The sequence below is a fragment of the Lucilia sericata genome, unplaced genomic scaffold, assembly GCF_015586225.1.
Source record: "Lucilia sericata isolate MDLA Ls3-8-SP2 unplaced genomic scaffold, ASM1558622v1 Contig001622F_arrow, whole genome shotgun sequence".
NCBI classification, from domain to species: domain Eukaryota; kingdom Metazoa; phylum Arthropoda; class Insecta; order Diptera; family Calliphoridae; genus Lucilia; species Lucilia sericata.
In genome coordinates, this window is record NW_023995537.1 from 1 (window position 1) to 50,768 (window position 50,768).

Below are 50,768 nucleotides of genomic sequence, written 5' to 3' on the forward strand. Positions count from 1 at the left end.
TACAAATACTATTATTTTATATAGAATCAGTCGAATTCCAGAAAAGAAAACAAGTATTAAGAGATTAATATTGATATTCGTTAATGACAAGTTGAACCACATTTTTACTTATCTGACCATCAACGACAATAATGCAGGTAATGTCACTCACATTGTCGGACACGATAAAAGTGTCCTTTGTTCGAAAAACACGTCAGTTTATGATTTAACATTGTCCTGTACGCATCATCGATGATGTCTTGAAGACTTGGCCAACAGGGTGGTAATGACAATAACAACATTGTTTATAGTTTAGATTAAGAATTTAATACTTATTGTTATTTTCTTTATATTAAGAAAGATTCTATTAAAATAATAAATATAAAAATATCAAAGTTTTCAAATGTCCTGATATCAAAATCTTACCCGAAACATATAATATTTTACGAAATTTGTTGAATCTTGTTAGATTTTATTCAGATTAAAACGATAGTTATTCTATTCATTAACTAAAAAATAACATATTTTTAAACTTAAAAGCCCAATACCTAACACGTGTATGATTTAAATTTAATATTTGTCTTGAAGACTTGGCCAACAGGGTGGTAATGACAATAACAATATTGTTTATAGTTTAGGTTAAGAATTTAATACTTATTGTTATTTTCTTTATATTAAGAAAGATTCTATTAAAATAATAAATATAAAAATATCAAAGTTTTCAAATGTCCTGATTAGGCATGCCAAACGGGAATTCCCGAAAATCCCGGGATTTTCGGGATTTGAAAGTACCGAAAACCGGGATTTTAAAAACTGAAATACCGGGAAATTTGGGGATTTGAAAATCCCGAATTTTTAAGTGTTTTTTCCGCTATTTTATACATTATAAACTATTAAATAAGAGAATTTTAAAAGTTTTTGGACTTAAGATGACTATACTAACTTTCAAGCTGAAATATCAAAAATAAAAAGGGCAACAAATAGGCATAGATACTATCGGATATATAAAAATAACAAGTAAGAAATTATTGGCGGGCGAGGACGACCATATAACCCCCTGCACCAGTTATGAGAGTAAAATGTGATTTAGTTTTCATAATAAATCATTTAAGTTGATTTATACCTCGCCTCCGATATATTTAGCAATTTATTGTTAAAAAACTATTTTCTGAAATATGCTTGGGGGAAGCCTTCACATGAGTCGATCCTCATAAAATTTGGAGGAAGAATTTACGGTTACATAAAATTTATTTATGCTGAATTTCATTACGGCACTTCTCTTTTTAAGCGAAATGAGAAGAAGCCCGATAACTTCAAAATTCATCAGGGTATTTAAGGACAGTATAAAACAAAAGCAATACTCCGAAGATACCCAATATACCTTCCCCACTAAGGTGGTATAGGGTATAAAAAGGGCAATAATCGGATATCTAATGGGTGTATTAGAATCTATAATGGAAGTCAACCTGTCAATAAGATGGCGAGATGATAATTCCCTTATTTGGGTTAGAGAACACGGCAAAAGCTGGAATTACTATGGAATTACTATTTCTCTACTGACCATTAAAAACCATATATCCGATATTCATCTCAAGACGAATGGTCTCATGAGTACATAGGTGCAGTACAGGAGCTCTATGTAGCCTCGTATGGATCCTCATTACGCATACTATCTAAATATTAGGTTTCATCAAATTGTAAATTATTTTATATTTATAAGATATAAGAAGCTTTTGCTCAAAAGTAGGTTTTTATTCTACTATTCAGTACCTGGGATGGAAAGATTTTTATTATAAGTACTTTGAATTAATTTGTTTTTCTTTTCACAAAATGCTTATTGGAAAGTAAACACCTTCTAAGTGTATTCATATTGCAATATGAAATAGAAAATGTTATTTTTGTCGGTGAATTATTAAGATTTTTTTGAATTTTTTTATATTTTTCGGGATTTTGAAATCCCGAAAATCCCGGGATCCCGATATCGGGATTCCGGGATTTATTTAAAAATCCCGAATCCCGGGATTTCTAAATATCAGTCCCGATTGGCATCCCTAGTCCTGATATCAAAATCTTACCCAAAACATATAATATTTTACGAAATTTGTTGAATCTTGTTAGATTTTATTCAGATTAAAACGATAGTTATTTTATTCATTAACTAAAAAATAACATTCCCTCTATTTTTAAACTTAAAACCAATGTTGCCCAATACCTAACACGTGTATGATTTAAATTTAATATTTGACCTTGAATAAATACAAACTTTATTCAAAAATCTACAAGGATAAAAGTTCAAAAATTCTAAAAATATTTGAGAGAAATAGTTTTTATTCGGCTAATTTTTAAACTGCTAAAAATATTAACAATTTAGCTAAGAAAAAATCAAAAAACGTGCTTGTGTTTTAAGACAGAATTTGAATATTGTCTACAAAACCAACTAAACAAGCAGTCCTACCATATTTGGCTGACACTGTCTTTGCTAGCATTGCTAAATATGTAGTCCAGTCCATGTTGCGTATACTTGATACCAAAATAATGTTTAATAATTACTACACATACGTCGTGTTGTTGTTATTATTATTATTATTGCAAAACTATTTATAATTTATTTAAATCGAATTTAATGGCTATATATTATTAATAAGCAATAATTATAAAATTGTTTACCTTTTTCGTTAGGATTTGTGATGTTTGCCTTCTTGCGATTCTTCCGCTTTAAAATTTAAATAAGAATATTTGAATATTTTGTTTTTCTTTTGTCGTTTTAGCTCTCGTTGTCGCTCTCTCCCTCTTTCTCGCACCTTGTTGGTTTTTGTGTTTTTGTTTTCTTTTTTTATATGTTTTCGTCGTAGTCGTTGTCAGGTTAGTTTATATGTAGATTATAGATTTGTGTTTGTGACTTTGTTTGTGTGTTTTATTTTGGTTTGATTCAACATAAAAGGGTTTTCTTTAGACAATTATAGAATATTAATTTAGTATTTTACTTTTGCAATTAATAATTGAATTTTTATTTAATTCGTTTTTAGTTGAAAATTTATTTTTTTATAAATTTTTTTCTTTTATTCTTAAATCGTTGATAATTATTCGTATTTATTTGAGTTATGTGTTTTTAAGAATTTCGTTTAAACAAAAATGTCCAACACCACGGGTTAAATAAACAATAACAAATGAATAAAAAAAATATTAAATAATAATTATATATGAACGTGCCGGCACCTGTCTAGGCGATCAATCTTTTTATTTTCGTATTATTTCTCTCTTTTATTTTTAATGTTGGTTTTTTTATTTACTCACTTGTTGTTGCTGGTTTTAAGATATACGACAACAAATTAAGTGATGCAATTTTTTATTTATTATTGTTGATTGGCGGCTGCTGTTGTTGTTGTTGCAATTCTGTTATTGTGAAGTGAGTGTAGCGGTTTTATTTTCTTTAATATTTATAAATATTAATGGTTTTTCTCACCATAAAACCTCAAAATAATTAAAAAATAGCTTTTTATTGTTGCTACTTTTTTCTATAGGTAGTATGACGTTGCTGTCGTTGTTGTTGTTTTATTTTCTTGTGGTGCAAATCGCAGACAATTCTTCACGTTTTATTTTGTGCTTGTTGTTGTTGCTGTTGTTAATTTTTGTTTTTTTTCTATTGATTTTCTTTTTGGGGTTCTTTTTTGTTTTTGTTTCTTAAGGCTTTAATTTGTGTTTTCGTTCGTATGATCGCTCTGCAAATTGTTAAATAAAATTTTGTGTTATTTTATTTTCGTTCGATAAAAAAAAGTTTTTTATTTAAAATTTCTTTGAATTCTCTTTCAAGTGCGCTCGCTCTTTTTTAAAACAGTTCAATTGTTTTAAGAGTAACAACTACTACGCCTCTATTATTTAGTTTTTGTTTTTGAATAAAACGTGTGTTGATCGTTCTCTAGTTCTGATGTGTATGTAGGCGGTATTTTTTATCGTTTAGTTTATTGTCTATTGTATCTCCACTGTTTCTGTTCTTTTGCAAACAATTTTTATTTTATAATTTTTTTTGTATCTACTTATAACTTTTCTCGATATGTATGAATTATTGTATGTGAACACAAAAGTGTGTATATGTTGTTGTTGTAGTTGAAAATATATCTGCAAAATACAATTACGAAAATAGATACAGTGAACCAAAAAAATATAAGAAATATAAAATAATGGCAAAATTAAACATAGTACATATACATTAATAGATACTATCTAAAGTCTTAAAAAATTAAAAAGGTTTCAGTCATTGGGCGTTTAATTCTATAAACTAGACAATGTCTAATCTATTGTCTATTATATCGACTAGTCTATTCTACAGAATCTAGTTTATCGACTACTCTTTTTTCTAGTTTATAGAGAGGTATTAGACTGTCTAGTCTATGGAACAATCTATTGACTAAATGGTCTTGTTTATTGCCTAGTATATTAATCTATGGGCTAATACAAGGTTAGGTTAGCATTAGGTTGATAGGATGATGTATAGTACATAAAATCGGCCACTATCTGGCCTGTTGAGCACTCGTTTTAATGGAAAACGTTTGTTTCGTAAAAACAAAAATCTAATATAGTGATAAATGAAGAACGTATTATTGTCCAATCACTCCAAAGATATTTGAAACTGACAATGGCAAAGAAAAGTGTTCCAGAGTTTCACTGTTCCACATGCCTGAATCCGCACGTTAAATTTTGCATAGTTTAGCACGTAATACTGTGTACTCAGATTCGCTCATTTTGAAGAGGCTTCTCGTCCTTCTCTTATCAGTGTCAGTCCATAATATCTTTGTGGTTCTTCGCACCGTTACATTATTCCAAGAAGCCGCTTGTAGCGTCCAATTGTTTTGCGTTGATTAGGTTAAATACCTCCAGCTCCCGTTCCTTTAAAACAAGTAAAGCTATAGCCCTAATTGCCTACTGGCTAATTGCCTACTGGCTGTCGGTTAGCGACGTATTTATTATTTTCCCATTTACGGATTCTGTTGAGGGCTAATAGAAATGAAACGTTAATTTTGAAAGTGATGAATATATTTGACCTCTAATATTTCATATAAAGCTCACGATATTTGTAGCGACTTTTAGCGGGTTTGAAACCCAACCAAACTAAACAATTTATAGTTTGTGATGACTTTGTTTCTATTTCTTAATCATAGTCTTATCAGTAGAATTATTCGCAATATTTCCAAAATAAAATTTAAGACTTTCATTGGAATATTTCTTTTTGATTTTAATAGAACTGATAATTAAAAATAAATGCATTGCAAACATTTGTATACAAAACTTTAATATTTTTTATAATTTTTCAAAAACCAGTTAATTATACATATATATATACACTGCATTGATGTCATTAATGAGTCAAATTCCCAAAAAAAATTTATATGTACAATACATATTGATAATAATAATTTCTGATTAGTTTTGCAAAAAATTTTTAGAAAAAATATATTATTTTAAAACTTAGTAATTGCTTTCTGATATGGAGTATTCCAAAAAATATGCAATTTCTCTTCGATTACTTTCAAAACAAAAATGTTAAGTAAAAATTAATAATAAATTCTACGATTGATCAAATACTAAACATTTGGGAAATTTTCCAATGGTGGGAATCTTCATATTATAATTTTTATGACGGAACTTTAAACCAAGATGACATTTAAAATTCATAAGAAATTTAATACACTTTAAGCCGAAATATTGGCCCTAAGAAGAGCACTGAATTAGCTATTGTCAGAATATCGAATGGAGATACAATATACATATACGAATATTTATCGACAGACTAATGGCATATCTTCTGAAATTAACTGGTTCTCAATTAAGCAACATGGCTAGTTTTACTATAGAATACTTCAAATTTGGTTTCCATGCTAGAAGACTTAGATTACACTAAAGTGACTTATGTCGAAGTTGTCAAGACGAGGAAGAATTATCAATCGACCACATTCGTTTTAAATTTGTTTTGCAACTTCTCGTTTTCTGTTCACGGATCATTTATAAATATACTATCAAACTCCTCATATTCAAGGAAGTTAGGAGAAGAGAATTTTACAATAACCCCCCAAATTTTCCAATTATTTTTTATTATTGTCATCAAATGTTTTGCAATTTTAAATATTATTTTTCTTTATAATATTTTTGTATTTAAGTTTATGAAATAAATGATAAATGGTTTGTAATTAATATTCCTTAAAGAATAATATACAGTGGGACACAATAAAAGATTAATATTTGAAATTGTCTATTTATACAGTTTGGTATTGAAAATGGTCCATGTTTCAGGTTCAAAATGGGAGTAAACATATTTATTTATTTATCTATCTATCTATCTATCTATCTATCTATCTATCTATCTATCTATCTATCTATCTATCTATCTATCTATCTATCTATCTATCTATCTATCTATCTATCTATCTATCTATCTATCTATCTATCTATCTATCTATCTATCTATCTATCTATCTATCTATCTATCTATCTATCTATCTATCTATCTATCTATCTATCTATCTATCTATCTATCTATCTATCTATCTATCTATCTATCTATCTATCTATCTATCTATCTATCTATCTATCTATCTATCTATCTATCTATCTATCTATCTATCTATCTATCTATCTATCTATCTATCTATCTATCTATCTATCTATCTATCTATCTATCTATCTATCTATCTATCTATCTATCTATCTATCTATCTATCTATCTATCTATCTATCTATCTATCTATCTATCTATCTATCTATCTATCTATCTATCTATCTATCTATCTATCTATCTATCTATATATCTATATATCTATCTATCTATCTATCTATCTATCTATCTATCTATCTATCTATCTATCTATCTATCTATCTATCTATCTATCTATCTATCTATCTATCTATCTATCTATCTATCTATCTATCTATCTATCTATCTATCTATCTATCTATCTATCTATCTATCTATCTATCTATCTATCTATCTATCTATCTATCTATCTATCTATCTATCTATCTATCTATCTATCTATCTATCTATCTATCTATCTATCTATCTATCTATCTATCTATCTATCTATCTATCTATCTATCTATCTATCTATCTATCTATCTATCTATCTATCTATCTATCTATCTATCTATCTATCTATCTATCTATCTATCTATCTATCTATCTATCTATCCGTCTATCTATCTATCTATCTATCTATCTATCTATCTATCTATCTATCTATCTATCTATCTATCTATCTATCTATCTATCTATCTATCTATCTATCTATCTATCTATCTATCTATCTATCTATCTATCTATCTATCTATCTATCTATCTATCTATCTATCCGTCTATCTATCTATCTATCTATCTATCTATCTATCTATCTATCTATCTATCTATCTATCTACCTATCTATTTGGGCTCTGTGTAAAACCTTACGTGGATAATCTAAAAGCAAATTTAGGGCTAGTAGCGCGGATCAGGCTCACTTAGTAAGAAATAATAATAAAGAAATAAGTAATAATAAGTTCAAAATCCTAATGCCTATGTTTAATTCGCTCTTCAGGCCCATTAATTAATTACAAAAAGAATATATATTTTTTTTTTGTTTCACTGTATTGCTATTGTAAAAGTCTCGTCATTTTCAGCTATTTTGGGTTGGTGATGATTAGTGGTGATCGCTTTAAATAAAAATAATGTTAAAATGAATTAAAACTATAGATAAATAATTCTTCCGCTTTGCCTTCCGTTAATTTACGATTCTGTTGATAGTTGTGGTTAATATTGTATTTGTAAGTATATGTATCTATGAGAGTACATCCATAAACAATTATGTTTATACACATGTATATTTGTAACTGTGTGAATGATGGTGACGTATCTAACAAATTATTTTCACACTATTATTTTTTTTTTTTTCTTGAAATTTTCAATATAACGTCGTCTGCGCCGCTGTCACTATTATTGTTGTTATTGTTGGTCATTATTTGGCTCATGCTATTCATTAATCTTTTTGCGATTTTCATATAAAATAATAAAAATTTGTTTTAATTTAAATTTCCGTTAATTACAAAATTTATGTACATAAGTATGTTTGTTTGGGGATTTTGTCACATTTGAAAATGTCTTTTAATTTAATATCAATATTTTAATTTTTTGTAAATTTAGTAGTTTATAATTTGAATTTTTTGCACATTGAATTCATACATATATTTTATACATATATATAGAACTGTAAGATATTTATATATGTATGCCCAATGTAAGAATATCTTGATATTTATTTATAAACACATACAAAATTTAATTTTAAAAAATATATGTATCTAAAAAATACATTTGTATATATATCTGTTACACAAATTGTAAATTCTATACAAAATTTTTCTTTTATATTTTCACTTTTTTTCTTTTTAAATATTGAAGAAAATCTTTGTTAAATAACCGTTTTATTATTTAAAATTTTTTCAAATTTGCGTATCCGTTTTTTTTTTTTTTTCGTTTGATACCTTTTAAAATTGACGTAATTCGTTTCGTTGCTGGTTGCTATTTTAATTTTTCTTTAAAATTTTACTTATAGATTTTTGTGAAGAAAATTGCTTTCCTCGTTTTTCTTATTTTATTTTCCTTTTTTAGTGAAAAAATAAAATTCAATCAATTGAACGTTTTCAAATTTTGCTTGCTTTTTAGATAAAAAACTCTTCGTACTTAAAAATATTTAAATTTAATCATTGGGCGATCAGAGATAGACTGATTTAGAAAAAGCAAATTTATTTTGTCATTTCTTTCGCAATGGCTGAACGAAATACACAACACACAAAAATTGTCTTCTTTTCAGCGTTTAGAGTTTTGCTTTTGATTTCCCTTTTTTAACAGTTTGCGCTCGCTCATTTCTCAAAAGTAGTATAAATCATTTAATTATTATTATAAATATATACAACAATTTATGCTCATTTTACTCTTTGTGTTTGAATTATTTTTTAACGATCTGAAATAGAAGAGCATTGCACTGTTTGCCTACATGCCGCCTCTAAACTTCTATAATGTGTTGCCAGATATGATATTTTATGGCAAGTCCGTAATGTTTTACAATTTCTTGAATTTGCACGTCCAAATCTTTGTATAGTTGTGCCCGTAATACTGTGGGTCCACATAGAATATGTACCATCATACTTACATCGGACATGGTCATTTTGAGGATGTTTCTCATACTCTCGTTAGGGTAATATAGGATGGATCTTTTGTGGTTATATCCCAATAGGCTACATGGAATTCTATATTTTTAATTCAGTTGAACGATTTTGCATTCGTCAGATTAACTTGCTCGAGTTTCCTTTAATGGTCCGTTACCCAAACTTGATATGATTAGACCTCTTTGATTAGACCTTATCACTTGATATCACTATAATTGCCATCTTTTGAATCTTATAAAGATAAGGAAATATGTACATATGTATGTACTACAAAATAGGGTTTTGATTTAACAAAAATTTTATAAGTTATATATTATTAACTTTAGAAATTTTTAATATTATTATTCCCATTTGGGAAAAATGTATTTCTCTGGCTACTCTATCTGATTCCCATTCATACACATGTTCAATTAGAGTTTTCTTGTTTGTTGTTGGGTATAAAATTTATCGCTATAGTTAGAAAGGTATTATAAGTTAGAGCTGATGTTTGCAACATCTCAAAACTGGCCGATGTCAGTTCGACTGCTATTGCGGTTTAGAAATTGTTTTTGTGGAAATAAATTGGTATATCGTGAAAAATTCAAAATATCTTAAGAGTCGGATGTTTTGAAGATTAATGTTTTGGTTTTGTAGGTGGAATGGTAATGACCATTGGAAGGCTCTTTATGGAGGTTGGTTATAGTTGTAGTTCACTGCACGCGAACTTTCAAGTTGTCGTTGTTGTAACAACTTAAACTATATAATTTTAATTTGGGGGTTCTGTATTAAGGTCCAAGACAAGCAACTGAGCTACTTCTACTTGATAAGTCCATAAATCCATTTGGTTAGTGAAGTTGGGTGGGCTGAACAGTTGAATAAGTGGTGGGTATCATGAGGTCTCTGACCACATGCTGGGCATACTTGAAGACGACACGGTCTATACGGAACAAGTGTCAGAGCAACTCTTATTTTCATCTCTATTTGAGCTATAGGTGGTGTGTGATCTCTAAGAACGACACTCATGCGGTAATCTGAAACCGCGGTATTGATGGCCTCTCTATGAATGTAGTTCAAAGCTGATCATTACATGATTCGGGGAAGCATCCAAATGTGAGGTGTAAATCTTGGGATGACTTCTTCGGTGACACCTCAGGAGGAACTTTTTAGTCAGCATGATATTATGTTCCTTGACTGGGAGGAATTTCGTTTCCTTGTGTTGGTGGTGCTCCAAGGTTATTTGCATGCACCCCTTTAGAGTTTTCATGGCAGCATTTAGACAGTTTTAAATATTTCTCCCCTTGGTATCACTCAGCTAGGGAGACCGCATTGAAGCAGCATTCTTAACCACTAAATGGGCATTTGTTTTAGAGGTAACCAACAAGGTTTCTTTGTTCATTTCGCACGTGCTGCCGGCTAGCGCTTTGATCTCCTTAATCTACTTCGCAATCTGTTCATAATTGCCGAGACATGAGCTGAGGAAGTAAACAGGCTGTCAATGGTTACCCCTTTAGTCGCTGTAAGTATTTGGACTCCATCGACTACTATTCGCCTAAATTCATATTTTTCTCCTTCATCCAAGTGGTGAAGCGTATTGATGAATACTTCGCTGGTGATAATTTCAGGTTACGTCCAGTGACGAAAGTGTGTATTTCTCCGAAATAACCATTGAAGTTGTTGTAGTAACAGTTCGACTGTGGCCGATAGTTCTTTCCTGGGGAAAAAACTTTCGGTTGATACAGCTGTCCCTGGATTGACAATCTTTGGCCGAGTATGACTCGGGTCGTTCCGGAGTGAAGATGTTGGTTAAAACGGACCACTATATATATGATATAATCGCCAAAAAATCTCTTCCAAATATTGTCAAGCTCGTTTTATACAAAGTGTCTTTAAAATTTCGATAATTTAAATATACTTATAGCTTATATAGGGTTATCATAAGTCGGGCATATCCGATTAAACATTCATACTTGTTTTATTTTTATATTTAATAAAAATAAAAACTGAAATTCTTTAGACAGTTTTAATTTAATATTTCTGTATTTGCCATTATGTTACTCTTACTCAGCTGTTCTGTTGTTAATTGTTGTTTGGCCAGTTCGTTTATTTTGTTGTTTTTTTTATATTTTCTTTTAATTTGTTTTTATTTTTTATTTTTGTTGTTGTAGTTGTTTTGGCAGTAACATTCTAAATAATTGGCTGGTTGGTTTGACGATTCGTATGAATGAAGTAATCACTTTATGAGTCATGCGTTTATTACTCGTATTTTGGCCTTTTGTTGTTTTTGTTTTTATTATTTTTATTTTTTTTTCTCTGCTTAAACGATGATATTCTTAAGAATTAACAAGAAAACACTCATCATTTTATTGCATTTGTTGCTGTTGTTTTATTTCTCTTAACAGTTCTAGTTATTTTAGCATTTTGCTGAATTTCTCTTTTTTACTCGTATCTTTGAGATCGTTTGTGTTTTGTTAAATTTTAGTTTATATTTGTTTTGTTTGCAATTTCTCTCAATATCGTTTAATATTTAACTGGGTGTGTTAATATCCGATCGTTTTGATGCTTATATTTTGTCTCCATTGTTACTACTTGTATTGTAGTGTTAAGAAGAAGAATAATCTATACAAATTTATTGCAACTTCCTCAAGAGCTATAAATTTAAGTATTATGTATTTCATTTGTCAATTTTTTCGTATATACATATGTACATATTTATAATCAATAACAAGAATTCCAGCAGTTTAGGCTCAATGTCCAGAATAACACTATTTCCTATTGTATTCTAAAAATGTATATAATAACAATAAATTGGACTTTTTACCTGTAATATTTTAATGTTTTTGTAGATGGGGCCTTTTGTTTTTTGTTAATAAAATCGCCAATTTTGGTCGGGGGAGTCCAATTTTTTTGTGGACATTTGTTTTTATGTAATACATTAGAATTTTTAGGGATAGTTAGGGCCGTTTGCGTTGTAGGTGACGATATGTAGCTGATGTTTTAAAACACTAAAAACATTTTAGTGTATTTTAGGAAGGTACTCTTATCTAAATATTCACCTAGAATTCACGATCACATAGAAGTTGGAAGAGCCTTTTCCCAGTCTTTGCAAATGTGACAGTTTTCATTGTGTACCTAGCACCCAGTGTCCTGTTATTACTGTTATCAACCTCGATAGGCGGGAGCCTATTTCGGTTTATAAGGTGTCCTGTGCGTTTATCATAGACCATAGACTTGGCCCATATGCTTGCAGTCTACATATATCAGCCTTTTGAAGAATCTAAGGAAACAGCTCTTGATAAAACCTAACGGAGTTGCTGCAGAAACGGCGTTGGAGATATTAAGAGCAGATTCCATTCTGGCAAGGTCATCTGCCCGTTCATTATAATAGTCCCTATGCGCAGGAACCCAAACAAGGTTAATGTCAGACAGTCGACCCAGCCTTGGATCCTTCTTGCATTGTCTAACTAATAGTGACGACGTAGTATAAGATATTGAGGTCATGTAGGTCCCTACAGGCTGTTATTATCGCAAATATTTCAGGCTGAAAAACAGTACAGTTGTTGTGAAGACGGTACTTACCCCAGCCTGTTGATTTTAGAACCATATGTAAAGATTCTGGTGGTATATTCGCTCGGTAGGTTATCCCTACAAAGTCCATGTGTGGATACATTGCCGGGTGGTTGGTACAAGATTGGATGTAGTAGGCTTAAAATCTTAGCGTGTCCAGTTATTGAGTAGCATCAAAACATTAGGCATAATATCGCTAATCTCGTCTGGGAACATTCTTGATACCTGTATCGCAACATCGTCAGCTTAAGCAACGACTTTTATCCCTTTGTTGTCCAGTTTAATAAGAATTGAGTTAACAACGATGAGCCAAAGCAGTGGAGAGATTACGCCGCCTCGTGTATCTTACTTGGACTTAACGTTGTTACCAAGACTTGCAGTAACAAGTTACTAACCAGTTGCTGATATAGATTAGCAAAAGCTTGTTGAATTGCAGTATTTATGTACGTTATTGAAAGTACGTTCTATGTCTAAGAAGGCTCCCATATTATATTGTTTAAATCATAGCTGTAAAATGATGATTAATAATCGTAATCATTATTAATTAGATTATTTTTATTAAAAAAGTAAAATTAATGATTAATTAACGATTATTAAGGTAGGCATGTTGACTAGTTGAAAGCCGTCGTTGCCAATTATGACATCCATAAGAATATTTTTGGACAAAATGAAACTGATAGAGTCCTTAAATGTTGTAGGAACTACTATGGTATAAATATGATTATTTAAGGAAAAAGGGGGCGGACTAACAGTATGGGGCGTGGCAATTCCCATATGAATTAAATACACAAATTCACTTATCTGGGAAACTATTAGAGTTAGAATCTTTTTTGAAGAACTTTAACTTGAAGAACTTTGCGTGAAGAACTTTAACATCCATGTAAACATTTGGGAATAATAAAATGGCGGACTACCAATGGGGAGAGCAGAACCTCCCATATGAATTAAATACAAAACTTCGTTTATTCTGGGAAACTAATAGAACTAGATTCTTAAAATATTGCACGAAGAACTTAAATACTCATCAGAACATTTTAGGAAAATAGGCGGCCTTTCACTAGGGGGAGAAGGGTGTTTGGAACCCCCATATGAATAAGTTAATTTGAAAGGATTATGTATATACATCAAATCCGAAGAAATACACCTAGGCCTCTATCGGTCCTGTTGTGTTGTCCTTAAACAGCGTCTCAGGTGGGAATCGAACCCACCACCTCCGGTCTACCAGACTAGAACACTAACCTACCGGAGGCCACCCCATATGAATTAAATAGAAAAATTCGTATATTTGAGAATTATAGCTAGAATCTTCTTATTTTATATTTTGAATCTTCACATTTGTAAGTTTGTTTGTTTATAGACTGATAACGACTGGACCGATTTTCCTAAAATTATCACAGTGTCTTCCTGTATGGCGAGGTGCCACGCCCACATACAAAATATGTATTAAAAGTCGCATATCTCAGAAAGTACAACAGCTAGAGTCATATATATGGGGATAGTATGGGTGGGATAGATCTAATGGGCGTGGCACCTCCCAAATGAAGAAAATCTTATTTATTTATTTATTTATTTATTTATTTCGCCAATGAAATTACAATTTCTTACTGGCTAATTACAATTGATTTAAAACATTAAATAAGATAAAGCATAATAATACTAATAATAAAACTAAAATAATAATGTTACTTTAGTAGGGAGGATATTGATTTAAAAAGTTTAGGATGCTTGTTTTGATGACTTTTGGATCGGTTGAAAAGTCGATATGATTGTATAAGTTGTTGACTTGAGCACACATTCTACGCATCGGATCAAAGTTGGCGTAATTTGAACGGAAGTATTGTAGCTTAAGTGGAATATAATTTCTTGTTGGACGAATTGGGACTATTAACTCGATTTTACGTAGTAAGATCTCAGAGTCAATTACTCCATTCATTAGATTACTTATGAATGATATGTTCATACATATTCTCCTACTTTGTAGAGAGGGAAGTTTAATGAGAGCTAAACGGCTTTCATATGATGGAAGATTAATGTTAGGATTCCAAGGAAGTTTTCGAAGACAAAATAAAAGAAATTGCTTTTGTACGGATTCAATTTTCTTAATATGGATTTCATATTGAGGATCCCATACAACTGAAGCATATTCTAAAATAGGTCTTACAAGCGACGTGAATAATTGTTTTGTGACGTAAGGATCATCGAATTCTTTTCCCCAGCGTTTGATAAAACCTAATACACCTTTTGCTTTATTAACAGTTTGGGAAATGTGGGAATTGAAACACATTTTGTTATCGAGTAGAACGCCAAGATCAAGGAACACATCAACTTTATCTAGTTGATAGTTATTTATCGAGTAGCTACAGACTACTGGACTTCGTCTGAAGAATGTCATTTGCTTACATTTTTTCAAATTCAAATCCATTAAATTCTCATTACACCATTGGCTAAAATTGTTTAGATCTGCTTGGAGTAAGGAACATTGGTTGGAATGGTTCAAATTAAGGAAAAGTTTGACGTCATCGGCATACATTAATATATTGGAATTCGTGATGCAAGATGGTAAATCATTTATGAATATTAGAAATAATACTGGACCCAAATGACTACCTTGAGGGACCCCGGATATAACTGGGATGGTTTTCGATGTACATCCTCTAAACGATACACATTGATATCTGTTTTTAAGATATGAGGAAATCCAATTGAGGAATATAGGTGTAAGTCCAAGTTTGTCTAATTTGTAAAGCAATAGGTTATGATTCACCTTATCAAATGCTTTACTGAAATCCGTGTAGATAGTATCAGTTTGATAGCCGGCATAAAAAGATTTGATCACGGAAGTTGTAAATTCTAATAAATTAGTGGTGGCTGAACGTCCTTTTTTAAATCCATGCTGGAATGGTGACAGAAATGTTGAAACTTGGTGTGACAGTGTTTCTGTGACTATCTGCTCAAAAAGTTTTGGAATAACACTTAATTTGGCAATACCTCTATAATTGGAAATGTTGGATCTGTTTCCGGATTTGAACAAAGGAATAATATATGATTTTTTCCAGAAATCAGGAAAATAACCGTTGGAAAGTGATGCATTAAAAAGGTATGTTAAGGGTGAAATAAGAGGATATATACAGTTCAGTAGAACACAACTTGGTATACCGTCAGGACCATATTTATCGGAAAATTTTAATTTTCGTATAGCCAAGAGTACAGTGGATGTGTGTATTGTTGGACAGTGGATTGGAGTTGCCTCTAAGATTGAATATGGATAATTTGATAATATATTTAGTGACTTCTTTGAATAAGAAGAGGAAAAGAAATCAGCAAACATGTCGCAAATCTCCGAATCAATTGAAGATTCTGAATCTCCGGATTTCATCATGGAAGGATATCCAGATATCCGACGTTTCGAATTAACGAATTGATAAAAAGATTTCGGATTGTTTTTGAAATTTGTCTTTACTTTAAAAATATAATTATTGTAACACTGGATATTTGCCAAGTTGAAAGTTGATCTGGATATTGAGTATTTCGCGTAATCAGTAGATAGGCCGGATTTCTTGTATTTTTTATAGTATTTATTTTTTAAGTTTTTCAGTGTAGTGAGCTGCTTTGTATTCCATGGTGGGCCATTTGGAATTATTAGTTTTCTCATCGGAATAGATAATTTAAAACATTTAAATAGGACGTCGTAAAAGTTATTTAGAATTAGATCGATGTTATATGGACTTAAGTTTTTGTGAGAATCATAATCGAACCAATTCTCTGATGAGAGTAGGCGATTTAACTTGGAAAAATCAGCTTTCCTAAAGTCAAAGACTTTTTCTTCTTTCGGAACTAGTTTTGCCGTTATTTGCATATTAATATTTGAACTAATTTCAAGTGTAGGGTGATAAACATCTTCTGGAGTCGAAAGTGGATCTATGCGTTGTATTTTAAATTCATCTGGGCGATCAACAAATACTAAATCCAGTGTTTTACCATATAAATTTGGTATGCTATTTATTTGAAAAAGCGCCAATTCTGCAATGGAATCAATAAAGTCTAAACTTGATTCCGAGTTTATTGATGGACTTAAAAAACTTGAATCCGGAGTTTTAGACCATATTATGTTAGGAATATTAAAGTCTCCTAAGACAATAATTAAGTCATCGGGTTTGGATAAATTTACTACGAGCTTTATCGCTGTAGAGTGTCGTTCATATATTTGGATACTTGATGCAGGAGGAATGTATGAGCATGTAATAAAGATAGTCTTTAATTTAGTTTTAACACACGTTGCAATGAATTCGATATCATGGACTTCATTAAGGATTATTTCTTCGGAAGGAAAAAGAGTTGAAACTGCAATCAAAACTCCGCCACCTTCCTTTCCTACTCTATCACGTCTATAAATTTGGAATTTACTGCACATTATTTCGGAGTTGTGGATTTTTCTCTCAGGTTTGTCTCGGAGCCATGTTTCTGTAAGGACTATGATGTTTTGCTCAATGTCAAAGCTTTGTAGGAAAAAGGACTTCAATTTTGAATTCAAGCCACGAACATTCTGATAAGCGATTGCAACTAATGGAAAATCAGATTTATTCAGTTTTTTGGAGCATAGTCAGCAGCCTTAGGAAGGGTAACGTTATTATCTTCCCGATAAATAAATTGCCGAACTATTGTGTTTTTTGGCCAAAAATTTGGGTGTACCAATTGGTCAAAAATAGTCTCTGGCACAATAATTTTGAATGATGCTCTATTACGGGCATTAATCTTATAGATTTGAATATCATTATATAGCTCCAATCCGAGATTGTTTCTAATGTAGAAGTCAATATCATTAGCGGTTGTATCTAGCGCAAATCGGGTAGCAAATATAGTTTTCTTAGGAGGAATAGTTTTTAGAGGCTTGGGCGTAGCAACGGTGTCAAACGTATTTAATGATTGGTTGTTAACACTTGTACTTATTGCAACATTTGAGGAGTTGGGCGGTAAAGGGGTTTGTACCGGAAGATAATTATTGGATATTTGTTCGTTAGGATGAAGTGCATTCAATGATAAGCTTTGTGAGGGAAATACTAAAGGATTCGAACAAGAGGGAGCCGTATTTACGGTCTGATCAGAAACAACGTTCGCGTAAGTTGGGATATTCGAAGATGAAAATGCAGTAACGTTAAATGGATTTGGAGTTAGACCTAAATTAGTTTGTTTTTCATTCATTTGTTGGGTAACGGCAAACTGATTAGTAGGATTAGGATTTATGGGTTGAGTAACGGCAAACTGGTTAGGAGCTGCAACATTTGAATCTTTAGGAGATGTTGATGATGCCTTAGTAGTTCGTTTGCGTTTTGGTTTCGGAGAGACAGCGAAATTGTCTAAATTTGTGAATTTGGAAAATAGTTCACCATATTTAGACAATTTTCCTTGTAAAGTTGAAAAATCTTTCTTAATTTCATCAAATTCTGTTTTGTAACTTTTGAAAAATTTATAAAATTCAATACCAATTATTCTACAGTTTGGACAAGTCCATTGAATATTCTTGGTTTTATCGGATAGTGCATCTGCATCACGAGCTTTAAGTCCACTACATTTTAAATGGTAGTTTCCCAAGCACAGCCAACAGAACACCATACGTTCATCACCAGAAATATTACAGTTTCTACTTATACAGTCCATATCAGATATTATTCGATTGGCAATATTGCAGATAATTAGTACAGACACAAACCTAGGATTTGTTCTAAATAATGCAATTAGAACAGAGTGGCAATACCGTGAAGAAAACAAACAATAGTAGTTTGGTAACTTTATCAAATTGACAATTAAGGAAAAACGGAACAAAATATAAATGAAAATCCAAAAACAAATTGTATGGAAAAATAAGAACTTGAATATTTTTATAATGTTGTTGTTGTTGATCGAAGAAATAAAACAAATAAAATAAGGCTTTATTTAGAAATAATACAACACAACTTGATCATTCACTTGTATAGAATATTCAGAGGAATACTTAGCTTTTAGACAGGTTATCAGGAACTCAGTTTTATTAATGATTTCACCAATTAAAGTTTAACAAAATCGGAGCACAATTAAAATCACGACTGAACTAGACCAGGGTTACCATTTTATACCTGGTTAAATTATTATACCTGAGAAAAAAACAGTTATAGTTCTGAAATTTTGTCGGAATCACTTTAGTGTCAATATGAGTATAAAAAATGGGTAGACTAGTAATAGGGATCGTGGCACCTCCCGTATGAATTAAATACAAAAATTCGTTTATTTTGATAACTATTACAGCTAGAATCTTCAAATTTTGCGCGAATAAGTTTAACGTTCATGTGAATTGGGACGCAAAATGGGCGGACTTTAATTAGGGCGCTTGGAACAAAACTTTCAATTTAAATAGTTTTTTGCTTCTCTTATAAAATATAAAAAAATGTTATAGGGCCGTTTGTGTTTTAGGTGACGATATGTATATCGTTTTTAAGGTAGCAAAGCACACTGGGTATAGCTAGTCAAATATAAAAAAAGATTGTTTCTACAATTATAAATACTAATTAAATTTGTTTTTGAAAATTCATTACCATTTTTCATTAGAATTTCAAAATTCCCATCTATGGTTGTATGCTACTAACACCTTTTGCAGATTAGTCTAATCCAACAAAGTGCCCCTGTGCTAATCCTACCGACATTGTAAGCGAAGTTCAGACGGGAATAACAAATGAAAAAAGGAATAAAAAAACAAAATGTAATAAATGTGCATTTAATTTTACAATAGGATAGGAATAATAGTGATCTGAATCGGATGCTAGTTGTATGATCTTCATAAAATGTTCTAACTATTCGTTTTAATTATACCATTCGCATTAACAAAAATTAAAATTTATTCGTTTTAGAATTTGCATTCGCAACCATCCCCAATAAATAGAGTTATGAATTGCTTCATACAGAGGATATGAATTGTTTCATGAAAGCACTAAACAATTTAAGATTTTTTTTGGCATTTTAAAATCAATTTTTTCTATCATTATTTTGGATGAAATTTAGTATTCACATTATACCTAAAAGCATGGAATTAAACACGATATTTTGCATCTCTATCGGTCAAGAACTGACGGACTTAGAGAGGGTCAACGTTGGACATTTTGGTCATACAGGGTTTCATTTAAATGAGTGTAGCTTTTCAACTATTGGTCCTAGCAAATATTGTCCAAGGAGTTCAGATAGCTATTTCTTCATTGTTTACAAATTTTATTTTTTTAATTTTAAATTTTTTTTAATATATTTTTTTAATTGGCCCTTTTTTGCTTAAAAGAAAAATTATACAATTTCCTTTAAGGGCTTTATAGTCTCATAATGGGATATCTATCCACAAAATTATTTTTAAACTCAGGAATATTTTTTTTTTTTTCAATATTTGGCACTTAATTTGCCCCTAAAAGTGGACAAAAAAACGTCCATTTTGAAAAAATAGGAGAAAATAAGGTGCCAAATATTTGAAAAAATTTATTCTTGAGATAAAAAATATTTTTTTTATAGATATCCTAGGACCAATAGGTGAAATGTTACACTCATTTGAATAAAACCCTGTATGGCCAAAATGTCCAACTTTGACTCCGTCTGACTCCAGGAGTTCTTGACCGATAGAGCTGAAAATTTGTGTCTGGCCTACTATCCCATAGTACTAACCTTGGTGCAATCGGAAGACATCGATTTTAAAAGTTGGGTCACTTGACCCAAAAATGTTCATATTTTCATTATTATGGAAGTTGTTATGAAAATAAAAGTGGTCTTTAAATGTTCTTTGACGTCATTGATTCCAGTTAGGGTTTTGATCGCGCATTTTTTAATCGTCAAAATATTAAATCTCGAGTAATATAGTAGGTTAGGTTATTGAGGCAGCCGGCCATTTGATCGACTCACTTGGGTCCTAATGGTCCCGTTGTGATATCCTGTAACGGATTCTGCGAAAAACAAAAGCTATGGGACATTACATGTCCGTGATTGATGTGGTATTAAACCAGCCAGAGGCACGAATAAACGATTCTATCTTATAAATGTCTATATTAGATGGAGCTGCAAGTTCATGCAATGCTGGACTGCCTAGAAACGCAGTCCTGATATTTGCCAGGGCAGAACAGAAGCAAAGGAAGTGTTCTACGGTTTCCTCTTCATCCTCACTATGACAACTCCTGCAATAGTCATTGTATGGAATATTTAGTCTTCTTGCATGTGCACCTATAGTACAGTGCCCTGTTAGGATGGCTAACAGTATACGTAGTCTCATCCTGGAAAGCCCCATCAAACAGAAAGACCTTCGCTCATCGTACAGAGGCCAGGTCATTTGAGCAGTGGGTCAGTGATGACCATCTGGTCTGAGCAGACCCATAAAGTTCATGCTGAATAATGGCTTTACAGCATGAAAGCGGGACACCAACTAAAGTGTCAGTATCCCTTATGTGAAGGCGGGAACCAGTTTTTGCTAGTTCGTCCGCTTTTCTATTTCCGGGAATATTAGAGTGACCCGGTACCCAGAGTAGTTCCAGGCACGAATGGTTCGCCATCTCGCCAAGAGACACCCGACATTCCCGAAACAGTCTGGATGTCGTGTAGACACCAGATAATTATTTTATAGCAGGTTTACTGTCAGTACAAATTTGAATATTTCCATTGCATATTCTATAGTACCTCATCCAGTTAACCTCTCTTTTAATAGCAGAGATTTCAGCCTGTAAGACGCTACAGTAGTTGTCTAGCCTAAAACACACCGCCTTTTTAAAGCGGGGGATAAAGAAACCACCGCCCACACCTATTGAGGACTTCAGTTCAGATCATCAGTGTAGATGTCAAGTGTTGGATCCTCTGAGAAGGGTGGTTCGTCTTAACTATGAATCTTTTGTTCGGAAGGAGCGTGGGAGAGCGGTAATCAATATTCTCGGGGATGCAATTCGTTTTCCCCAGGATAGAAGCATGACCATTAGGGTGGGTCGAAAATAGGCTTTTCTCTCAGATCAACTTCTAATAGTGAAATATTGACGTCAAATGGAAGACTGTAAAACAATGTTGCCCAAAATTACGATTCCCTATCACGCGAGATAGGGCAAGAAATTTCTGCTGACGTTGCGTTGACTCACATACACTATAAGCTTACTTGTGTATTTTCTTATTTGAGCATGTGTAAGTTGATTATCTCTCAACTTGGAAAACAAAATCAACTCAGTTGCTGATCAGCATTTGTCGAAGTAAGATCTGTACGCAACTTTTTTAAAATCCACACAGAAATACAACAACAAAATTTTGAGAAAGCCGAATTTATGTAGATGAATGAGAGAGCACAGCTGATAGTTTTTTATATATGAACTTTAATGTACGCTGTTGTCAAAATCAATAATATCAATTTGACAGTTAGAATATACTTTTTAGTTTGCAGTCATTTTATTAGTACAGTTTTATTTTGGGTTAAACTTTGTTCTCTGCTGCTTTACCAATACAAATTAATGTGTAACAGTATGTGTATGGGCAGCACTGCTGTAAAATATTATTCAATTATTTTGAAGGTAAGAGCGGTATTTAGAGGGTTAATGATTTTTAATTTCGGAAATATGATCAGAATTAACTTTCCAGGGACTCGGAAATAATAATCGCAATTTACTTGATCAAAATTAAGCAACAATTGGTAATAATATAATTTTTACTTAATTATTGGCAAAAATTGCCTTTTTCCCGAAATCCTTCAAGTTCACATCGCAGGTACGGTAAAACTGTTTTAATTCTTATATATATCCTTTATAATATTCAGTATAGAAAATTTAAATTTATAAAAATCCATTTAACAAAAATTTTTAAAGTTTGAAAATGGAGTTTTGGAGATGCACAGACGAGTAAGCGTTATCGAATTTGAACAAAAATTCGTAAATTCACATTTATGAATCTTATAAAGATAAACATAATATTTTTCTGTAAAATTTTTTAAAACTAAAACAAATATTCTTATATTTACTTTTATGTGTCTTCAGAATCACAAAATTCTAATGAAAAATTTTAATAACTCAAAACTTTTTTAACCAATTTTGACCATGTCGGTTTGGCTTCCATATCCCTGCTGCATGAAGTCTAACTGCCGAGTAATATAGTAACTGAATACTGATTGAGTTCATAATTAAGCAGTTATTTATGATTTTCGATTTATTCTTTCTCGTAGATACATATGTATATTCCTGTATATTAAGTATAAAAAATCTTAGTTTCTGTATCTAGTTGTATATTCTTTATTTATAATAAATGTACTTTCTTAATTAATGTATCGGGAAATGTTTTTTGTTTTTTTTTAATAAATAATAAAATATTATATAAATGAAAATAAATTGTTCTTTTGTATTTTAAAAAAAGATTATATGAAAATATGTATTTATATTCCAATTTAAGCAAGTGTACAATTTCACTTTATTTTATTAACAACAGCAAAAATAATAGTAGTTTTATGTATTAGCAAAAGATCTAAGGTATTGTAAATAAATGTTAGTATGTATTACATATTTAAAAAATAATTCTTACGAGTTGAGTAAATTACAAGAATGTTTAGACGTAGTGCAAGTACAGCCAAATGAATTTCAATAACAATAATTTTATATTAAAAAAATAATCGGAATAAAACAAAAACTAAATACATTCTCTTGCTTTACATATTTTGGGTGAAGAGTTGTTTGGGTAGTGATACAAAATGTCTACTTCTACTAGAAATTTAAGATATTTTGAATAATTAAATTTAATCGAAGAGGGATAGATAAATAAAAAAAAACTTTAGTTTGTACCAAATTATTTAAATTAAGTAATAGATTTATAATATAATTAGTATCGAATCGTCGTAACGAATAGAATTTTATTTTATGAGTTCTGATAATAAAAACTAAATAAAATTCTACTTGGAAGGAGATGTTAATGAGTTATTAATTGATTTATTTAACTGTTCCTCTTCATCCTTATCCAGGCCTAAAGCCATAGTTAAAAGCCTCACAACGCACTTGGTTTCCTGCACTTCACCCTTCTCATTTGAGGTGATATCCTGCTCCAGTTTAAGTTTTTCCTCGGCCACCATCAACATGCCCTCCTCAATTGTGCCCTCTGTTATTAAACGATAAATGCTCACAGGTCTTGTTTGTCCCATACGATGGCAACGATCTTCGGCCTGTTTATCGTTGTAGGGATTGAAATCGATATCGTGTATAATACAAGTATCGGCGGCTGTTAAATTTATACCAACACCACCCGCCTTTGTGGACAACAGAAAGATGAAAATTTCCGAATCCTTATTGAAATCATTTATCATATCCTGACGTTCTTCAACGGCCGTTGAGCCATCTAGGCGACAAAAGCCATGCTTACGTATGGTCAGATATCGCTCCACGATATCTAACATCATGGTAAATTGGCTGAAAATCAATACGCGATGTCCCTCCTCCTTCAGTTTGGGCAATAAAGTGTCTAAATGTTTAAATTTACCAGAGTCCAATATAAGTCTATCAGGTATCTTTACATCAAAAAGTTCCTGAAAAAAAAAAAACACAACAGTTCACAACAAAATCCACCCTAATAAGCTGAACACTTACATATTTATTACAGAGTTGCATTACTTGGAAATCGGACATAATTGCCAATTCTTCAAATATATATTGTGGATTTGTTTTCTTATATGATGTTACATTTGCCAAGCGCTTAGAGAACTCCCTTAGCTTTTCATCACTGAAATAGTAACGTGCCAACAGTGGGTGATTCGCTAATTTACGCATTTCCATCATAATTGTAACACCGGCACGATCACCACTGCACAATTCTGCTCGTGTTGATGAATAGTAATCAACCAGTTCGTTGTAGTAACGCTTTTGTGATTCGGACATTGTCACTTTTTCCTAAGAAATAAAATAAAATAATCCTTTAGTATTGCACATTTGTAGTACTTTTCTTTATACTTACAACATAAGATGTTTTTTTGGGCAAATTACTCAGTACATCTTTCTTCAAACGTCTTAATACAAAAGGTTTCATAATACGTTTGGCTCTCTCTACTTGGGTTTCTTGAAACTGTGAGACTTCTTCATTGCCATTTTCGGTTTTGTTTTTCTGTTTAAAAAATTAAATGTAATAATAAATTTTAAGATACGATGTGAACATTTTAAATAAATCTTACTGATGAAAATGTGAAGAATACTGTATGAAATATAATTTGCTCTTTAAAAAATGAAGATAGTTTCAAGAATACGCGAATTGCTTTACGTTAATATCTATCTATCTATCTATCTATCTATCTATCTATCTATCTATCTATCTATCTATCTATCTATCTATCTATCTATCTATCTATCTATCTATATATCTATCTATCTACCTATCTATCTATCTATCTATCTATCTATCTATCTTTCTATCTATCTATCTATCTATCTATCTTTTTATCTATCTACTATCTATCTATCTATCTATCTATCTATCTATCTATCTATCTATCTATCTATCTATCTATCTATCTATCTATCTATCTATCTATCTTTCTATCTATCTATTTATCTCTCTCTCTCTCTCTATCTGTCTGTCTCTGTCTGTCTATCTATCTATCTATCTATCTATCTATCTATCTATCTATCTACTATCTATCTATCTATCTATCTATCTATCTATCTATCTACTATCTATCTATCTATCTATCTATTTATCTATCTATCTATCTATCTATCTATCTATCTATCTATCTATCTATCTATCTATCTATCTATCTATCTATCTATCTATCTATCTATATATCTATCTATCTACCTATCTATCTATCTATCTATCTATCTATCTATCTATCTATCTATCTATCTATCTATCTATCTATCTATCTATCTATCTTTCTATCTATCTATCTATCTATCTTTTTATCTATCTATCTATCTATCTATCTATCTATCTATCTATCTATCTATCTATCTATCTATCTATCTATCTATCTATCTATCTATCTATCTATCTATCTATCTATCTATCTATCTATCTATCTATCGTCCAGCGACGTGAAGTGGTTGCATGTTTATTATATATTTGACCAAAACAATTACTTGCAGAAGTGAGGGCATAGGCTAACACATACAATAAAACTCTTTTGATTACAGTATTATTTGACCCATAGAAAGAATAAACTCAACTTACCTTGCCAAATAAACTCTTAATGTCTTCAACATTTTTACCAAAGAAACTGGGCATAACAAAGCACAGCAGTGACATCAACTCCAAGAGATTATTTTGCAGCGGGGTGCCCGTCAATAAAATACGCATTTCGGCATTAATTGTAATTAAGTTGGAATAACGCGCAGTTGTCATATTCTTCAACATATGCGCTTCATCAAAGATCACATAATGTAATTTACAAACCCGGAACATTTTACGTTCCTCGGGTGTACTGGAAACAATGTGGTAGCTAGAAATATATATTAACAGTAATAGCCATATACAAAAGAGCGTAACACTAAAAACTTACGTTGTTAAAAGAACATCAAAACCACTAAAGCCTTCCTTAGCGAAACGTATACGCATACGTCTTCTTTCCTCCTGTGACCCATGGTATTTTTCTACAATTAAACTGGGACACCATCTGGCCAACTCACCTGCCCAATTATCCAGTGTGGACGAGGGAACAACAATTAAATGAGCCGCCTTGGAGAGCTTGTTTTCTTTTAGATATGCTAAGAATGCTATAACTTGTATAGTTTTACCCAGACCCATTTCATCGGCAAGAATGCCATTCATCTGTTGCTTATTCATCACTGTTAGCCAGTTGAGACCAATCAATTGGTAGTCTGCCAATTTGAACTTGTCATTGAGAATTTTCGGTTGCTCCACAATGCCAGCTCCAGCCTCAATGGCAGCTTCTAGTCGTTGTACTAATTTGTTGCATTTAGTCAAAATGTTGGCAACATTGTTTTGCTTATTGATAAGTTCCTGGGCATTGTTCAGCAGTTCGGCTGACAAGGCTTTGTTTGATTCTAGCTTCTTACGCAAATCTGCCCAATCTTTAAAAGGCCTTAAATCAACAATAAGACTTGCTTTCTTTTCGGACAGAGTTTTAACCGTTTGTAGTTCCATTAATGAGGCAGTGTTCATAAATTCAAATACTTTTTTACGCTGGCCGGACATTTCCCTTGATTCTTCACCATCACTATCTTCACTGTCGTAAACTTGGCCCTTTGCATAAGATTCGTCGGCCGAATCATCAGCTTCTGAATCATAATTAGCAGATTTCTTTGATTTCGATGAGTGATGCTTCGAACTGCCATTGGTGGCAGGTTTAGCTGTATCTACTGTCGTAGGTTTGGTCGTGGAAGTATTGCCAGTTGACTGGCCGGAACGACTCTTAGGTTGACATTTATCTTTAAGATAACGTAAAGCGGCCGATACATCCCAACCACTATGAACCAAGGCATCTTGTATATCCTTTAAATGCAGGACGCCATTAGTGATTGTATAAAGCACAAACTCAGACTCTTCCAACTACTTACCATAGTATCATATTCTGAAGAGATTTTGGCCGCCGCTAAAAATCGTTCCTCCTTCTCTTTGACCGTTAACTCCAACTTGGTTTTCTTAGGAGAATTACCATCAGCCTCATCGGTATCACTGTCAGCCATAACCTGGATACGTTTCTTGCCGGGTACACGCTCTTAATTATTACAAAGTAAATTGTTATCTTCATCATTTATCTATTGTAAAACTTCTAATTCACTTACCAGTTTTTGCTCCAGCGCCTGCTGTTGCGGCATTTTTATTAATACGAAATTGTCTCAAATCACTGAGGCTTGATTTCGGTGGTGGTGGTTTTACCACTGAAGTTGATTCGGCTTCAGACATTTTATCACTTGTTTAAATTTTATTTAGATGTTGTGATTTTGCTCTACACTTTTTAATTTATTTTTTGTAAATATTAAAAAAAAATAAATACAATTTATGTTGGGGAATTCGAATTATATTTTCTTTAAATTTTAACACATTTGTGAAATTTTCCTCTATTTTTTTGCTTTTTCTTCTTTGAGACAAATTCGTACGGCGGCTTCTCTGCGAAAAACGTTAACGTCTCTTGCTCGCTGCTTCTACTTGCTGTAGCTCAGCAATTCTTGCTGAGTTTGACACACAAACACGTATAAAACTTACGGGGACGTTTTGCTGAGAAACCGCGACTCTAAGTTGAATGTTTGGTTCATATAAAAAAAACAGATTTGCTGAGACGCTGCTTTTCTAAGCACTGCTTGCAGAGCTGCAGTTGACAACGGTGGCGGGTGACTGTAAAAATTTCGTCGGCATCTTGTTTGCAATTATCCCGCTCGTGTGCTGCGCCGATAAACATTTACACGGTGGCGGCTGACTCTAAAAATTTCGTCGGCGGCTTAAAATCGACTGTAAGCCGGCTGAGTTTTCAGATAAGTTTTAAAATTTCAACGTTATTAAATAAAAGCGGAATCCGATAGTTGGATTTTTGAAGCAAATATTTTAAAAATCGGGATTTTTAAATTGGCTACATAAAATGGGGACTTACCAAAAATTAATTGCAATAAGACAAACCCCAATACAGAACATCAAATATGCATTTATTCGATTTTAAAAATATCTCGGTTTTAAAACTATTCGACTTACAGAACAGACAAGACAAATATAAGTTACTAGTTATACCCAATGTTCCTAAAATTAATTAAAAACCCACTTTTCCAGATATACGATTCTTTGTATGGGAGATTACCCATCTACAATTTAGGGTCCCCATATTTTCCAAACGTTAATATGGATTTTAATGTTACCCATGTAAAATTTTATTACAGCAATAAAAATTCATATGGAAGTGCCACGCCTCAGATTGCTAGTCCGCGCAACCATTTTTTTTAATTTTTATTTAAATATCCCTACAAGCAAGGCGATACGAATTCGTAATATTTAGAAGAAAAATTTGTTGCGGCAACAATCATATTCATATTGCGGAAGATATTCCCTTCGGGAGAGATGGTACGTCAGAGGCGAAACTTCTAAGCAATACGAAAGCAATTCTTGTAGAAGTTAAAAAAAGTTGAATTGCTAGATAATAACCTAGGAGAAAATTTAAGCTATCTTCTGATAATCTTCTGGATGATAAATATATATATCGCTAGATTATCTTTATTGAGAAATATTAAAATTTCTTTACATTTACTATTTTAAAATGCGTTTTATTATAAACTAGCTATACCCAGTGTGCTTCGCTACCCTGATCGTATATATAACTGCAATATCAAAAAGTCCCCATTAGGAGATTTTATGTTTCTATTATAAAAAAAACACAAAAAGTACCTTTTGAAGAACGAAAAGGTACCAAAAAGTGCCCTTTTATATGTTCTCATTTACGTGCATAATTTCATATTTCTACACTGAGGAAAAAAATATACCCTGCTATATACAACTTTGTCAACATTGCAACAATTCGATGTCGCAATCTAAGCTTTATGCACAACCGTTGTCTAAAAGTTAACAAACGTGGTTAGCTCTAACTGCTTTGTAAATAGTGAGCTTACCACGTTTGTTAACATTTAGACAATGGATGTGCATAAAGTTTAGATTGCGACAACGAATTGTTGCAATGTTGACAAAGTTGCGTGGTCTAGATTACATGTTGTTGTGGTATGTATGTATATACTTGACAATGGATGTTATTAAACAATTTGGTGTTAATTTGGTACTAGGCGTGTATATTTTTTTCCTCTGTGTAGGTTCAATATTGTAGAATATTCAAAAAGTACCTTTTGAAGAACGAAAAAGTACTAAAAAGTCCCCTTTTATAGATTCTCACTTAATCTGGGCTTACATACTTAATTTCATGTTTCTATGTTCAATGAAATAGAAAATTTAAAAAAATACGTTCTGTAGAACGAAAATGTTCCAAAATGGTTTTATGTGTTCTCACTTAATCCGTGGTCTACATACTTAATATCATGATTCTAGGCAATAACAACACACTGATTCGTAATTATTGTTCTTGCTTTGCTTTTTTATAAACAAGTAATACAATAATAAAATTTACTTTATGATTATGTGTATTGTTGTAGTTTGTTTTTTGAAGTTTTTCGCATGCACGAAAAATCTAAATTTTTGATGAAATTTTCAGAGGTTGTCTCGGATTTTGCTCATACATATATCTGTTATTTATGAACCGATTTTGCTGATTTTAAATAACAAAACTTCTCGGAAGCATGTTTGACAGAATTGTTGGAGATTTGGATCCCGAGGATATCTGGGGTCTTCAGAAAATTGATTTCAACAAACATATATACTTTATAGGGTCGGAAAATTATATTATAGAAATTACAAACAGAATGACAAACTGACCTATACCCTTCTTACGAAGGTGAAAAATAAGCTTAAATTGAGAAAATGTGAAAAATATTTGCTTTATTTATCATTTTAGAAGGTTTTTTGCTTTTCCGGAAAAATTTGTTCAATGTAATTTAGGGCTTTTTGGATTTCAAATGACGATATGTAACTGTTTTTATATTAGGGTGGCCACTTTTGTATGGAGTAAAATAAATTGTCAATTTTCCCAACTTAAATGAAATTGATTCTAAGTTGCCGTTTCTCATAATATTTGTCCTGTCATCAATATTTGGTAAGTTGGATTGAAAGATAAGAACGCCCTTAAAAAAATTCTTTTTTAATTTTTACATAGATTTATTTACATTGATGTAAATAACTGAAATTAATCATCATAAACTTCATTGAATTACACCCACAATGTTTTTTTTTTCGCTTTTCGAAACCAACGTTCATCCCAAATCATGATTTAATAATGTAAACAACAACTTTTAAAATATGTTTAACAAAGAAAGCGCGAAAGCAAATACATTTTTATGTAAAACTAGTTAAGGCCGGTCCGCGTTGCAGGCCCATGATTAGGACTATATATGTACGTAAAGATTTATATACAAAATCATCCAATTTTAAAATAATAGGTTTAGGGCCAATATTTAGGTGAAAGATTAGCGATTAAATTAAAATTAATCCTCGAAAGATGTTTTTGAGTACTCAATTAGTTAATTTTGTTTGCAAGTTTAAGCGCCCAATGGAGGTGGTTTAATCTTAAGCACGAAATGCAAAAGTGTAAACAGCTGATGCAAAAAAATAATACAATTTTTATAAATATAAACATTAAAATGTTCTATTTTTTGATTAGTATAAATTATAGACACTTCAGAATACATTTTTTTGTTTTTAATTTAAGTTTTCATTAATTTTCATATTAAATTTACAATTGTCTTCTTCTTTTTTATAAAATATGCATTGTTTTGATAACAAACAGTGAAGTTTTCTGTTGTTTTGTATGGCAACACTGCGAAGTTTAATCTTGTACTCAAAAACATCAAAGGGGATTAACATAAGATTTAATTTATTTTTAGATTAACTAATCTGATTATTAATTGGCATTTGATTATCATTTCAAAAACCCGCTCTTAGCGGTTTAGGTGTAATTACATTAAAACTTCGGCGCCATCTGTCGGACAACTTTAAAGCTTTACAGGAACACTTCTCATCTCCCAGCTATAGTTTCACTTAAGCTGAGGGAGGGAAGACTGTCCGCCATCTGGGAATCTTGTATTCCCCTCGGACCAAAAAACTGGAAAAAGACAGTACCATCGGCAAGTGTTAATCAGCTCGCGAGTCATGTGTCGTCATCTTCCTGCAATCGCGAGCAAAAGACTACCATCGGCAAGTGTTAATCAGCTCGCGATGTGTCGTCATCTTCCTGCAATCGCGAGCAAAAGACTACTACCTTGGGCTTCGTATCGGAGAACGCGTCAAGTGTAAAGCATGCCATTAGCAAAATATAGGTGTGAAATATAAGGATGTACTCCGAGTGATCTTTAAGCTACCTCAGCCTTTAAACTCCGACTCTGAACACTCAGATTCCAAAAAGGATGAAATAGAGGAAATGGTGAAAGAGGTGAGTGTAATAGATCGCGATGCAAACTCCCACCATGTAGCTTAGGGTACCACAAACATCAATCGCTGGAAACAAGTCCTAATACTAAAGATTTGATCACATTGAATTTTGGTAATAAAGCTACCTTCGTTAATAGAATCAGAGAAGAAATATTAGATATAACTGTATGTTCAAAAGAGCTTTTAAAAGAAATTCAGAATTGGACGAGCACTCTTTTTCAGACCATGAAATAAAGAGAATATAGAGAACCATAGGCATGAAATGGGGTCTTAGCCCTACCATGACATTGGCGATATACAGCAGTAATTAGACAAATTCTAACTTATGCTTCAATAATCTGGTGGAATTCTTTGGGCAAAAAGTGTAATATCAAACTATTACAGGGGTTCAGCGTACATACTGCTTGGGTATAAGTGATGACATGAGTACTACGTCAACCAAGGCCCTAGAAACGTTTCTAGATATTGCACCCATGGGAACTTACAACCGAATGGCTCATAACTTTAGGCGAACTGGCCAACAACGGTTATATAGGACACGTCATTAATATATACTGGACACATTGGAAGGCTATACATAATCATCGGATATCAGACACAGAATATGTCAGGAAGTTTGAAACACTGATCCCAGATAGAATGTCTTGGTCAATCGAAACATTAGAGCACCCAGTCGTAGGAATCCGTGGCTACACGGTTTACCTAATTACAACAGTAGCTTCCAGTCAGAAGTCTGGGCAATAACGGAATTCGTAAATTGGATTAGAATAAATATGACGCCCATAGGGCTTAACATATTTACCAACAGCCAGAAGGCTTTGAATATTGAAATGATGGGTAGAACCACAAAGATCCTATTGGGTGACTCTAATGAGAGCATGACGAGAAGCCTCCCTAAAATGAGCAAGTCTGAGGTTAATATGATGATACGTATTCTGAGTGGACACACAAGATCACGGGCACAGCTATATAAAATTGGAATTGCGGATTCAAACGAATGTAGAGCATATAGAGGGGACAGTGAAACTCTGGAAAACTTTCTTGGTCATTGTCAGGATTTCCCCGATTTAGATTAGATCGAATTATCTTGGGAGTCATATAATTCCGGATATAGCATCCCTCTTGAAACACTGATTGGAAAATACTTAGGAATTACGACCAGGAAGCTGAGTTTCTGAACCTCGGACGATAATACATTCAGTCAAAACTATAAGGTTTTTGTTGTTACCAACAAACATTTTCCATGAAAAGGAGCGCACAACAGACATGAATTCTGGAAAGCGAGTGGGCAATGTACATTTGTAAGAGATCTTGTAAAGTGCATTTTTGTCGTGGGTTTTAAACCGATTCTTTTATATAGACTAATTGCCTGGTGGAAAGCACTTCACAGAAACTCTAATACAAACTCTTTAACAAAGTTCTAAGGTGAATGTGAATTCGTATAACAGGATCTCTGAGAACAATATGAATTACTAAACTGAATTCTTAATTTAGTTCGGGGATACGGGGATTCGATGGACAACTGTGCAGATGTGGACGCGTAATTTTTCTCAAAGTGTCCTAACGACAATAAGATAAGTTATTCTAAGAACTTTCACAGACATGATGGAGCAACGAGCCATGTTGAATGATTACCAGGAAGATATAGCCAATGTTGGAAAGTGAACAATTATAACGTCTCCAATTGAGCAAACTTATTGCTGTCATTATCGGACACTATATAGTCGGGAACCACGCAAGAAGACTTGGATTACCTCATAACGACATGCAGATTATTTACTTTTAAGAAAAAAATATTATTTATGTATTCTCTGTAGTACAGTGTAATTTAATGATTGTAAATAAAATTTTCAAAAAATGGAAAAAATAAAGAGAGATAATTTATAAGAGAAATAAAAGTGTGCCAACACAAACACAATTATTCACAGAGACGAATTGATAAAAAAAACATTCGGATTTTTTCATATTTAATTTTCAACTCAACCAACTCAACAAGAAATTAACCAAATAACAGACGTTATTTGCTAGTCATAGGATTTGGACGGCAAATAATTTGTAAACGAATTAAATAAACTTAATAAATACTTTGCAAATATTAAAAAAGAAAGTGTAAAAATATGTCTGCCGTTACAAAAGGTAAATTAATGATATTATTTTTGTTTTTAATTGTAAATAAATTGTGGTTATAATTAAGAAAACAATGTTATGTTGTGCAGTTCGTTAATGACGTTGAAAATTGTTTATTTTGTACTAAATTATTTGTACTTTGGACTTTTGTCTCTTTGTTCATATGTATGTATAGTGGGATGTGTATGTTTTATTTGTTGTTTTTCTTATCTTTATTAACTTTGTTTTTTTGCCATCTCATTTTCACCGGTTGCACACAAAATAGAGAGACAAATGAACTTTGATCAAATACTTATTTATTTTGAGATTGTTTTTTTTTGTTTCATATTTGGAACAAGTTAAAATAAACTTGAATGTTGTTTTTGTTATTATGTATTAATTTATTTTTATTATTTAATACATATTGTTAATAACAATTTACATTTTAATTACATTTCTTTTAAGGAGTTTACATTGTTGCTGCTAAGCGCACAGCTTTTGGCACTTTCGGAGGTGCTTTAAAGAACATCAATCAAACCCAATTGCAGACCACAGCTGCCAAGGCCGCACTTGCTTCCTCTGGCTTGAGTCCTGAAAAAGTTGATACTGTGGTTATTGGACACATTATGACAGTAAGTTTGTTTTCTTATTTTGAAAATAGATACTTTGAATTTATATGTATGTATGTATATAAATTATAGACATCTCAAATCTAATTGATTTCAAATCCGTTAATTATACCCACCATCAAAAAAGATGGGGGGTATATTGATTTTGTCATTCCGTTTGTAACACATCGAAATATTGGTCAGAGACCCACAAAAGTATATATATTCTGGGTCCTCATTAAATTCTAAGACGATCTAGCCATGTCTGTCCGTCTGTCCGTCTGTCCGTCCGTCCGTCTGTCTGTCTGTCTGTCTGTTGAAAGCACGATAGAGTCCGAACGGAAAGAGCTAGAGGCTTGAAATTTCACATAAATATTTCTTATAGGTAAGGTTTGTTTGGTATTGAAAATGGGCAATATCGGTCCACGTTTTCGGATAGCCCCCATACAAGTGGCCCCTAGAAAAGCAGCTTTAACAGCCATAACATGTTTAAAAATACGAATATAGCGATGAAATTCGACATAAGTAAGTTTCTTGTGATCCAAAATCACTGTGCAAAATTTTATGAGGATCGGTCCATAATTGACCCTACCCCCCATATAAGGTCCCCTTCAGAAAATGACTTTAACGCTCATTACTGGCTTAAAAATTCTAGTATATAGATGAAATTCGACATAAGTAATTTTCATACGAGTCAAAATCTATCTAAAAAATTTTATGTTGATCGGTCCATGATTGACCCTACCCCCCATATAAGGTCCCCTTCAGAAAATGACTGCAACGCTCATTAATGACTTAAAAATACGAGTGTAGCGATGAAATTCGACACAAATAAATTTTATACGAACCAAATTCTGTCTACCAAATTTTATGAGGATCGACCCATAATTGACCCTACCCCCCCATATAATGTCCCCTTCAGAAAATTACTTTAACGCTTATAACTGGCCTAAAAATACGAATATATAGATGAAATTAGACATAAGTAAGTTTCATTCGAGTCAAACGAGGTTTGATGGTGGGTATATAAGATTCGGCATAGCCGAATATAACACTCTTACTTGTTAATTAATTTAAATTAAACTTCTCTTTAAAAACAGGCTCTATGAATAGTAACCGTTTAAATACTAATTTATACTTTATACTAGGTATAAAGTTTATAGTTATGAGATAAGACACTTTAAATCATTTCCAATTTGCACATCTTATACATACAGTTAATCTCAAAAATAAGTATACAGAAATACTGACAATTGGTTTTATTTAAAAAAGGATATTATTTTTTCAAAAATCAAGAAAGTAACACATTTATTTATTAAAAACAATTATGATAATTATTATTCACTACTTTTTTCCGGGTTATTTTGGTTACTTGAGTTCTCATTTAAGGTGTAGTTAAATAGGTGCAAAATTTACGTCACAAAAGTAAGTATACAGATAATTTCAATATGTATTTGGCTTAATGATATTAACAAAATTCATGAAAATTTTACCTGTTCGAATGTAATTATTTTATAATAAAATATTCTGTACACTATAACATGGAAAAAATTCACTTTTTGTTCCGAAAAATTGAAGTTTTTGGTAATTGATCTGAATATTATTTATAGGAGCATTTTTTCCTATTTAAGAACATCTGACTATATAAACCCCCGGAGTTTTGGATCGGGTATTCAATAATATCCCTCGTTTGTTCATTATGATACATTAGAAGACGATATTTTAACTTTTAAATTAATTGTTTCTTTACAATAATTGCAATCCATTGCGGAACATTGCCGTTTTTAACATAGTATAGCGTTCATATTCGATATTTAACGGCGATTTCCTAAAATATATATCTTAAAATGCGATATTAATAACATTTGTACTAGTATCCATTAATTAAAACAAGTTTTTTGGTTCCAATCATCCATTACACACTCCTAAATACTACCAATAATCGTCAAATGGTGACCATGTCAATAACTTACACTACATATCGGTTCTGAAATTGATTATTGTCCAAAATAGTAAGATTTTTACATTAAATCAGGCTCAATTGGTGGTATGAATACGAATTGAACAATTTTGAACACGGATACATCTTAATTTGTTGCTAGAACAAATAAAATGTCCGATCCATAAAACATGGTTATTGTATCGACTATACCAAGATATTATTGGTAGCATTATTGTATGCTTTGGAAATCGGAGTATTTCGAAAACCTGTTTAAATTAAAGGAAATATATAGAATTATTCAAATTTTAAACTTTATGTTGTAATTCTTAAGAAATCGGAGTTAAATTTCTGTTTTTTAAGAACGTACTGTGTTCAAAATGGCTTAATCCATGCACATAACATTAATTTTGAAATAACAACTCTTTTCAAAAGTTAAAAATTCTATTTCCAATGCATCATTTGGAGGGTTCAATGACCACCAGATCCAAAATCCGGTGTCTAAAGTGTAAAAAAATCGTAGAAATGAGAAAAAACTGTTCTACTAATTAATTCCGGAGCCAATCGGCCCAAATTTCAAGATTTCGGAACTAAAAGTAGATGTTTTCCAAGTTATTGTGTAAAAAAATATTTTATTAAAAAGTAATTATATTAACACAAGTAAAATGTTCATAAATTTTGTTAATATCATTAAACCAAATATATACTGAAATGATCTGTATACTTACTTTTGTGACGTAAATTTTGCACCTTTTTAACTTCAGCTTAAATGAGAACTCAAAGAACCAAAATATGAATAAAAAAAGTAGTAAATAATAATTATCATAATTGTTTTTAATAAATAAATGTGTCACTTTTTTGTTTTTTGAAAAAATAATATCTTTTTTTTTAATAAAACCAATCGTCAGTATTTCTGTATACTTATTTTTGTGATTAACTGTATATGTATATATCATTATATATTTCTGCAAGCTTATAACTTTTATAATTGTAATAATCAAAGCAGAAAATCACTGTATGTTTATAATCCTAAATACATCTCAATACAAACAACCCAAATCTTATCAACCCAAATCTTATCACAAAAAATGTGTTAACAAAAAAAAAAAAAAAAATTCTTACACGGGCCCGGTTTTTTCCATACATGTGTATTTAAGTATCTGAAATTAAATTTGGGTTATCGGTAAGAGCGCTTTTTCTAATATGTTTTTGTTTGTATATAATTTTTGCAAACATTCATTAATGAAATCCCAGCAAACATTTACAATGTATATACTAATTTGCTTTATAACCGCCACCTTTGTAAGAAGGGTATATACATATATGAATGTATGTATGTTTGTCATTCGGTTTGTAATGTATTGTATATCTGTGTATATATGTGTACTGAAATCAGTTTTCACAAGTATCCAGATACATATATACAAGATCTAAATCTTCAATAATTCTATCAAAGATGCTAAAACCAAAGCCCCCATATAAGGTCCTCTTCAGAAAATCAATTAATCAAATACAATTCGTTAAACATTTCTATTATAATTGGCCATAATTGCCCATGTCTTGCATTTAAAGTTCTCTTATGTGAATTTTAGAACACCCTTCACCTTTAGTAAGTTAAATATTTTATTAACATATCATTTATTTTCTTTTTATTAGTCATCGTCTACCGATGGTACCTACTTGCCACGTCACGTCTCCCTTGGCTGCGGTGTACCAATCGAAAAGCCCGCTCTTGGTGTCAACCGTCTCTGTGGTTCCGGTTTCCAATCAATTGTCAACGGTGCCCAAGATATCATTATGGGTAGCGCCAAGGTTTCCCTAACTGGTGGTGTTGAAAATATGTCTCAATGTCCATTCATTGCTCGTAATATGCGTTTTGGCACATCTTTGGGCACAAACTATCAGCTGGAAGATGCCTTGTGGGCTGGTCTTACTGATACCTACTGCAAATTACCCATGGCTTTAACTGCTGAAAATTTGGCTGATCAATATAAAATTTCCCGCGAACGTGTTGATGAATTCTCTTTGCGCTCACAAAAGAACTGGGAGAAGGCTCAAAATGAGGGTGTCTTCAATACAGAAATTACGCCAATTAAATTGAAGGTTAAGGGCAAAGAAGTCGATTTTGTTGTTGATGAACATCCCAGACCAAAGACCACAATCGAAGGTTTAGCTAAATTGCCATCTTTGTTCAAGAAGAATGGTGTAGTGACCGCTGGTACTGCTTCGGTAAGTTAATTTGAAAAATGGAAATTGTCATCAAAATGTTATCAAATATGTAATTGCTTCCTTTAGGGTATCTGTGATGGTGCTTCTTCTGTAGTTATTGCTTCAGAGGACGCTCTTAAAGAATATAACTTGAAACCTTTGGCACGTTTAGTAGCCTACTCTTATGTTGGTTGTCCACCAGAAATTATGGGTATCGGTCCAGTTCCTGCCATACAAAATGTTTTGAAAGTTAGTGGTCTTAAAATGGAAGATATCGATTTGTTTGAAATTAACGAAGCTTTCGCCGCCCAAACTCTTGCCTGTGCCGATGCTTTGGGTTTGGACATGAATAAATTGAATGTCAATGGCGGTGCCATTGCTTTGGGTCATCCTTTGGGTGCCAGTGGTAATCGTATTATGGGTCACTTAACCCATGAGTTGCAGTAAGTATTCTATAAAATGAGTTATAAACTTTTTATGAAAAGCAATAAACATTATTTTTTTTTACTTTTAGACGCAAGAAGCTCAAGTACGCCATCGGTTCAGCTTGTATTGGTGGTGGTCAGGGTATCGCCCTCTTGATTGAATCCTGTTAAAATTTAATTTAAGATTTTGTTGAAATTATTGTGTTTTTAAAATGCATTTACTAAACCTTAAAGTTCTAAACAAAAAACAAAAAAAAAAAAAAACCATTAGTATAAGTTTATTTACATAAATGTCTGTTATTAGTATCTTTTTTATAATAAAATCTTTAAAAATACATAAAATATATAAAAAAATGCACTCTTTTAATAAAATTTGATTGTCAATTATCACAATCTTGCAAAAAATCCTCATAGTTATCAGTTGCACATAATTTTTCTTCATTCTCATCAATTTCCTTTAAACATTTTCCAAAATTTGTTCTCCTTTCGATAATATTGTTAATATTTTGTAATAGTTTTATTTTTGCATCTTTCAATTCTTTGCTATCCGTATAAACAATTTCTTGCTCTAAAATATCACACCTCAAGTCCAGCAAATAATTTCTCCATCGTCTATGCATGAAATATGCCATAACACCGATTACTATTATAAGAAATAGTAATCCATTGGAAATTTCAATTTGCTCATAAGAAATATCGTATAAATCTGGCAAATTTATTCGTTTGAAAAGCAATGACATGGACCGTTTGCAATCTCCCAGCCATAATATTGGTAAAATACTAATAACAATTATATATAGATAATTAATAATTGGTTGTGTTTGCACTAGAAATACTTCGTAAGCGTTCATTATTATGAATTACGTTGAAATATTATATTTTTTTTTCAATATTTTAATTGAGTAAACAAATAAATAACGATAAAATTTACAAGGAAATTGTATATATAGGGTGTCTATCTTATGAAAATATTTTAATTTTAACAATCAAAGAAAAATTTTAATATTATTTGAGTATTTCGTTTTTTTATAGAAATTATTAAAAAAAAAACATTCATGCGAATTATTTTAAAGCCTAAAAATATGCTTTAAATTTTAGTTGCATTTATATACTGTAAAAAATCAATTGCTTTTTAAGATATTTCCCCCGAAAATTTGAGCTTGTTTCATTTAAACATACCGCTTGTAAAATTTTGTCTGTGGTCAAAGGATTTGGATATTTTAGTCCTTTGTCTGACAAGGTTTTTTCAATTTGTTTCTTTTTTTACGCAAAGGAATGATAAAATTTTAATGTCTTTGAGAGGCACTTCCAATGGCGTATACGTTCAAAACTATTGAACATTTTAGAACATTTCACATGTTCATTTGGGCCACCCTAAAACGTATGTATGTATGTATATTTAATATACTTCGGGGAGTTGGTCAACATTACATTTAAAAGTTATTAGTAGTATTTGACAAAAACGATTTAAAATTAACCCTCTAATATTTTAGGTTGAATTAAAGGTTTTAAGTGAAATAATTCTAATCATATTTTATTCTTTCTAAGCTCTATTTGTATGGAAACATCAAACAAACATCAGCGCGGAAGTGTTATGATTTCCCTACACTGTGGTGCAGGGGTAGTAAAGCTTTGACTTCAACGAATTTTCTTATTATTTATATTTACGTATTCAAAATTTGTTTCTTATTAGTTGTTCCTGCATCTCCGTAAAAAAAAAAACGAATATTAAACGCTTTATATTCTAAACCGAAAAAGGCAAGAACCAATTTGTTTCACAATTTATTTAAGAATTTTTGATTCTAACACACTGTTTGTAAACACAAAACGTAACTTTTTAAAGTTGTTCACTTTTAAAATGCTATTTATACATAAACATTATTAGCAGACATAAAAAGTTGTTTACTTTTTATGCACTTTAGTAGCCACAAAAAATATGCCACATCACTAATTAACATATTCATACAAATCACACTCCCATCGTTATTATTAAAAGAACTGTCTTGTTTTAATATTTTCTTTTTAATTTTATTCGTGTTCTCCTTAGAAGAAAATTTACAATAAAAAAATGTTTTCATTATATTCTTGCCACAGGCAAAAATATCCAGGAATATGTAATGAAAAAAATACATTGTCCATGCTTCGTAACACTATAAAATATGATTTTTAATTTAAACAAAAAAGGAATTAAAAAAAGTTCGGTCGAGCAGCATGATAATCTCTCTCTACATTAATAATTAAAAAATGGTAAATTAAAACTAAAGTTGTTTGCCGCAATGTGCAACATTTCAGTTCGTTTGTGTGCTGGTAGAGAAGAGCGCTAAGGCACCGCTGGCCAAACCAATGGAGAAGATGTAGTTAACGAGGGGAGCAGAGTTCTTCAACAAGAAGAAACTGATGAAGATGGTGATGGCCAAGAATAGGGCATTGTTGTAGAAGATGGAATAGGTGGTAGCCTCATAATCAGCAACTTCATTCTTTTTCCACAAAATACGTTCTTCCTTTTCCTTGCGGGTGACTTTCTTGTCATCGCCCATTTGACGGTTGACTTCACGGGTTACGGCGCCTTCACGACGTACAGCGATTTTATGTTTCAATTGGAATTTAACATTTTTGTAGGCCATGGCCATCAAATATGTGCTGGCACCAGTCATCAAGATGAAGAAAATGGCACTGGACAATAAATCCATACTGTGGACACGCCAGAAAAGCCCTAAAAGTATAAATAATTACATTATAATTGGAAATATACAACAAAAAAAAAATAAACTATAATCGGTATCTGTCTGTCTGTTTGTCTGCAGGTCTATCGACGTGTCACAAAAACTACTTACAGATGGGGACGGCAGAGACGATGAATGCATTGCCGTAGAATAAAGCTGAGGATTTTGTGCTGACATTGCGGCTGAAATCTTGCAATAAAAGCTCTTCTTCCTTGGTGAATCCAGAGGATTGTACTTTTTGTTGTTTCTTGTCGGCTCCCATTTTATTTATTTGTATTTAATAATTTATTATTTGAAGCTAAAACAAATTTAAAACCAAAACTACAGCGGTTATTTTGAAGAGAAAGTGTTTTCTGTGTGACCGAACTCACCAAACGACGAATGCAAATACGAAAGCAAGTGGCTGTCAAAAAGTTAATGTGACGTGTTAACAGAGTTGCCAAGTATATTATATCATACAGCGTCATCTATGAAATGTAAACAATACTAATTTTGTTATTGTCTGCAGCGACATCTAGATGTCAATATTCATAAAAATAAGAATTTTTTAATATTTTGAAATGTAGAAACATTAAAATAGAAATAATCCATGCTGAACTACTTTTGTTTTAGAATAATAATTATTCAAAGATCATAATCTATTTTACAAACTATTATTTTTCAAAAGTTAAAATATAAACAAAGTATTTTGTTTCTACAACTACTGAGGGCGTTTCGAGTTCGTACAAAAATTAAACATTTTTGATTTTAGATATCGAATTTTTGTCAAATTGTATGAATGGTCTATTTATAATTATAACAAAATTAAAAAATTGCGTTTAAAAGCAAAATAGACATCTCCATAAGAAGAAATATAAATGGAATTAAAACTTAAGTTAAAAGAATTGAGTTTTTTTATAATAAATTTAAAGTTTGTTTTTGTTTGCGTGGACCTAAATATTCATAATTGCCTGCTGGCGGTATGAGTTTATAAACAAAATAGACATCTAAACTCACACTTTTTATCCGACCAAAAATAGAATAAAACTCTCATGTATGGACCGTTGCTTCGAAGTCTATTTTGTGGTTACTCCATCACGTACAGGAGAGAGGAAGGTACTTATCGGTGACAGTAGGGTATCCAAATCTATTGATTCTCTAGAACACCGTCGCAATGTGGGGTGTGTTTCACTGTTCTATCGATACTACAATCGAATGTGGTTTTCTGAAATAATTCATCTTGTTCCCAATACACGCAACACACACATATCTTCAAGGAGTTGATTGGGTAAATTCGTTTTATAGCCGTACAGGTCGTATTTGAAATAAACATTTTTTCCTGTCACTTACGATGAAGGCAAATTTAAATCGAATGCTCACAAATACTATTCCCTATATCCTCCATCCCATAACCTACTTTAATAGTGTCATTACAATGCATTGCGTGATTAGGGATCATCTCCTGATTTATAGAATTCTATTTTAAATGTAATGGATATATTTAAACGGATCGATAAAAATTGCGGAATTAAACTATTTCTATGTAAATTGAGGCCCGAAATGTTGAATAATTAATTTTTCGCCCCCATTGTGTTTTCTAATTAAAAGCTAATCTGGTAACACCATTTTTTTGCAGCTCAAGGTGAATACAAACAGATGATCTCATTTTAACAGCTGATTGTTAGTTTGTTTATAATAATTTATGTCTAGACTGTCAAAGTCGATATATAAAAAATTATCTCACAACCGATGCTGTCAAACTTTATATAAAAAAATACTGATTAAACCGAAACTGTGGCCATCTTTTAAGGGTTCAACTTGATTGATTCTGTTGTTTTTTTTTACTTGTTTAAACAAATTTTATCTGTTGTTTTGAACGGTTTATTATTTTAATTTTACTGCGTTTTTTAATTTAATTTAAAATTTTTTTATAATTTATCTTAAAAAGTGTATTATTTAATAAACATTAAGTTTAAAGTATTTTGCTAAAGATTTTTATTATTTTAGTAAATTTTTATCAGGTAAAACTACATGATGACCCAAATTTAAAGAAGAGGAATGTTCAAAGTCCAAATTTTGTATTTTGTACTTACAGTGACAAATATGCAGTCGGCAGCTACAAGGTCATTCACAAGATTGTTCCGCAAGCCGGAGACGCTCCTTCGCTGTATGTCCTCAGCATCAGCAGGAAAATTAACTACAGTCGAAGTAAATGATAAAACCGGCGTAGCCGTTTTGACCATGAATCGTCCCCCGGTTAATGGTTTGAATTTAGAATTGTTGCGTGACATACACAATTCAATTGAGGAAATTGAATCGAATAAATCTCGAGGACTAATCTTGACTTCGGTATGTTTATGAGATAATGGCAAGAGCTTTTGTGTAATCTATTGTAACTATTTAGTCTTCCAGCACAATATTTTCAGCCGGTTTGGATATTATGGAAATGTATAAACCTAATCAAGATAGACTGAAAGAATTTTGGACTACTTTACAAGATACCTGGTTGGCTTTGTATGGCTCAAGTGTACCAACAGCGGCTGCCATAAATGTAATAACATTTCATTGAAATAGTTTGTAATTAATTAACAAAAATATTATTGTTTAGGGTCACTCGCCAGCTGGAGGTTGTCTATTGGCTACCAGCTGTGAATATCGTGTTATGTTGCCTAATTACACAATTGGTCTTAACGAAACCAAATTAGGTATAGTGGCACCTAAATGGTTTATGTACGCCTTTTGCAATGTCTTGCCTCGCCGTGTTGCTGAAATGGCCTTAACTCAAGGCAAAATGTTTAGCAGTGAAGAAGCTCTTAAAGCAGGCCTTGTAGATGAGTTAGCACAAACAAAGGAAGAAGCCCTGGCTAAATGTGAACAATTCTTTGGTACTTTTGCAAAAACTAATCCATTCGCTCGTGCCATGACCAAACAACAGTTCCGTTCAAAGGACTTGCAACAATTCGAGGATGAAAGAGCTCAAGATTTGGAAGCTTTTATATTCTTTATTAATCAGCCCAATGTTCAAAAAGGTTTGGGCCTTTATTTGGAAAGTCTTAAGAAGAAATCCAAGTAAATCACGAGACTGAAATGAAATTGAAAAAAGTTCTGAGAATCCTATTTTATTTTTAAATGCATTTATTTGTATATTTTTATATAGATAATAACACACAGTTATAAAAAGTATATATTTAAATTAAATGAATTATTACGTTAACTCCTTCTTATATTTAGCTTTCTTCATTAAGTAGTCCCTCTCGTACTTCATGTTGCAATGATTGTAGATTCTCAGTCATCAAGTCTAAATATGTGTTAATTTCTAGAACTTTTGCCCGATTGCGCTCCAGTTCATCTCTATAAGAAGAAATATAAATGGAATTAAAATTTAAGTTAAAAGAATTGAGTTTTTTATAATTAATTTAAAGTTTGTTTTTGGTTGCGTGGACCTAAATATTCATAATTGCCTGCTGGCGGTATGAACTCTTCGCAACCAAAATGACAAACAGATAATTAATGTTATTAATTTATAGAGATATTTAAGAAAATTACCGCACGATTTGCTTTATTTAATATACAAATAAATGAAAAAGCAAAGTGAGTTGAAGGGTAACTCAAAATAATCCCATAAACATAACATGAATGAAATTTAGTGATCAAAACCACAAAGTAAATAAACCACAATACATAAACCAAACCATAAAATCTAAATTAAACCACAAAACCTAAACCAAACCACAATAGTGAATGAAATTTAAAATCATAGATAACTAAAAAATTGCTGAGTGTAACGTACTTATTCAATTTATCGATCATGTCATCAATGAACGATTTGCTGCGAGTCATTAAACGATCTTCACGTTCATCGATACGCTGTGTATGATAGTCCTTCATGCCAGCTATTAAATTGGCTATAGCTTCACGATCTTCCATGCAATTTCGCAGCGGCTCAGGAACACCTTCAAAATCTTGTAAAGCCAATTTCGTAGCAATATAACGATTGACAATTTCACCCAAATTTTCCGCAAAATGTAAAGCAATATCACGCAATTGGCCGAAATAAGTTTGAGCTTGTTCGACAAATTTTGCTATCATCTCCTGAAGACGTCTTTGGAAAATAATGATTGTTTCCTGAAGATATTGAAATTTAAATATTTGATATACTCTGACATCACTGTTTTATTACTATTTAACTCACCTCTGTTGTCTCATGCAAATGCAATTCCTGACTCATTAATTGCTGCCACACTTTATTGACCATGTCATCAAATTGCACTGCTATACGATCCAATTTATCTGAATATTCCAAACTCTCTTCCGTTTCCTCCTCCTCACCCCGTATAGCTCTACTTTCTAAGTACTTGTGACATGCTATCGCTTCTTCGAATATATTTTCCTTATACTGTTGAAATTCTTCTAGTATTTTGTGACCCATTTGTTGTACCTCCAAGTGTCCTTCTTCCATGCTGCTGGTAAATTCTTCAATTTCTTTTTGACGTTCTTCAAATTTCTGCAAACCTAGCTTATAGATTTCCTGAGTCAATTCGAAAATATCCTTATCATATTCTTCGGCCAAATCATCGGCTGGTGAGCCGACCATCATAAGTATGCGCCCATCGTCGTCACCCTTCCATAATGACTCGTAGAGTTGATGTTCGTTTAAATGTTCGACGAAACTTGAGGATAGACGTTCTGCATCTTGTTCCTCTTTAGCTTTTTGGGCACGAGTTTGAAGTTCGATCTCTTCGTTAGCCTTAATTTCACGAAGTTCCCTACTGGAATTAGGAAAAATAGATTTTCGGAAGTTAAAAGCTACATAATCTTTTTCAACAATTTCAATTTCTTAGCAAAGAATTTATGTACATTCTCCGCATTGATATGATCAAAACCCGGAATTCTTCTTTTATTTTTGGTTATAAATATTTCGGACACTATCGTCTGTATATTTATATCAACAGAAAAATGGTAAAAATGGTTATAGATCATGTTTATATTGATATTAAACTTACTAATAACGTACTTTAGCCCTTTGGCGATCCTCATTTTTAATGGCCACATACTCATAATATTTGACATGTGGTAAAACAGCGGCAATATAATCCACTAAACAGAACTCTGGATTATTACATAAAGGATTTCCTTCCAAATTTAAAACTTTTAAATTTTTCAGAAAACGTAAGCGTTCAATCTGAAAACCAAAAAAATATTAAAAAAAATATCACCAACTTCTTAAAAAGTAAATACTCACTCCTTCAGTCGAATTTATTAGATTATTACCAATACTAAATATAATCAATTTCTCTAAAGTATCTAAATTTTCCAATTTTGTTATCATATTGCTGAATAGAGACAAAACCTCTAAATTTACCAATTTTTCCAAATTTTCTATACGTTCTATATAGTTAAAACTAAGATCGAGCTCTTTAAGATTCACCAGCATTTCAATATTTTCAATAACCTCGATTTTATTACAATTTAAGGCCAACTTGGTTAAATTTGGTAGTATCCATAAATGATCTATGCGTAAAATATCTAAGAATTCAAAGATATTTACTACAAGTATCTTTAAATTAAAAAAATGTAAGTACTCACTACTTACTTCTAAAATCTAAACGTAACGTTGTTATGCGTTCATATATTACCGGTTCCATTTGATGCAAACGTGCCTCTTCACCTTTATAGCAATCTTCTAAATATGATTTCTCGATCATGTGCTTGCTTATAATACCGGGTTCAATCTCTGGATATATGATTTCCTCCAGTGATTTGAGATTATCCATCTTTCTATTGTTATCCGTTGTTGTTTGTGCCATATTCGATTGTAAACTACTAAAACTAAAGAAGAGTGTAGAATGTAAGGAAGTTCAATTTGTTTGTTGGTTGCCAAGGAGTTTTCTATGGATATAAATCTCTTTTATGTTCTTATTAGAGAGGGAATGAAAATAAATTTGGATTGTCTCCGGGTCGGGGTGCTGTCCTGTTTCATTTATAGCTCATATGCTTTAAAAAACTTCTTCAAATAAACTTCTATAACCATTCTAATTGAATCCATATGTAATAAACGACAGGTCGAAAAAGATAAGCGTAGTCACTATGGAAGGATAAGTTAAGACAGATAAAATATCTGTAACTGTCAGACTACGAACTATCCTTTTTGATGTTGTTTATCAAACTTGAAACACGCAATGAATGTAAAATCGAGAGTAAAGCCAATCCTAACGGATTGATGAAAGGCACGAGTTTTACAAGGTCAAGTTTTATTTACCAAATACCCATATATTTCTAACTGTGGGTCACCAGATTTGGTTTTCGTAGAATCTTTGAGGTTGTCATAACTAAAAGGGACTAGTGGACCAATCTCACCAAGTCTGATTGATTGAATTGAATACTGATCAAGTTTGTTTCAAAGATAGATCTAAACTAATAAATGGTGAAACTGGATATATGTGACCCTAATTTCTAGAACGCCATTCGCGTGGGATAGTACCCTATGCAAATGGTGTTATATACTTCATCTTAATTTGTTAAAGGGAGTTCTGAGAAAGATATGGATTATACGATGGATTATATGTCCAAGATGAAGAAATTAACCAACTTGCATCATAACCAGGTAGTTATAGACAAATTATTGGTAAGGAGCGCACATTTTATTTCTGCAAACTAAGCCGATTCCCAATTGCTGTCATCACTGGATATTGTATGTAAATTTAGTAACCACGTACAAAGACTTGTCATGACTACTGTAGAAGAGCAATCAATTGACCATTTGGGGCATCGATTTTGGAGGATTTTCAGAGCTATCTGGCGGTAAAATAGATAATCTAAACGTCTTTATTAGACACAGCGGTCTCTATTAATATTTTCCTTCAATTTTACTTATTTCTTATCTACTATCTCAAGTCTCAAGCACTATATTATTGTCATATCAAATCGTTGTTGGTTGTTGTAATGGACTGTTTGACATCCTTGAATGAATTAGTGTGTCATTGTTATTCTGTCAATGAAGGGTCTGATTGCCTTTGTTTATAGGAGTTTAGCCATCGGTCTTAAACATTTCTTAGGGAAGTGCTAAGGTATGGTTCATGAGTTTAATCTTAATTTATTCACCTTTGAAGGGCCACATCCGATCTCAGATAGAAGCTTTTTGTAATGCTATAGAAAGAAAAATAACAAGCCAGAATATGGAGAAAAACTACTAAGGGTAGGTATCACATTGAGTAAAATGGCTTCCTAATGAAAGTACTTGCCAAACCATATTCTTATAAAAACGTTGAAATTTTCGCAACATCAGTGTGAATCAAACTATATTAAAGGATCTTGAGAACTTTCGAAAATTGAATTTGAAAATAAAAAATGCAATAATTAAATATAATAGTTTTAAATTTAACTGACTAATAAATACCGATTACTAAACACCAAATATTTACTATTTCTTGATATTGTTTTGGCCAATTCCGCATTCACACAGTTTCCCATGGTTACCACAAGAAATCAAACCAAAATTTCTTTTAAATAAACCACCCTTGAAGAAGTCTTCCACGATTTACATAGAAAATTTTGTTTAGTTCAGTGACACCCACCTTAAGGTGTTCATTTCTTGCCATTTATTATAATTTAAAAGATAAATAAAAGTTAAACGAGATAGTCGAATAATATACAAAACAATCCTAACAGGTGCAATAGTTTCCCCAAGACCATGCGATTCACGTTTACATTTTCGCTGTTGTTGTAGTATATGTATTTGTTGGTATTTAGTGTGGTCGGTCGGTCGGTGGCTATTTGGTCTAGTGCATTTTAAAACGGGGTAGTTGAAACTTTATATCGTTTTTTGTTATTTTTTTAATTTAATTTAACGTCCGGTGTGCGTGTCTAGTCCTTATAGACAACACGCTCCTTCGTTTTTTGCCTCGTTTACTCTCGTTTGTTTTACTCACTTATACACTCGCAAATACAAACATATGTTTGTCCTTTCGCTCTTGACGTCTTGTAAAATTCGTTATATTTTGTTGTTGTTCCTGTTCGATAGTAATGTAACTCTCTGATGGCTAGATCCGCTGAAAAAGTCTTGGCAACGTCTATACTAGTGCTAGTTACATTCGTGGTTGTTGTGGTATCAGTTTTGTACGTTTTTCTTCTTGATAAAAAATATTTTCAAGTGCCACAAATTGTAAAGGAAGAATTTTATACAAATTTAAAATAATATCGTTTTTTTTTAATTAAAAATAAAAGTGAAAAAACTAACTGTAATCTAATGTCTAATAAAAGTGTTGTAAATTGAATATTTAATAAAAAGGTTTATTTAAAAAAAGCCGAATAGAAAACCTTGTAGTTGGTCATAAAACCCGACAGAAAATAAGTTTTATTTTAACTAGAAATTAATTTTGATTTAATCGATAAAAGGCAGTAATTAAATCCTGGTGAAAAAATACGTGAAAAACAAGCAGCCCTTTGGACTATTGACCCATACATTCATATCATTCGATGATATTTTAACAAGTAGTAAGTAAAGTGTGGTGACAAAATATACATTTTTTTAATTTTTTTTTTAATTAAATTCAAATATGTTTTCTAGTACATGTAAAAGTGTAGACATACTTATTACAAATATATTATCTTTTTGTGGTAAAAATCGGTTAGTAAGTTTGTATTCAAGTTGATTTTTTATTAATGACTGTAATTATTTCAAAAGTAATTGTGAACTTTGCAACAACAAAAGACAGACAACGAAGAATGTGTGACATATTTTTCGATTAAATAGTATTAGTTTGAATTCTAAATTTTAATGTCCTTAAAAAAAACACAATAAATAACTTCGTAAACAATAGTTAATAGTAATTGGCTCTTGCTGCTATTGCTCATCATCAACCAGAAAATTGTTATATTTTATTATTGATTTCTTATTATTAGATTTTTTCCATTCTATAAGAAAATGGAAGTTCTTTTAAATTATTGTCATAACGTATTGAAATCGCTTTAAATTCCCCATTAAATGGAAAAGGGAATAAATCTAACTTCTAAATATTGTTCGAACAATGTAAGTTTAATTTCAGTTATTTGTACGTGTAGTAATCTCTTTGGGTTTAAATGTATATGTACCTACACATTTTTTAAA

General features: G+C 31.7%; 6 protein-coding genes and 1 long non-coding RNA gene across 9 annotated transcripts; 2 read left to right on the forward strand and 5 right to left on the reverse strand.

The window, feature by feature from the left end:
• Nucleotides 1–2,807: 2,807 nt before the first annotated feature.
• Nucleotides 2,808–8,746, reverse strand: LOC119612191. Its single transcript, XR_005232114.1, has 2 exons — nt 8,485–8,746; nt 2,808–4,095 (listed from the first exon to the last, which is right to left on the reverse strand). It is a non-coding gene; the product is annotated as an uncharacterized LOC119612191 (long non-coding RNA).
• Nucleotides 8,747–23,100: 14,354 nt separating this feature from the next.
• On the reverse strand, nt 23,101–27,986 carry LOC119612193 (SWI/SNF-related matrix-associated actin-dependent regulator of chromatin subfamily A containing DEAD/H box 1 homolog). Its single transcript, XM_037967922.1, has 7 exons — nt 27,450–27,986; nt 27,222–27,382; nt 26,204–27,156; nt 25,876–26,143; nt 24,664–24,810; nt 24,300–24,599; nt 23,101–24,238 (listed from the first exon to the last, which is right to left on the reverse strand). Exons 1-7 carry the CDS (start codon nt 27,568–27,570, stop codon nt 23,612–23,614), a joined length of 2,577 nt encoding a protein of 858 aa, XP_037823850.1. The 5' UTR covers nt 27,571–27,986; the 3' UTR covers nt 23,101–23,611.
• Nucleotides 27,987–33,651: 5,665 nt separating this feature from the next.
• Nucleotides 33,652–39,245, forward strand: LOC119612194 (3-ketoacyl-CoA thiolase, mitochondrial). Its single transcript, XM_037967923.1, has 5 exons — nt 33,652–33,810; nt 34,246–34,412; nt 37,984–38,556; nt 38,623–38,978; nt 39,050–39,245. The coding sequence occupies exons 1-5, from the start codon at nt 33,792–33,794 to the stop codon at nt 39,129–39,131; spliced, it is 1,197 nt and encodes a 398-aa protein (XP_037823851.1). The 5' UTR covers nt 33,652–33,791; the 3' UTR covers nt 39,132–39,245.
• A 66-nt stretch (nt 39,246–39,311) lies between these two features.
• Nucleotides 39,312–39,881, reverse strand: LOC119612195. The gene has a single exon (XM_037967924.1). It carries the CDS (start codon nt 39,809–39,811, stop codon nt 39,341–39,343), a length of 471 nt encoding a protein of 156 aa, XP_037823852.1. The 5' UTR covers nt 39,812–39,881; the 3' UTR covers nt 39,312–39,340.
• Nucleotides 39,882–40,963: 1,082 nt separating this feature from the next.
• On the reverse strand, nt 40,964–42,092 carry LOC119612201 (translocon-associated protein subunit gamma). Its single transcript, XM_037967933.1, has 2 exons — nt 41,795–42,092; nt 40,964–41,673 (listed from the first exon to the last, which is right to left on the reverse strand). Exons 1-2 carry the CDS (start codon nt 41,943–41,945, stop codon nt 41,249–41,251), a joined length of 576 nt encoding a protein of 191 aa, XP_037823861.1. The 5' UTR covers nt 41,946–42,092; the 3' UTR covers nt 40,964–41,248.
• Nucleotides 42,093–43,440: 1,348 nt separating this feature from the next.
• On the forward strand, nt 43,441–45,055 carry LOC119612197 (enoyl-CoA delta isomerase 1, mitochondrial). The gene is made up of 4 exons (XM_037967929.1): nt 43,441–43,683; nt 43,758–44,011; nt 44,067–44,213; nt 44,271–45,055. Exons 2-4 carry the CDS (start codon nt 43,766–43,768, stop codon nt 44,733–44,735), a joined length of 858 nt encoding a protein of 285 aa, XP_037823857.1. The 5' UTR covers nt 43,441–43,683; nt 43,758–43,765; the 3' UTR covers nt 44,736–45,055.
• Nucleotides 44,777–49,903, reverse strand: LOC119612196 (dynein regulatory complex subunit 3). Of its 3 annotated transcripts, none has more exons than XM_037967926.1 (7): nt 49,751–49,879; nt 47,256–47,491; nt 46,905–47,188; nt 46,666–46,844; nt 45,855–46,431; nt 45,453–45,787; nt 44,777–45,013 (listed from the first exon to the last, which is right to left on the reverse strand). In XM_037967926.1, the coding sequence occupies exons 2-7, from the start codon at nt 47,467–47,469 to the stop codon at nt 44,890–44,892; spliced, it is 1,713 nt and encodes a 570-aa protein (XP_037823854.1). In that variant the 5' UTR covers nt 47,470–47,491; nt 49,751–49,879; the 3' UTR covers nt 44,777–44,889. The 3 variants fall into 3 exon arrangements, with proteins under 3 accessions (XP_037823854.1, XP_037823855.1, XP_037823856.1); XM_037967927.1 differs by having other exon boundaries at nt 44,856–45,013; nt 49,591–49,903; XM_037967928.1 differs by lacking the exon at nt 49,751–49,879 and adding an exon at nt 48,764–48,869 and having other exon boundaries at nt 44,856–45,013.
• Between the last annotated feature and the right edge of the window lie 865 nt (nt 49,904–50,768).

Excerpts from the sequence above, each read along its gene's own strand:
- LOC119612196 (XM_037967926.1), bottom strand. The coding sequence starts at position 47,469 with ATGGCACAAACAACAACGGATAACAATAGAAAGATGGATAATCTCAAA. Across the intron at positions 47,189-47,255 it reads GTTACGTTTAGATTTTAGAA|ATATTTTACGCATAGATCAT; the intron begins GTAAGTAGTGAG and ends TTGAATTCTTAG. Across the intron at positions 45,788-45,854 it reads ATTTGCATGAGACAACAGAG|GAAACAATCATTATTTTCCA; the intron begins GTGAGTTAAATA and ends CAATATCTTCAG.
- LOC119612194 (XM_037967923.1), top strand. Across the intron at positions 34,413-37,983 it reads TTATTGGACACATTATGACA|TCATCGTCTACCGATGGTAC; the intron begins GTAAGTTTGTTT and ends TCTTTTTATTAG. Across the intron at positions 38,557-38,622 it reads TGACCGCTGGTACTGCTTCG|GGTATCTGTGATGGTGCTTC; the intron begins GTAAGTTAATTT and ends TGCTTCCTTTAG.
- LOC119612201 (XM_037967933.1), bottom strand. The coding sequence starts at position 41,945 with ATGGGAGCCGACAAGAAACAACAAAAAGTACAATCCTCTGGATTCACC. Across the intron at positions 41,674-41,794 it reads CGTCTCTGCCGTCCCCATCT|GGCTTTTCTGGCGTGTCCAC; the intron begins GTAAGTAGTTTT and ends TTATACTTTTAG.
- LOC119612197 (XM_037967929.1), top strand. The coding sequence starts at position 43,766 with ATGCAGTCGGCAGCTACAAGGTCATTCACAAGATTGTTCCGCAAGCCG. Across the intron at positions 44,012-44,066 it reads GAGGACTAATCTTGACTTCG|TCTTCCAGCACAATATTTTC; the intron begins GTATGTTTATGA and ends GTAACTATTTAG. Across the intron at positions 44,214-44,270 it reads CAACAGCGGCTGCCATAAAT|GGTCACTCGCCAGCTGGAGG; the intron begins GTAATAACATTT and ends ATTATTGTTTAG.
- LOC119612195 (XM_037967924.1), bottom strand. The coding sequence starts at position 39,811 with ATGAACGCTTACGAAGTATTTCTAGTGCAAACACAACCAATTATTAAT.
- LOC119612193 (XM_037967922.1), bottom strand. The coding sequence starts at position 27,570 with ATGTCTGAAGCCGAATCAACTTCAGTGGTAAAACCACCACCACCGAAA. Across the intron at positions 27,157-27,221 it reads CTTCAGAATATGATACTATG|GATATACAAGATGCCTTGGT; the intron begins GTAAGTAGTTGG and ends CTGCATTTAAAG. Across the intron at positions 26,144-26,203 it reads TTTGATGTTCTTTTAACAAC|CTACCACATTGTTTCCAGTA; the intron begins GTAAGTTTTTAG and ends ATATATTTCTAG.